Genomic DNA, 72,089 nt, shown 5'->3' with positions numbered 1-72,089 from the left:
AGAACTAGTTACAATAGTCAGGGAAAAAAAACTAGTCACGTTACTCTAGAAACAAAACTCGGCTGACTTCCCTACCTTGCTAAATCTTAGATTTAATTTTATGAACCTGGCCAAGATCTCCTTTGTTTCCTTTTGTCCCCAGCTCCTCCCAAAAGGTCTCTTAAGCACATCCAAAGTAGTATAGGCAACTTTGAGATGTTGGAAGTATTCAGAGATCCTCTCTCTAGCTACATTAACAATTTTCAATTACTGTTAGGCAGTGCCTGTTGCTGATGCTGCTTTTGGGTAACTTTATCTGTCAAGATATTTGTAGTCTATTTTTATACAGGCAGGAAGCCAAAAGAAAAGAAAATAAACCACCTACCACTACAAATGAATCCAGTAAAGGAAGGAAAAGCAAGCATCAGCATTACATAGAGAAAGGAATACTTCCCTCCTATCAAATTTCAGTCCTGCTAAACATTCCAGCAACCAAAAAATTAAAACTAACACAAAATGAAGACTCAAGAATGCAAAACTTGGGTGGTTTTCACTGCATCCTGGTATCACAGAGCTTTCCAGACAAAAATCTTATATTCTCTTCATCTTCATTCTGCTGTACCTGCTTCCACTATAGCTGTGTGAGGTGTAATGACCATACAGGAGAGGTAAGAACACTTATAATAGCATTTTCTAGTTTGCCCTGAATGCTTTTACAGTGAGCAAAAGTTCAGCATTAATAAAGATCAATGAGTCACCTTCTAACTCACAGAGCTCTCTAGTTAGATAAGAGGAGACCTCTACAAATCTGAAAAATAAGCAGTGACCAATTTTAATTCAGTGCAACAAACATTGACCGATATAGTATTGTTGAATAAAAAAAGAAAGCTACTGTCTTCTGAAAAAGTAGCTTATGCATGACAAGTGTCTTTAGTGGCCACAAGGAGTCAGGACAGTCATTGAAAAAGCTAATGAGACTGCTCACAGCTCCTGCAGAAAAGCACCTTGTGATGTTACTTCACAGCAAAGAGCAGTTACTGCACCTCAACCTGAGATTAAAAGTATCCCATAATTCTTACAAAAAGCAGAACAACTGAGACCTCATGTCAGATTCAACAAGGGTTTACTGCACAGAACTGTTTTCAGGGAAACATCTGTGATTACACCATTATATAGTACTTTAGACTTGTTGCAAGTTCCCCTCTGTGTGAGTGAAAGGTTGCACATTCCACAGATATTGTTCATGGCCTGACCCAGCCACTGTACTGCTTTCCTTAAGAGACAAGGAAAAAAAAAAATCACTGAGCTTGTGTGTCCAAATGAGATGAGAAGGAATAGGACAAGGAGATACTGAATATTTCTTTATAGCCAAGGGAATCTATATGCTAGCCAATTTATTCCATGGGTGTACATGTGCAGCCTGAATAGATATCACAGTTTACCTAAAAAGATATTCATTACCACTTTAAACCTGTACCAATCAATCAGCTGGGAGATGGGGCTGGGAAAGGTTGAAGTGAGAAGCTGTGCAGTAAAAGACATAGAACAACTGTGAACTACAGAGTGCAGCAAGATGGATAAAACCTGCATTTATCTCTTGTTTTGGTATAATGTGACTGTTAGGATTTATTACCCTGAGCATATCATGTTGTGTGAGAATCTCTGTGCCTGGGAAGAGTGTGGTTGTATGGCACAAAAGTGCAGAGGCTGATGAACTGATCAGTAAGAACACAGCTTTTTCTTCTTTTCCCCTGCAGTCTTTTTTCCATTGTTCCCAGACACTTAACATTGTTACCCACATCCACACTGGCTTATCTAAACTCACGATCATGTGTCACAATCCCATCCAATACATGCTCTATATAGTTAAGATGCCTTAGCATATCTTTTGCAGAGCTACTCAAATATAAAACACGCAGCATCTCTGTGCTTTGAAAGTTTGTTTCAGTCCTCTGAGGAGCTAATTCCCCATAGGCAATGGAAGTACACACAGAAATTTTACGTATAACAGAAGAGACAGGAGAGTGAACTAATCAAAATATTCTAGGTGTTTTGGGGGCTTTGTTTTTGTTTGGTTGGTTTTTTATGATACATATTCATGAACACTTAAAAAAAATCTACCAAATATCTCAGTTTGGTAAAAATTAAATCTCATTGTCCAAACGGACATTTTCTGTGAAATAGATTTTTCCATCATCTGAATTGAAAAACTTTATTTGTTCATATATTTCAGCTGTCCTTCCACATGATCTTGCAGCACCCACCTCACTTTTTTGACGTCCAACTGCTTATAATTTCCAGCAAGTAGAAAACTGACCATGGGGATGTTTCCTTTGAAAATTTTTAACAGAATTTCCAAAACACGTTTCCAGTGGGATCTGGTGTATGGATTTAAACTAAATCTGTGTTTAAACCTATATAAACACTTGCAACTATGTTGTAGCAGTTTAAAAGGGTCTTAATTCAGTTAGATGCGAGCACACACCCTAACCTAAAAGCCACTCAATTCTGGTGCCTTCACAAGTTGTCTCTTGCCAGTGAAGCCAATGCCTAAATTCCAGGCATGAAACAAAAGGAACCTGTTCTACCTCACCTCATAATTAAGGAAACAGAACACAATGGGCAGTTAAAAGAGTGGGGTTTAGTGGTGGTGATGTTTTGCTTAGAGTTTAGTTCTATGTCTAGGACACCAAGAAAATACAAAAACCACCCAGGCTTACAATGAACAGCCTTTACCACAACTTCACTGCAACAGTTAAAACCATGAGCTTCATCATACCATATCATACCACTGCAACTCACTGATGCAGATGGGCCCCTGGCTTTCATATCCTCCTTCGGAAGACGCAGTTGCACCATTCAGCACAAACAGCTTCTCTAAAGAAAACAAGAAGAAGTACCTAAAAATTCTACTACTGATTTAGAAAAGTATTCAATCTATAAAAGCAGGAAGGTTCCAAATTGCTTATTATAAGTACAGGGGCTTGTGAATTTTTTTTCCCTGTTCTGTTAATACTGCAGATCCAACACACCTACAAGCCACTGAGACAAAATTCACTATTTCCTGTTTTATCATCAAAATTGACAGAAGAAAAAAAACTCTCAACAGAGCTGCACAAGCATAGGCAGGGTTTGGAACAAACTCTTACAAGCTGTGGTGAGGATAACAGGATGCCAGAAGGAACAATTACTCTTCCACCTCCCAAGGCAGAGCCTCAGTGCACGCAGAACCACAGTATGATATTTGCAAGCTCATTTTTCAGCCTCGAAGAGCAATGCTTCCCATCTCTATAATTTATCATCATACAAAGCATCAGTCTAAAAATCCTACTCAATGTTTTTAGAGAGAAGAGTATAACAGAGTATCAAATCGTTTTTCAGCCACATACCAGAACTTGTGCTTTGGGTTGGTTTTGTTTGTTTTTAAAGGAGTACAGTCAGTCAGTTCAGCTATTTGAGCACAATGTAACCATCCATCCAACAAACAAAATTAATAGCATCCACTCAAATCTCAGAGTATTGGTAAATATCATCATCTTGATTCTGTTATCCACCCTTAGGTCTTCAAACTTCACATGAAACTGTAGTGCAATTCTTCCAGGTTTTAGTAAGAATGACGATGCAGTGAAAAATTAATTAACTGCTGGATTTTATCCCTTTCTATCATTCAAAATAACTATAATTTTCTAATTTTACTACACTAAAGGCAAGTTTGATACTAAGCAAAGCTAAACCTTATTTTGGTGGAATTTTTGTACAGGAAGCTTTTCACTTTTTACAAGAATCATCACAATCCAAATTTAAGTGAAAACAACAGAAATGCCTTCACTGACTTCCCTCCACTTTGGATCTGATCTTAAGTCTGCAGCTTTCTTCTGTACTGTGAAAATACAGGCTCAGGATAAAGCTCTCTGCAGCTCTATTTATTCAGCTTGTGTCATGACAGCTTGAGAAAAAAGTCCCAGTTACTCCTCCAGTGAGAAAAAAAAAGTTGAAAATAAACAGCTCACCAGAGCACCAAAGCAGAAGGAAACATGAGATTAAATGCCAGCATTTTACACCTCTATTTTGTCCACTAAACCCAAAATGACACTAAGATTTTTCTAGCTAATAGGAAGCATTTCCAATAAAAATCAATAGACGTATCACCACCAATCTTATGGGGAACAGAGCTGGTTCTTTAGAAAATCCCATCCGAAACTCCTCAAGAAGTGTTGACAGCTCAGGTCACTAGAAACTTGAAAGCCATTTGTGAGGGAGCAGCCTCGCTATCTAAACACACTGCAACAGCAGTTGGTCTCGTTGGAAGAGGAAACATAATTTCCAATTACTCCACTCTTTCCTTACTGTTCCTTTCTGAAAAAACACCCAGTGGAGTGTGCATCCCACATTCAAATGAAGTTAACCAAAGTTCAGGAAACCCCAGGATCCAAGGTGGCCTCAGATTTCTCTAGCCAGAGTGCTTGTAATTCTACTGCTCAACATGGATTTTCAGAGCCAGACTAAAATCTGTGATATTGTTACTCTAAGTCTTCTTTCATTTTATGATTTATAGAGTGCTAATACTTCCCTCTCTTCCTTGTACAAAAAGGAGTTTATGACCAGTCAGGCACCAGAGACAAGTCTGACCTGTGTGCTGTAATAAATCAGGTGCCAGGAGCAGATGGAGAAGGGTTGGGAAGCATACTAAAGTCATTCTTGAGTTACACCTGTGGTATATAGTCTACTCAAAAGATTTTTGACCCCATAGCACAGGCATTTGTTTTCAAAGCCGGCAACAACAAAAGGGGGTTAGAGGAGGAGAGAATGTGAGCTGTTGTGGGTCCCATTTAACAAGAACTCAGACTCCACAGATTTCCACAAGGATCAGTGCATCTGCAGTGGGGTTTTTTTGTCAATGTCAAACATAACCATAAATCTGAATTTTATTTTCTAGATATTTTTCCCGTTTCATTACAGAAAAATGCTGCCAGGACTAAATTCAATGTTTTGATACAAACTCTACTGCAATTTTAACAGGAGTTTTAACTAAGTTATACGAACTATGAGATTGGTGTGATTGCTTGAACTTAAAATTTCCACTGTGGGCTAAATTTATACAGCATATTTGGTCTCCAGACCACATTCCTTTCCCTGCTTTCATTTCCATCTGTCATATCATCTCTGAACTTGTCCTTGAGTATTATTGCAACTTTGGAATACAACGCTTCTGTGGCTTTTTCTCTGGCCACTTCTTTAAAAATGTATTTTTTTTGTGTGGTCTCTAGACCAAGATGAGGCAGAACAGGCAAGATTCCACACTCCCACAAACAAGACAAATCAAATACTGAACACAGAAGCTCATGCAGAGGTTCTGCTTAAGTCAACAGAAGCCACATGTGGCCATTCACCTATGACTTTGAAAGTGTTTACCTTAATCATTATTGGGGTCAGAGCAACATAACTGGCTTGCATTTTTCATAGATGAGCTTCCAGTAAAAAAGCATAATGCAAGCATATGACAACAACATCTACTCAAGCAGTGTCTGCTCAGACATCAATAAACAGTCCCTCCACTCCCATTGCACTCAATTACTTCTCTTCCATTCTCAATATAGTCTCTTGCAATTCAGGTTTCCCTTCGCAGTGTCTCATAGTTTCCACTAACTTAAGACATTTAAACAAAGATGTTTGCTTGACTTTTGGCCTCAATACTACTTTTGTTTCATTTAAGATTTTGAAGAGAGTACATTAGAAGTTGAGGGTTTTTTCAAGGAAAGGAACAAAGGAAAAGAAAATAATTCTCTTTGACATCTGTTCTTTTGACTTCCAGCTAATTAGAAAAGCTGTATTGCCAAGTGTTATTTGTTTGCTGTTGTTTTTCCTTAAATATTTTTAGCTCTTTTCCATCATTTCCCATAAAATCCTAGGCCAAAACATCACTTAAAGCATCACAGAATTTGTGTGTTGCTAAGATGATATTCACTCTTTACAGGAAAATAAAGATTGTTCTGCTTTTCATGTGTGTAGAGGCAAAACAATTACAAATGACAAAATTGAATGAAGTGATATTTCAAAGGAAATAACGTATTTATAGTAGAAAAATATTTTATTACCTTCACTGTCTTGATCTGGGTCCATTTTCTGAAACCAGCAAAAGAGTAAGTCCATGTTTCCAATAGCAGAATTAATCTTACTTAAATAAATGGTTCAATAGTCAGCAAGATCTTGCTGTCTTAGGATGGACCCTTACTGATATTAAGAGCACTATGTTACAGCATACCAGCAGTGGGAGGGAATTGAAAATAAGTGAAAATGAGCTTCCTAAATTAATTTATCTGAAATAGGTAACTTAAAATTTTTAATTAGAAAAGAAATCATGATTTCTACTCTTGCTCCATGAAAAGAGGAATTTATTATTTTATGGATGCAGTTGCACATTTTTTCATCATTGTCAATCTACAATTTCCTGTATCTTGTGTTTACCACAAAGAAGGTTGGTCACTCCAAATTTGCCAACATCTGGCTTTAGCGCTTAAAGAGGTAAAAAAATCAGGAAACCAAACATACTTTGTTTAAATAGGTGTAAAATAGCACTGGCAACAACAGTATATCTTTTGAGTTTCTTGAAGTTTTGCTTTGGACAAGACTTTCTGTACCCTCTCAGCTTTTCTACCAGGGCTCACCAAAAAGTTTGCAAGTATCAGCTATAAAGTCAATGGCAACAACACAGAACAACAACCCACAGGACCTGACCTGCCCCAGTACAGTAAGGTACGTGCGTGACACATCGAATTCAAAACCGTCATTCAGTAGTGAGAACAATTTGCTCATCTTACTATAGCCTGGATGCCAACCAAACCAATTTTTTCAGCACCTGGAGCACCCTTGTGCCAGGATAAGTGGTATTCCTGATAACAGTGCATGGCTAACATTTGCAGTGAATTTAAAATAGGATGTTCTCAAAACAGCTCTTTAAAGTAACAATTCCTTTCCACATTAAAGATACATAAATCTCTGCTGACTGACAGACATTGAGTCTAGTGGTTGTTTCTCTTATCTCTCTTTCTTACTGATTTATATCCCAACTAAGTCAGTTATATGACTGTCTTATAAATGTAAAACACAGGGAGGGCCTAAAATCCCAAACTTTTATTGTCTGCCCCTTATTGTTCAATTTCTGAGAGAGAAAATAAAAGAAGCAAACTCAGTCAAGCCGTGAAGCAAAGAGAGACATCAGTTACAAAGATTACATCACTGGCTGATTTCATCTTCCCAAAACCAGTGTGTATTCTATTGAGTTTGATGTGCCAGGACCAGAAATTGGGAAACATATCAAAACAAATATTTAAAAACCAAGTATGCATTGTTGCTCTGAGATAGGATTGTTTAAAATATAAACAGTTATGCAAATAGGAAACATATTGCCTGGAATACATGAAATGCAATGCACAGTAACCAGCAAAAGTAAAATTGGGCAGTTGGATCCTTACTTGGATCTTCTTAGCCCAGCTGCTTTGGCATTGTGCAGCTATGCCCTTTCCACATGAACTAAAGGTTTGGCCAAGATGTGAGTACAGATAAAGTGTGACTGTTCCTAGGCAGTACTGGAAACCTATGATGCCCAGTAAAACTGCTGGTCTATATTTGCAGTCTCTTTCTTGCCTTGTTTCTTTTATTCTTCAATTATGTGGGTTTTTTCTCTCTTCCCAACAAAACTCCCCTCAACTGCAACTGAAACACAGACTCTGTTTCACAGTGCATCCAGACAGCCAGTCAGAACAACAGGACCTACTGTCTATCATTACATTATCCCAAACTTAAGGCAAATTACATTACTGTTCTCCTGAAACAGCTGTCACATGAAAGTTTTACAAAGCTGTAAGAAAGTTAAAGCTACACAACTCTTCTCTCTACTGTCTACCGTTCCTTGGGTACTGAACTCTCTAGTTCATTGTGTCAGGGAAAAACTCTCCCAGTAAACATAGTTCCTTTAGGCTCTGTAAATGAAGGAAGGTGTCAGGTATTGTGAAATGAACAGGAAGAAACCAGGAACAATATCTGGTTTTTTTTAGCTGCAGCTTTCCTGGAACTATGGCTGATGGGCTAAGCACAACACAGGTGACTGCCTCAAACACAAATGTGAATGTTTAGTCCTGATTTGAGTGGGTTACCACTGAGAGCCCAAGACAGTAGTTGCTATAAAGTCATTGTACTCGTCTTGTGTGCTGCCTACTGCTGTGACTGCTCTCACTTGCCAGGCTAAAAGTGGATTCACAAGTGTGGTCAACTCAGGTTAACTCTGCAGTGAAGACTTATATCCATGTGTACTGAAATCATCAAGAAATGAACACTATTTCTCTGACATTGTGAACACTGGTACACATGCACTAAAGGAAGTTGGCAAGCTTATGTCACAAAGCTGGTTTAGTTAAGTTGGTGCTATAAAGGAGAAAGCGCAAAGAAAAGTTAAACAAGAGGCTGTAGCACACAGATCAGACAAAATTTATCCACCCTTCACACAGCTGAGGTGAGCAACAAATGAACACACTCAGCAATGAAAGCAAATAACGATGGTCAGTTCAAAGGAGACTTAGATCCATGTTTGTGGAAGAAACCAGAAGCCACAGCCACCAATTGAACTTGTTAGTTCACAGTGGTGATGGATTGGTTGATTAGATTTTTCCGGGTTAATAAGGGCAGGCCTCAATGGGTCAATAAGCTTCTCATCTTGTATACATTCTACTGGTAAATAAACTAACACTAGACAGTCAAAGCAAGAAGGAAAAAAAAAAAAAAAAGAGTGATTAGGCCCTTTTGTTCCTCAATATCTGCTTTCCCTTGTTGTGAGATCGATGTGATGAGCTGTGGATTCTGCAGCAAAGCCTGAATGTAAAACACTGAAGGGGCAAAGAATTTAGTTTTGACCTAAGCACATTTGGGTGGTATAATGATGAAGGACAAGAAGTAAAAGTTAAAATGAAAAGCAAGGAGACAACTGAGAAATATAAAAGCCTAAGGTCTTCACCTTTCTCCCTTCTTTTCTGAGTAATGAAAAAACAAGTCACAAAGAACATGACACCATTCAAAAGAAACATGTCCCACAGTGCGTCAGGGGAATCAATTTATTTTACTGGAGTCTTGCCTGACTGTAAATGGACAGAGTGTGAAATCAAAGCAGAAATGCAGCAAAAGATTCTCAAGAGAAACCAAAAAGGGAGAATATGCAGAAATCACTTGCCCAAGAGGAATCAAACACCCCAAAATTCAGACCTTAAGACGTAGATCCTTGCATCCTCCTGGGAAGCAGGTCAGCAGTAACTAAGAAAAGGAGGAGGCTAAGCACAAGCAGCTGTCAGGAAGGTGAAAACCAGCAGAAGGTGTGCATCCTCAGGCACCGAGAGTGAAAAGAAAACAGGTAGGAAAGGAGAAGGGCTGAAATTTCTCTACGGTACAGAGGCAGCAGCAGGTGGTAGAAACTAGCCAGATGCTCAGATGATGAAAAACTAGGTCTGGGCTGGTTTTCAGGGACAGGGGCACTGTATATAGTTCTTCAGTGACAGAATCTACCCCTAAATTGAAGATCGAAGCCCAGTCAGTGTAAACAAAACTTTTGTAAATGAAACCAGCTGCAGGCCCATGTAACGCAAATGGACTAAACAGATTACATGGCTCACAGCAAGTGTGAAACTGGGAGGATTTTCAGAGGTCCACCCAGAGCCAACACTTATCTAACTTGTTCTTTAAAGACTCCAGAGAAGACATTTCTTAAATCTCCCTCTGTTAGCTGAACTATCCCTCATCTTAGGAAGGCTTTCAGAATATGTGTAAACCTTTCTATTAAAATCAGAGTGTGATAAAACTTTACATTCAAAGAAGCCTAAAATTTTACATCTATAATCCAGTCACCTAATCATCTGTATTTAAAACACTTTGTATTGTAACAGGAAGCTCTTCCTTAAGTCTTTAAAAAAATACTCTGTAAAAAGTGACTAGATTCAGTAACCGCACTTCTACAGTTGATTCCAATTTTCCGTAACAAGGAAAGTGTTCCTGGAAATATGATTCTTATTGTTAGTTAATGTTGATGAGTTACTCAACCAAAACTAATTAGTTCTAGAATGGAAAAACTGTATATGTGAGTTAAGCATGGTCTCTGGAAAAAGCTGTTCTACTGCTGTAGATCAGCCCCCCTTTATGGAATAAAATGCAGGAAAGGCAGATAGTCAGCTTCTGGAGTCTATAAAATCCAACCAGGTACAACTGTGCCTTTAGCTTTGCACTGTATTAATACAAGGAAAGCAGTGTAATTGCAATAACTTTTAAAAAGAGCAGGCAACAAGAACACAAGAATTACTTTCCAATTTCACAATAGCCTTTGAAACGTAGGTCATTCCAACTGTGTTTACTCAGTCTAAGCACCATAGGGCTGATCTAGTCAAGTGTTTTATATCATCAGGTAGCAGGAGCCAATTCAGACTGTCATCTGCTTTGGCCTTGATCACACCCATGGACTCAGTCCTATTTGAACAAAAGAAGTCATAAGTTCAAGATACTCTGCAGTTTGACAAATTACAGTGAAATGAAGAGGCATGGAACTAGGGAGTTAGATATTTAGCAAACTATCCTCCTGTATTAAAGATGCATTGTCAGCCCTCAAGAACTAAGTACCTGCACACTAGCGTTCTGCATCTCAGAAAACAAAAATCAATTCCCCCAGTAATCACTATATCTATTCAGTTTAGTATATAAATAAATTATGACAGCAATCTTAGACAAAAATAATCTGTTCTTCTACATCTTACACACTACTGCTTTCTTTTTCATATGTAGAATTCTTTTCTGTCAAGTTGATAAAATTAAGTAAATAGATGTTAACCTACCCGATTACTGGACAGAGATACACCAGAAGCTGATACAACAATCTTAAAATAAATATTCAAACAAGTGAGTTTAAATGCTCTCAGGAAGCTTCCTCATCCATTTAATTAACACAGAGGGTGCCTAACCTGAATAGTTTTAACTGAACTGCTAAGTGCAGAGTAGATGAAGTCCCATCTTAATTGACTGAAGTGGAAAAAAATAATTAAAAAAAAACCCCACACAACAACAACAAAGCCACACTGACTTAGTGGCAAATTTTCTTGGAATGCCTAGAAGTTGTACTTTAGTTATCAAGATGACGATCAGGTTAATTCCTGTGTAGTCACAGCAGTGCAGAGATGCTTTAACTCAGGATGGTTTCTTGCATGGGAACTGCAAGGAGATGTTTTATAGATTGCAAAAGTTGCTACAAGCAAAGTCACAAATTTGCAGCCTAACCCCATCCAGGGACATCTAGACCCTAGAGGGAGATGTGATTCAAGAAGATCTGAGTCACTAAACTACTGTTATAGCTATTCTTTCTGGCCCAGAGTTTTCCATTTGTGGGTTTTCCATTTTTCAGCAGGTTTGAAAGGTATTGTTTTCATGGCAATTTTCTACAAGGGTGGAGGGGGTGAACGCTCTTTTATCAGCTCTCACTAGAAGGAAGGAAAGAAAAAGTCCCCAAATATCTGGATAAGTTTGGCTAAATTTAAACATGTTTGAATTCTATTACATCACTGAGCCACTGAGAATTGTTAATCAAACCACAAGTTCCTCAAAACAACCATGAGAGATTCCTGAAGCCACAGTTCTGTCTGTTTAAACACCAGTTTCAACATGAACCACCAAAACTATTTGAGGTAGGAGTGAACAAAAATTTTAAGTCCCTGAGAATAGCATTTCATCCAGCAATAACATGTAATGTAGGAACATCTGAAACATGCAAACAAGGGAAATGTCCAAGTGGAGAAAACTGGCAATGAACAAAGGTTACAGAAACAGATCCTTTTGCATCAGAAACAGGGTACAGGCAGAGAAAGAGGCTTGTGCATCCAACCGGCCTCAATGAACTTTGAGAAATCCGGAGACTTTTTGAAAATACCAAGTGTCCGAACTCATTGAAGAAATTTAACTCAAGAAGTTTGAACAAAGTACAGATTCCCATATTTTCAATTTGTGCAAATGCAGAAAAACACCATGAAATTAATCTGTTCTGCACTGGGTGGTACCCAAGTCCCCTGAGCTTTAAGCACTTTATGACCAGTCTTTCTGTAAATTATAGAAATTCAGCTCACAGTTGGCTGACAGGTGTCCTGTCTTCTGATTCAAAAAAAAGGGAGGGAAGGAGGGAAGGAGGGAAGGAGGGAAGGAGGGAGGAGGAGGGAAGGGAGGGAAGGAGGGAAGGAGGGAAGGAGGGAAGGAGGGAAGGAGGGAAGGAGGGAAGGAGGGAAGGAGGGAAGGAGGGAAGGAGGGAAGGAGGGAAGGAGGGAAGGAGGGAAGGAGGGAAGGAGTTCAAACTGGAAATAAATTTCTGCAAAAGCAAATAAGATATTTTATTAAAAAATAGAAGTAAACCACAAAAACAATATCTAATGTTTTCCTTTTAATTCTAATAAAGGCCACATACAGTTTAGAGAATTCAACCATATACAAAATAATTATACTTAATGGAAGTGAAGGAAATTTCTCATAAGTGCATATAAGGAACACTGAACACATCCTTAGCTGATGTAAATTCATGATGCAATGCTGGTTTTAGGAAAAGGAGACTGATTTGCCATCAATGTGGGTCTGTGCAAGAGGGAGATCCCAACTAAAACAGTAATGGCCATATGCCTCTAAAAATTTATTTTTGACTAACTAATCTAGTAGGTATTTATGAAGCATGACAGGTTTGTCTATGCTGATGCAAAACTAATGGTCAGCAACAGAAATAGTAGGCACCAAGCTAAAACTCACAGATCAAATTCCTCCCTCAGTCACACTCCATTAGCTGAAATGACAAATGTTCTAGATTTGAAATCCCCATGCTGCCTGGCATACATAATACTACTTCTTCCCCCTCTGAAAAGTACCAAGTATTCCAAAAAAAAAAGTACAAAAAAAAAATTTTCTATAAATGCAGCATAAGAGAATCAGACAGAGGTAACCTCTCCTGAGGTCACACCGTCCAATCTAATATAAATTTTGGAAGTTTAAATAAAAAGCGGGGGGGGGGAAATATCAGAAAAAATGAAAAAGGCAAATGAAACAGGTACAGTTGCCTCTTGATTCTCACATGGCTCCATCGGTTGAGTCAAAGTCCGGCAAGTAATCGGGTGACAATAAGAAATCACAATAACCAGGTCCAGCTGATTAATCAGGATGACCAGTCCAAATTTCATCAAATATATCCATTAAATATGTCCATTGTTATTCTAGTTTCATCAGACTTGGACTGGTGAAGAGCACAGACTGCACAACACAGCTGAAGTAGTGCTCTCCTGCTCAGTGCATAGGTAGCATATAGGACAGAAGTTTAAACACATAAGTGCTGTTCATGGTTACTGTATTCTACAAAACTTAAACAAATACATACTGCCATTGCACACAAAGGACATGCCTATACATGGCAGAAAAACACCCACAAAGCACCAGGTTCACAGGCAAGTCACACAGTAAGAGCAGTTGCACGAGCTTTACCTCCCAAGATGTGCCATCACCAACCCAGATCCAATGGATAAAGGTGAAAAAAAGTAAGAAGGGAGAAACCTTACGGTCCATAAAATGTGAGCTGTGATAGCCAGTCTGGAGAGAGAGGGCACAACTGGTAAAGTTTTCATTTCAACTTGTGCATTATTGATGGAGAGAGAAGTGGTGGAAAAAGCCCAAGTCAGACAGAGACCTCAACTGCAGACTCCCAGAGAGTCCTGATAAATGCACAGGGAAGCCATAACAGCAACACAATCAGCTCTGACACAAACAACCAATGTTTCCTGAGATCTCTTTATTCCAGACACGGGAGAGGACCTGAAGCAAGTTAAATCTGAGAAAAGAGAACTAACCAGCAGAACTGTAGAAGCACAGAACTGTGCAATCTAATAGTCACACACCAAGAGGAAACGTCCATCCAGTCAAAACATCTCTTCTTTATAGTGTGTATATTTACACAATTTTAATCATGAGTCATGCCAGGACATAAACACACAAGTGAAAGAGAAATCTGTTGTTTAAATAGCTCTTAAAAGTGGCTGAGAATATGATTAGAAGTGTTGGGATGTTTTTTCTTTCTTTCAGTACAATTGTGCCATCAGACACAAACCATGGGTAGTACCTGTGTGATGCCTCCCATTCACCCTATCCATCTAATTCTCTTCAGCGAGGGGAAATTTGTTTTCTGCATGGCACAATGGTGTAATTCAGAGATGACACAACTTTCTGACTATAACTTTTGCTCATAAGCTTAAAACACCAAACATGCTCTAAATAACACATCAGTTCTTCAATCCCTCTGCTCTCCTGAGACAAGGAGCATTTCATTTTGTGCAGCTGACTGCAGGCCAACGGTTTCAAGAACGAGTGGCTGGACAACCTGTATTTCCCTGAGGTTCTTTTGATGCAGAATTGCTTGCTTGCCTTTTTTATTGAAGTCATTGATTTACATCTCTCTGTATAGATATAGAATATTTGTGTCCAACAAAGCAGCTGCAAGCATGGCATGCGATGTGGGATACAGATAATTTTTAAGGCATTGTTTTAAATGCAAATCATGTAAACAATCAAAATGTTGATATAAAGGTTTATGAAAAAAGCTTTACCTGTGTACCAGGTGGGATATAGTGAAGTTTAGGCCCCACCAAGAGATGTAGATCTGGAGGTTTAGTGAGCTTATCCTATAGGGCCACTGGGACAGAAGGTCATCTCCAGCAGGTGAGAGCTGGAGCCTGCTCAGGCCCACAGAAAGCCTTGCCCCTCACCAACCCACTCTGCTAAGTTCCTGAAGCTGGTTACTATAAGTAGCCTCTCTGTGCCAAATTTAAATGATTTGCAGCCTCCTCAGACGAGCTGTGCATCCAAGCTGACACCAATATAGGGCTAGAGAAAAAAGTTGGGTTTGTACCATCCACATCCTGATTTTGTAGCAACGAAACCAAAGCTTTATACACACAGAAGGATACAGGATCAAAGCATACACATGAAAGTTAGAAAACACTTTTCTTTTTTTTCTCTCCCCTCCTTTCTTTAAAAATAAATAAATAAATAAAAAAAAGGCAAACCCAGAAAACCCCAATACTGAAGTGACTTGAGAGCAATTAGGGGCAAAGCAGACTCCATTTTGCTCACAATTCCAAGACCGGAACCAAACATCATGATTCAGCAGGGGAGTTTTCTTCAAATGACCACAAAATGAGAATTGTCATTTTCTAGAGTGCTCCTGTGAAAGCCAGGAACCCTGCCAGGCTAATAGCACTGGCTGCTGAAGACAGATTACCCTCCCTCTCCTCCAGCCCATCAGGATCAGCATTGATAAATAAACATGAGAGAACTTATGTGAGGCTCTGACAGTACCACTCCACTGCAATTAACTCATTCCCTCAATACACAGCAGTTTAGATGAATCAGCAAATACCAGGGAGATAGAGGAAAGAAGAGACAGAAGATGTTCCGCCAAAACTTCTGACTATATAAATAAAACCACATGACATTGCATGTCCAAGTAATTTAAATGGCTATCTAATGATTCTAACGTGCATCAAAAAGTTTCATAGACTTCTTCAATAAAAACGCTCTGCTGGAAAGTAAACCAATACATATTTACTTAAAGATATTTTATTTAAAAGGAAAAAACAAACCTTAGAACCTTAGCATTATGTTGAGTGGACTTATTTTTTCCCTTCCCCTAAAAAATTACAATTTGTTGGTTCATCAAGGTCACTGTGGACCACAACACTTACAGGTTTTGCTGGAACAGGGACCATGCTCAGCACATTGGGAGACCAGGTTCTGTTTCAGTAGCACATTACCCTGTCATCGTGCCCTTTCCAGATCAGACCTGTGTATCTGTCTATAGAACCCCCTGTGCCCAATCTCCTCATAATGACCCTGGGTAGTCACAAACATCTATTAAACACAGGTTTGAATCTGTTACCACATTGAGACACCTCAGTGACTGAAGGCAAGGGACAAAGTGGTCACTATAAGCTTTTGACACTTGTGCCAACAAAGCTGCATCCAATTTCAGTCCTCTAGACACAGGAGGTAGGAATAATGTCAGTCAGCATGCAACTGTTACTCTGAAACAAGTAGTGCTTTGCCAGGGCAGAAAACAAGGAAGGGCTACCCCAGCACAGCACACTGGCCCCGACCACAGCCTTCTAAATGAGCCAGAAAAAAGAACAATTTTCTTTTATCTTATTGAACATACACTGAGTATCTTCTTATACACACAAAAGATACCTAGCTGTGTAACCTAAATTGTCAGAATCTTTTATCCTTGTGTTAATTTTATGACCCCTTTGGTTGTCCTTCTTCTTGGGGGATGAAAGCAAATATATGGCGGGGGAGGGTAACTGCCAAAGGTCATCTATATTTAATGCAGTTTCATGTACTGGGTCACATAGCATTCCCAGGCTAAAAAGAAGGCTCTGCTGCTGGGAATTTAAAAAACAAGCTGAAGGTAGTGTGCAATCATACTACAAGGAGTTTTCAATCAGGTCTTACTGTGCCTTCCAGTTTTTTTTCAGAATAGCCAAAAAAGTGGGAAAGTCTCCAGGCGTGTCATTCTATCATGGAGGGAAAAAAGTCTGTGGAGGTTTCACATTAATTTGATTCAAAACAAGCCCTTATTCACTTATTCCCAGTACTATGAGCTCTGTTAATTCACTCAGCTTACTTACAGAGCAAAGGATTTGCTGTTACACATCCCACACAAAAAAAAAAAAAAAAAAAAAGGAAAAAAAGAGCCTATTTCAGCTGCTGAAGTTTGTACTACATATTGCTGCGCTTATTGAGGTTCCAAGCTAGGGAAGCAGGCTTGCTCAAGAAAACATGGCAGCATGTGTTTAATTTTAAGCATGTGCTTTCCAAGTCCCACTGCATTCGTACACTTGACTGACGGAAGATTTCAGTGTAGACTAGTGTGCTCCTCTGAATCCAGGCCAGAGAATACTTGAACAATTCCATAAAGTCATTTTAGATGTTCCTCTGATGAGAAAAATATTTTCTCTCTAAATACCAGGCTCTGTCTGTCTGTGCCTACAAGTATGCCACAAATGAAGCAACGAGCAGCATCTGATATGCAAAGTAGAGAAAAGAAGGCAGGGACATGTATAGTGCTAGGCTTGCTTTAATTCAGGCATACTTAATTTTCCAGGAATGCAACAGAAGTCACTGCCATGAAGTTTTCCATGCATGAATAACTACAGCAAAATAATTCTCAATGTCTGCAGCTGCCTACAGGCTCCAGGAAAACTTGGTCACATACAATATGTATTGTATACTCCCCATGGATGCAGAAAGCTCCATTTGTAGAGATCAGAGTTGTAAGTAATCAAAATGGACCCATAATGACAGATTCAGTACTTGATGTAACTCACATACTAGCAAACACCAGAACTTACACAGCCAAATCAACCTACTCCAGATAAACACTAGCATGAGGGTACTACAAAATACCCACCATTTTATCTGATCCTGCTTGTTTGTCATACTTTTGGCATTCTGAGAAGGAACAAACCCTGATACACTAAAATAGATATACACATATATATATAAAACTAGAAAAAAACCTAATATTTCTTGGCAGAAGTTTAATCAGAATTAGACCTTTTTGCAGACCAGTCTGAGAAAGCTGCACTATTAATTCACAAAAGCTAAATGGAAACTGCAACATGCCTGCATTTCACTGAAGCCTTTCATAAAGTATCTGAAAATGCTGAAGCTAAATTCAAAGTGGACACCTCCCCAAAAACAACCCCACACATCAGCTGCAACACATTACAGAGGGCCACAATAAATAGCAAAAAAGTACAGGAACTAAAGCAGGATACATGATCTATTTGGTTTTAGCATGTTTCTTACTAGCAAGGAGGAAGGAACAAGAAGCTTCTTAATAGAGATCACCAGATGAGTAATATTAACTCAGTAGAGAGAGACAAAGAAAAATAAAAAACAAAGACAATAAATGAATCCCTCTGTTCTTGTCACACTAAAATTTTTAAAATTCAAGGCACTTATTAGCACGTAGAACTGAGTATTACTGACACTCTCTCACAGCATCACATTCCCTTGCCTGGGCTAAGTCCTCTTCATGGTGCTTTCCCTCCACCCCCCTTTCTTCTCCAGTGTTTAGTTTGGAGTAGTCTAGGAATCTCAGAGGTGTAAATCATACTTCACAGTCCAGAGTTCACCATGAATGGAGTTATTTTGGCTCTCCTATTCCCATTTCACACTCCACACACAGAAAACCAGAAGTGGCTGTAAAGGAGACTGACAAAGTTACAGATCAGAGGCTTCTGTGAGCTCTGGAAGCACTGTACAGATGCTACTTTCACACATAGAAGACACAAAATGAGGTGGACAATTCTCATATTATACGAAATGGTTTAACTCCCTCAGCAGCTTCACTTCATGGTATGTATATAATTTTTCCCCATCCTCTCCACCCTCACCCCCTTCTGTTTCCAGTGCAGGCAGCCAATGCATCATGTGCTGGAGGGACCAAGAGTTGCAGTGCCTTGTCATGTTTCCTTATGCCAAGAGAATGAGAGGTACCTTTTAACCTCATTCTCTCAACTCATCAGTGTGTCAGACAGGGGTCTTGCTTGTCCTCCAAAGCAGGCATTCAGCTCCCAAGGCTGTACATAGATCTCGTGCCACACCTCTAAAATTTCTCTACCTCCACTAGTTCACTGGTTTAGATACCAGGAGGGGCAGAGGGACATAGCTGCATTGAAGGTACAGAAACACTCTTGTGGCTGAGGACATGCCTGTGGTGCTGCAGCACGCAAGTGTCCTCTCTCATTTGTTACTAATAAGATCTCCTGGGCAGGGACAAACAGGCTTTGACACACAGAAGAAAATGAGGCCAATAATGCCACCAACATGTCCTGTGGCTAATATTGACAAAAACACAGCACAGACAGGGCAGGAAAAAGCCTCATGTTGTTGGCATACACACACACACACACACACCCAGGCATGCACTATGAAAATTGTTTGAAGAGCTTGAGGTCCTGTTGTTAAGCATGTTGTGAATGTTTCCAAAAAGCCTAAATGCTAGACAATGGCAGCACATTGCTAAAGAATGTTTAAGGGATATAGGCTGATCGGATAATTGCCTGGTAAGGCAAAAGCAGAAACAGTTTAGTGAAATAAAGGACATGGATTTGAATGAAACTTGAAGAAAAATGATCTTAAAAATTGAAGATGACAAAGCATACACTGCAAAGAAGTAAAAAACACTGACTACAAGATAAGAACAGTAAAAGATCTATCAGGAGAGCAAATCCACATTTACACAGCCTTTCAGAACACAGTGTTTGAAAGAGTAAGTCTCTTCACTTGCTCCAAGCCCTTACAAGGCACCCAACTGAGAGCGATTTTCATTTCATACACTCCAAAGTCAGGAGCATGATGCGAACACAGATAACTTGAACTTTCATTTTTTTCACCCCAAATTCTGTAGATGAAGCAGCCAGGACACGTATAACATAGACAAAACACTGATTTGTGCGAGAACTGCAACTCTGGTCTTGTTACTATAGTCAAAACCATTTTAATTGGAGTTGGACAAATCAAGCAAAAGTACATCTGTGAATGTTTTCTGGCCCCCTGAAATGCTTTATGTGCATTCACTTCCACATCAGTGTTCTGCACATATGCCACCCCCATATTTAGACAAATGGAGCAGCCTCTGCCTCAGATGGCCCCTGCCTAGCCAACAAATCCTTGAAGGCTGAGCAAGTATCACCTTATTCTTATTATCTTCCTTTGGCACAGTTATGAGAAACAGAGCACTATGAGCTAAGTCAACACCTACTTCTACAAATATTCATGCTGGTAAGTGGGAAGCAAATTTTAGTTCTATGAGAAGAGGATTATGCATAGCATCAACCTCCCTGCTTGCACACACAGCAGAAATCCTTAACACATCCTAACAGGAAATGAGAACATCTGATGGTTCAGCCCAGGCTGAATACATATAAGAGCTTGTTCTGAATATTGAAAGAACTAAAAATCTACTCATCCTTAAAACAGTCAATACAAAATCACAAATACTACGCACTTCAGAAAAATCCAATTCTTAACCTTATAATTCTACTAGCAGAAAAAGAAAAGTTAATACATACATGGAAATTTATTTGCCCTACTTTTGCTTTGTATGCACAGTAAGGAAAAATCAGAGCCTACCTTCCACCTGAAAATGATTACTGTGCTCAGTCCTCTGAGTAGCAACTGGCTCTGTAATGCAGCTACATTTAATGTACCTAAGCAGTTCTACAACAAGTAGAGACCATTAATCAGAGACCTTGGATATGGCGGGAAACAAATTAAAGACTCAGAAGAGTATACCATGTTCTATCACAAAGCAGTGTGTCACATCACATGCAGGATATCACTAAGCACTTGAACACAGTTCTTTTATATTAAGCATAGCAATAAGTCCTATGTCAGAATTCTATTATTTTTTTCAATACTTATTAAGCAAGAGGAAAAAATAGTAAATAGTGTGGCAGTCTAACATGTTCAGTATAACTCTGAACAAAGCTTGTGCAATATTTTAGCAAATATTTACTGCAGACACAGAGAAACCCTTCTGCTGCTAGGTTTGTGATCAACTGTATTTACCACTCTCCAGGACTGAAACATACACTTCAATTAGAAGCTGGTGAAGAACAAATACATGCAAAACATGGAAAAGGCAAGGACTCTAAATTCACTGAATACACAACCTGTTTTTCCACTAGATGCATTTTAATTACATTTTGCAGATGGTTTTTTTCAGTGTTTTGCCATAGCATATGAAATTAATTTTTGAGGGGAGGAAATGCAAGAGGAGCTTTTCTATATTTACATGTTAAATAGTATTTGCTGGTCTAGGCAAAATGCATTCTGCTATTCAAGAGAGGCACTTCACAGGGACACTACACTCCAGTTCCCAGGTCTGAATGACTCAGAAGCAACAGCATTCCCCTGCAGTGGGTATGTGCATACAAAAACTAGTCCTCTGTCTTAAACTCAGAATCTCAGTGTAGAATGGATTCCCATTCTTGTTGCACCAAACCGGAAGCAAAGGCAAAAAGTGTCCACTTTTCACTGTTATTTTAAAGTTTACAAGATTTCTCCAAAATTTAGAAAATGTATATTCCAGCAACAAATGGATTACAAGAAAAAGAAAAAAAGAAACTTCTTTTTCCATTACCTATTTTAAGCAATGCTTTGATTTATTGTGAGGGGAACAGATGAACAAGATAAATGTGTAGATCTCCCCTTGAGATCTACAGAGACAGCAGAGACAGTCCGGTGCATTCTGCAGAGTATTTTGGTTTTAAGGAGTTCAAAGAATACTTTCTTCTTCAAAGTCAAATTTCACCACCACTGGCCGGGTCATGTTCCACTTCTTATTTCGATTCCTATCCTCGATGAACTCCTGGTAAGGATCTTGCTTTGAAATCTCTTTCTTGGAGCGTACATAACCAAAAAAGACAGTTAACGCCAGGAAAGAGTAAAACAACATGACAAAGAGGACGAAGAAATAGGCGTTGTCATATGGTTTGTATTGTGGCTCTTTTTGTTCTGTAGCATTTTTCCTCGTGTCCAGGTTCCTTTCCAGAAGTTGCAGAACACATTGCGAGATGAGAGAAGCTAAAGCTGTTTGGTTCATTTTGGGGAATTCAAAAGCACATCAGAAAACTGAGAGGAGTGAGCATCCAGGGGCCCCAAGTGATGCTTTGCTCAAGTGGGACTCTATCCACTAGCTCCAACAGGAGTTGGATCTGGCCTGTAATCATTTCCTCTTTTGGTAAAGAATGCTGTTAAGCACTTATTGGGTCCCAGTCACTTGATAATGAAGCATTTGGCTGATAAGCCTGCCTTGCTTGTGAAGTCTATTAATAATAACAGTATCAAATCCCTGAGACATGCCAGGCAGTTTAAAATGTGCAATTTAATGTTTTATTCGCCTACCCCCCATCCACACCCCAATATTTGGGGAAAAAATCTGCTCAGGTTACTAGGTGAAAGGACTTTAAAAACACCAGTGGGATGTGATAGGTGTGTAGGGGCAGAAGGAAAAAAAAAAAAAAAAAGACATTTCAGTCAGCTGCTATCTACGAGTTAAGCATGAAAACTCAAATTTCAACTCAAATTTGACAACCTCGGAGCTTAGGTGGAAAGTTGAATGTTTTAGTGTGTCTGCATTAAGCCTTAGGACTGATAGTCTGTAGCTGTGTGCTGCCACAAATACCACACAGGAAACATGCAAGAGAGTAATATCAAAACAGAAAAGAACTGCTTATAAAGTCGTTCTGGAAAATGAAACCCTTGACCGCCACTGACAAGTGGACTACACCGAATATTTTCAGACAAGGAGCAAGGAGGTTAAGTCTTCTCCAATGTGGTTTCTCACAGGTCATGTCTACTTGCATGATAATAGCAGAGCAGTGCTCTGTGGATTCCTGCTTCCTATTGTGTTTTACAGGCTAGGTCACTCTAAAGTAAATTGTTGTTTTACAAAGTAGTGAAACCTTATCTTGCTACAAAAAAAAAAAAAGTCCTTACTGCCACAAACGACAATACCAGCTGTTTCTTTCTGTGATCTGAATTCTGGGGAGTAAGCACCATGACTTTGAAGTGGAGAGCACATCACCAGACTAGCAGTTTGCCAACTCTGCACTGTTTCTTTAGGCCTGACCCCCTGAACTGATTGTATGATGACTAATTCACATGCTAAGATTGCAGTATATCGGTATCACTAAACAGCCTGCATTTGTCATTAAGGGTTTCTTGTAAAAAGAAAGATGAAAGTGAAGTCTGTAATTTTATATGAGCAGCAGACTATGCTATAAGTACATTTAGAATATGCAACTTCTAGAAGAAATGTTCAGCTCCACGTTTTAACTATTTGTTTTAAAATCAGCCTTAAAAAAAAAAATCCCATAAAGAGCAATACCAAATCCTGTTCTTGGTTGGGGCCAAGTTATGGGAGAGATCTTATTCACCTATTCTTGTGGGTAAAGGAGAACAGATTCAGGGGACTTAATATCATTTTGAGGAAAGAGAAGAAAAGCTTTATCAGCAGTTTAACTACAAATAAAATACATGCATTAAACTAGTATAAAATTTTCAGGGGACCTATGCCCAATTTATATTCATGTAACTGGAAAAAGATTTTCATCTAGGTTCTGCGACTCTTCCAGAACTCTGTAAACTCTTACTGTTTGTTTGTTTTTTAAAGAATTCGCTTCAGTAAAAGAAGCATGTGATTCCACACAAATTAGGTTGGACACATGCTAATCCTGTAAATTTCTTGCCTGTTTGAAAAAACACATGACCTCTGTTAGCTAAGTCTCTGGGCCTTTTCAATATCAGCAAAACAAAACAAAATGGGGGGGGGGGGGGTAGGGGAGGGCAGCGAGGGCTAGGATACCACAACTGAGAAACAAGTGACAAAAATCACTCCAGTGAATTCCCAGTGACAGTTTTGGGTACGCTATGAACAAGGAGAGCTGTGCCTACACTTCACCATGCCTCTTAAAGCACAGCTGCAGCACCTCAACTCTTGAAGTGTACACTCATTATTTCTTAGAAATAAGAGGGTTTAACACTGCATATTATGCTACGCAGTGAGCTGACAGCTTCAGGTGTCTAAGCAGTTTTTTAACAAAAGGCACACCAAGACTTGGGGATCTGACTGTCTGAATGGCAGGGAAAAAAGTACATCAGCCTAACCCTGGAAGCTAAATTACCGTGTTAACCCTGGGCTATGCTTGTCAACACATGAGCTTCATCCCTCAGGTAGCTCACAAACCCAGAATCCTGGCCCACTGAACTCAGTGCTACACCCTCCTTTCCAAGCATGCTGTAACATGCCCATCTCTCCCCAGAGCAGAAGCTACTCAGGACCAGAACACACCACCCTTAGCACAACAGATACTACATTTCAGCAGTTTCCACGTGACTGCTCACTGAGCAATCTCCACCTGAGAAAGGACGCCACACAAAGGAAGACTTCTAGTCTTAACACTGTCAGCTGCAAAAAAAAATGTTTAAAGGCTTTGCATACACATATACAAGAAAACCATAAGCCAAGGAACACACATACCACAGCAGATGAAGTCTTCCGCCTCTAAACTGAAAGAGGCCTCCAGGCATCATTTCTGGGTAAATGGAGGGACCTCAACTGCCCCCTGCTCAGCCTTGGGAAGTGTTATGCCTTCCAGACACAGCTGGAAGCTCATTCCCTCCTGCTTTGAAGGAGCTGCTCACTGATAGACCATTGAACTCACCTGTGCTGTCCTGCTTTGCCCCTCCTGAAATGCTCTTGCCCAAACACACCTGCATCAGGAGTTAGATGATATGACCCCACCCAATTAAAGGCAGATGCTTATTTATCCTCCTGCTCATCTAATGCAATCTGAGTTTATTGTAATTTAGGGTATTTCCATCCACTGTTTCTGCATTTAGTTGAACAGATCAGTATTCTGTTAGGCTACACAAACAAACACTGCTTTAAAGTTGTTTTTTCTCTCCTTTTTTCAACCTCCCCGAAAACCCTAAAAGTACATAATGATGCTTTGAACAAGATCCTAAAGAGCTATTTCCATAAAGTGGTCCAATTCTTTTTAGAGATGTAAGTACATGAAACTCTTCAAATGCGGGGGGACAATGAGTGAAGATTAAAAAGAAAGTAAAAGATTAAAAGGAAAAGACCATAAGAAAAACTCAAAGGGGGGGAAAAGATCAAAAAAGAGGATTAACTATGTTACTTGTTGTTTTTCAGAAATTAAAGAAGTATGGAGGATAAGGAATTTGTTTCCTTTTGGCCCTAGAAAAATGCCAATTATGGTAGCTAAATTGCCAGGATCACATATCAGTATGCTTTGGAAATGTGAGAAATGGATGGGAAATATAAACACAGGGCAATAGCTTACAGTTATGTTATGAATTAAGCCACAAAAATATCAAGATTTAGTCACTGAACAAGCTGCCAAAGTTAATCTTTCCTGATGAACTTGAGCAGGATCAGAATAGAAGCAACAGAACTGTAGTTTCACGGATAAAAATTGCCTTGTTCACTCATCTTTGTTATCTCTGGGTCTTCACATACCTAAAATTTCCACTAAAAATCAAGGGAAAGTGACTGGATGTAAGTGACATGGATATAAGATCAAACTCTTTAGCTACTTTGTGTATTCATTTTAGGAAAGTTTATTTAAGCTTTAGAGATAAAAAAAAACAACTAACTACTCCAAGTCTCTTTTTGTCAAGAGAGCTTGTGATACCATTCGCACTAGTACAGATTATGTTTTCCTTTAGATTTTTTTGGACACAATAGCAGAACACTCTTTTGGGGTGTGGAGAAACTCCTTACTCACAGGTCTTTTAAATATATGGCATTTATGTATACCTTTATGAATAAGGATTACAGAAGAAGGCAGGTAGAAATTTCTGCCCCAAACTTGATGCATGTCTAAACCCCAGAAATAATTTACCAAAGTCTACAGGGTAATTTTACCCAAACTGACTACTTTTCCAGAGGCTCACAGATGGTTTTGCTGTGGTTGGTTCTCACCAAGGCAAGGCAAGCCAGCCCTGCACCCTCCCACTGCCCCTGGGGTCAGGATCTGGCCTGGGAGGTCACCTGTGGGACTGGCAGAGACCTCAGATGTAAGGTGTCAGCACTGGCACACCTCAGTCTCACATCTCAATCTCTGAATCGAGACCGAATCCAACAAAATGCTCTGAAACCAAAGCCAGCCTAAGGCAAAGGTTCACAGGAGAGGTCTGGTCTGGCAAGTGCAGTTACCCAGAAGCCAATATGGTCCCTACCACACCTAGTTCTGCTCACACATGGATCACCTGGGCCCACTGCAGCACTGGCATAGCTCCACCATGCCTCAGTAGTTCCTGCAAAGGGAGTGGGATTTTATTTTACACAGTGCTCTGTGCACCGTGAGCTGGGGTGCATGGAGCACCAGAAACAGCACACGCTTCTCCCAACCATTCCCAAAGGACAGACTGAGCTCTGCTCAAAGGCACCCATGTCTGCTGTGGGTGGGAATGCCTCTGCCCTGGCTGCTCCCCTCAGTCCCCTCTTGCTGAGAAAAATGTGCTTTTAGTAATACTGAGGGGCCACAGCACCATCTCTCCTCCCCATCCACTGTGTGCCTTTCCTGGGACAGCAGCACCCATGTGGAAAACCGTATTTGGGCTTTACCCTCAGCAGAAACCACCCTTCAGGTTTCTCAGAGGATTCCCAGCATGGTTCCTGCTGTCCCACAGGAAAAGCCGTGCTGTTTCCACAGCACATGGCATCTGGACACCCTGGCACCAGAGAGACCAGATGGCTCACACACCACAGAGCCCCATCCCACCACTGACAGCTCCTGGTCGAGCGCTGTCCCCCTCCCACATCACACCCCTGAGCTTCCCCAGTCCCAGCAGGTCAGGAGCTGCTCCCGGCAGTGGCTCTGTGCTCTGCTCAGGGCTGTGTCATCACAGCTGGTGAGGGCCATGTTTTGGCTGCTTCCCATGTACTCCACAGTGGCCCCTGTGCCCCCCGTGCCCACCCATGCCCACCACAGCTACTCTGTGCTGCACTCAGAAACCCTTCTGGGCTCTAAAGGAAAAGCTGAACTCCATCTTACCTTTTAACACACATTCATTATCCCCTTTCTGAAATCAGGCAACCCTGATTGTTCAAAGTTTCCCTCAGGTTTCAGAGTAAGGCAAAACAGTGATGTGCCATTTGGGGATGTCTGTGGTTGGTGCAGGTGCTGCTGGCACTGCCCTGCCCAAGGCAGTGGGAAGGTCGGAGTCCTTGGGAAGAGCAGGCAAGAGAGAAATTTTATTGAGCTGATCCAGATGCTGGAAAAAAAGGTGTGGCTGGCAGGAACCTGCAGAGTGGCAGGACTCAAGTTTATTGGAGAGCCACAGGCGAAAGGGAGGCAATGGGGAGCAGCCATGACACAAAGGGAAGGGAACGTCTTCCACCACCTGGAGATTTTAGATGGAGATGATGGAGAAAGATCGGATGGTCCCTGCAAGCCACACCATCCCCAGCCCCAATAGACCCTTCCCCAGGTTAAATATGGCCAAAAGAGCATTTCAAAACCTTGGGAGATTTGTACCCTTTGTTAATTATTCTGGTAGAGACCATGGGGACAGTCACACAAACGTGGCTCCAGAGAAATTTTTTCCATCTCTGAATTGCTGAACTATAAAATGTTATGGGCTAAGTGTGCAGAGGACACTTAACACCCTTAAAAAGTAACAACCACTCTTAAAAAGCTAAATTTTTACAGGTATGTACACTTGAGATCATTATGAATAAGTGCATATATATGGGGAGAAAAATACTTGTGTAAATGAAACTGAGTCTGTGAGAAAAAAAAAGTGGATAATTGTACAGAGATGTGAGAAGAATTGAAATCATTGTACAGCATATGCAAATATACCTGTGTGAGCACTGAAAGGAGGAGAGTGCAGGAAGAAACAAGTAGCTTAACATTTGGTCATGGCCTAAGGGACAAACTTTGCTGAAGATGAAGACACCAAAAGGTCAATAAAGCTTCTGAACTGTTTCCAGTTCTCAGACAAGGAAGCAATAGTTCCGCTCTTACCAGTAACTGCTCCTTCATATTTGTGTATCGAGCTGGCTTTATTAAATTATTCAGCAAAGGTCAAATGTGATGTGTCTTCCTAGTTTTATTATGATTTTTCATGACATTGCCTGAGTAGCTGAATAATAAACAGTGCATATAAAAACACTGCAGTGCCCAAGGTGTCCACAGGCACTCTGGGTTATTCAGGCAATGTAAATGCATTAAACAAAGATTTAAAGTATGTGTGAACACTGCAAAGTGTTGCTTGTGGGAACAATATGATGGCGATAGAGAACCAAGCACCAGCACCATGTACACATACTGATTTTGAAGCCTGCTTATATGAGAAACAGTTTGTAAGTTTTTGAATCTGACTAACCATCTAGCTACAGCACTTTGCTCCCTGTGACTGATGAGAGCTTCTCAGCCTGTGATGAGCTGCCCAGAAGTGCTGGGAGAGAATAGGCAGTGAAAATCTGACAGATCAAATGGCCTGTTACCTACAATGACCACAAGAGCAGACTACAAGTTTTATTATTTTACAATAGACAAATATCTTGAAGAGATTCAAATCAACCTATGTGATTCTTTAAATTATCCTATGACTCTCCAGTTGCCCTAAGAAATATCTAGATGTCATTGGAAAATGGGATCTTCTAATCAGGATGCAGGTTTTCTTGCAGTTAAGTGAACAGCAGAACATTGAAGTGAACAATACAAAGAAGTTCATTAATTCAAGCTGTTCAAGGTTTGATTGTCTCATTGATATTCCCTTAAATTAATTTTTGTTATTTTATGCAAAGATACCTTTTAGTAATCCACTTTACAGACTTTAGGGCAGAAGACTTGATGGATAGAAAATGTTGAGAAAGTTCATGGTTACCAGCACAGTAAAATGTGCTTTACACATCAGAAGTAAACAGCAGTTCTCTCATGTATGTATGAGAATATATCACAGAATTTAGACATAACAAATAATTTGCATGCTATAGTCTGCCATAATTCTGAGAAAATGCAAATACATCCTTGCTACAGAAATTATTAGTAGCAGGTGATAATTTCAGATGGGGCTTGGAATTCCAAAATTAAGTAACTGTATTTTCTCTTTATATTTGGAGATCTAGGTTACAGACCTGTAGCCAGACTTTTTAAAGCTTGAATTTGCACAGACCTTAACCTAGGGATTAAAAATTTAATATCATCTGTTAACAATCATCTGTTTTTAGTGAAGGTTTGTAGATTCAGATAGGCATTTTGTGCCTTTCAAAGTGGTTCAGAAAGATACACATCAACATCATTTGTCACTTGTAGAGATGAGAGACTTTTAGGCAATATTGACTAGAAAACCCCATGTGACTATGGGAAAAAAATGTTTATTTCTAGGTTTTGTTTAAATGGGAAACACTGAAATATCCAGGGAAAACAAAAGGATAATAGGTGTCATTAAAAATTATTCTTTTCGTAGCTCATTCATTAATGCTCAAATAAAGGAATAGTAACACATACCAAGGTAAATATATGGCAAAGTGCATATATTGGGTATTGTGATAGGAGTAGAGGTTATTTGTAGATAAAGGAAGATTTAAAAGAAAATAATAAAGTAAAAATCATGGTTGTGCCACAATAAATATTTTTGCATCAAAACCTATCTCTCAAGAGTTTCCTATTCCAATGAGATGGCAGACAGCTGAATAGGCAGCTGCTGTTATTTATTTTCATCCTGTAAAATATGCTCGCTCACACACACACACACAAAAAGACAGGAGGGACCCTGAAATCTGCCCTTTCTGCACTCAGCAGTGATTGGGTTTTGGACTCCATTGCTGTGAGCACATTCCTCCAAGCTATTGCATGGCATTTCTGTCAAATGCAATATCCATGGCAGGCTCATTACCCTTTGACTTTCCAAGTGTTCAGGATTTGTGTTCCAGACAAAACATGTTGTTCCCAAGAACCTCTTCAGCCTGGACAGTGATAACAAGAAGGGATCAACTGTACCCCAAGCAATCCCTATAGCTCTGTCAAAGATTCCTACAGCGCATCATAAATCTGGAAACTGCTTAGTCCCCTCTGCCCCAGGCTCCTCACTTCCCCTGGCAAGACCTCATCCTGGTTCCCTGCTTGCATGGCTTGCTGTGAGAGACCCAGATGATTTTCATAGAATCAGAATGGTTTGGGTTGGAAGGTGCCTTAAAGATCATTTAGTTCCAATCCCCCCACATCTGCCTTTTCTCCTTCTCTGACTTGTTTCCAGGCTCTCCAGCTCTGCATTAGGATCTCACACAAGAAAGTGCTTGGGAGAGGCAAGTTGAAAAGAGGATGGAGTAGCCAAAATTCCTGTTCCTTAACTTGAGGTCAGTAAAACATCTCAGTAGCATTGATGGGATGGGGAGAAATCACAGCTCTGTCCCAGCCCCACAGATGCTGGAACAGAAAAGGACAGGCAGTGAAGGTGGCACTTGGCAATTCTCCTGTACCAAGGGTACACCTCTCCTAGCAAGGAGCTCTCACACTCACAGACATCACCCAGTTCCAAACTGTGCAAACAGGCTTCTATTCCGCATTTTACAGCAAAGGGATTGCAAGTGGTGAAACAGAGGTTTACTTAGCCTTTGTAGCAAGCCCAGGACAGGAGACAAATGCCAAAGGCCAAGTCCCCAGGGAGGGGAAGAAACATCGAAAAAAAACAGAAAAATTAGAAGTTTAAAGCAGGAAATAGGTATAAATAAGAGTCTTTTAAATTTTGATAGTCTCAGATATTAAAAAGTATATCAGAGAAACCTAAACTGGAAGGAAAAAAAAGAAATCCCCTTTCCCCATTTTTCAGCATATTTTTAATGTTGTCTTCTACATTCCTTCCTTTTCCAGTGGAAGAGGGCTAGAATCAAAAGAACAAAATAAAAATAAAAAATAAAAATAAAATGCACACAGAAATAAAAGATGAAATAAATTCAAGGCAGTTACATCCCCTACAAAATGGTGAGGAAATTAAATGTCCACCAAGCCTAGGGTGAAGTACAATTTCTTTGCACACTGATGTGCCAGTAAGACTCACTCCACTCATTTTGGAGGGTCTTCCCCATGTTTCCATCAGCTTGTGTGTAAGCCTAGTAAAAAAATCTTGAGGTTTCTAAGGAAAAAAAATATAATTCAGGACAGATACTGCCCATAATTGATTACAAAGTTCCTGCATTGTATGAAGCCATCGAGTTGCCCTATTTGTGCTTGGTTTAAGCCTATTTTATTGTTTTTGAAATGGACAGAAAAGGCCTCTTATAAGGAAGATGTACTATAGTACTGACAGCACTTGAAAAATGCATAGTTCATTAACACACACACACAGTTCCACGTGGCACATTAGCAGCACCTGGGCACAGAGGCTGCCCAATCCTCCTGCAGCCTGGGATGTGTGCACAACACACATAATGAATACAGTTTGCATTGAAGATAACATAGTTTATTTCTTCATGATATTCAGATTAAAATGTATCAATGTATTTAGCACAATACTACATTTTAGGACAAAATCATCAGTGCTTTGCAAGTCTTCATAATGTTTATTCATTATAAATAGTAAATATTTACTGCACTTTTTACATGAAAGACATTTGCTTTTTGTATTCTTTTTTTTATTTTATTTTTTGTGTGTTTTTTTTTTACAACGTGTTGTTGTAGAGGCTGCAACACAAAGATAATATTTCATTTTTCCATCACCCTTAAGACCAATGTGTGAACTAACCTCTGTACTGAACCTAGTCTAACTCACTACTTCATAGTCCTTAACACTAAAAGGAATGTATTTGTGTTCTGCCTCCCTCTTTTTACAAGAATAGAGAGAAATAAATAATCCCACCTTCCATCGTCCTCTTCCTCTCAACATCACAAAACACAAATTTATTGACATTCTAAAATGTCACAATGCAAACTTGTTGTAAACCTTGGTTCCTATAATTATACTTTCTATATTGGATATCGCTGTATAATTTAAACAAATGTGTCAAATACAGGCCCATCTCTGTCTATGTCCTGTATATCACTAAAAAAATGTAAACGTAATCATTTCTTCGTACTGTTTCCTGAAGATGACCTTTAAATCATGATTAGCAAGCTGGATTTCAGTAATCCAGCAGACTGCAACATCTCTGTATTTTATCATCAGGAATTATGCACTGCAAAAATAAAAGTACCTGCAAAAATATAGTTCTGATTCTATCTCTATGACTTTGGATGATCCCAAAGTTTGTGTGAGGTACACAGTATTGCACATTGCTAGGCAGTTGTGAAAAATCAGTCGCGTTGTTGGTGGGTTTTTTTCCTCCCACGTTTGACCAAAAAGGTACAACGGACTGGGAAAACTCCACATACAAAAAGGGGAAATCTGTTTTTCATGTTACACAAGATCTCATCTCTTGGTAAAGCAAAACTCATGAGTGACATTTATTGACAATGTGATTACAGAAACATGGTAAGGTAACCAATAAGTTGCTCAGGAAGTCTTTTGCATTTATCCTAGCTTCCTTATGGACTGTGATGTTTCCTCTTGATGACAATTTCCAGTGTGTAAAATGAAAGAGGTCCTCCTGACCTTGCTTCAGAAACTGAGCAGTTTTAAAGTTAGACTAAAGTCAGCACTGGATGTCAGATGAGTCAGAGTATGCAGAGCTCAGCCGCTCCAAGTTTAGTTTCAAAATGTTCTATTTGTCCCAATCAATGTCCATTAATTTCAACAGCAACAAAAAAATGGAATGTTTGCCAGGCAGTGATGTTCAATATGCTCTGTTCTGTATACCCACTCATAATGAAGCATGTCACATTTATTCATTATTGCTTTTGGCCTTTGTCTTCTGTATAGCTTTGTCCAACCTTCAAAAGTCTACTAAAAGCTATGACTGGAGAGAACATAACAAGCCTGCTTCTCTCAATGGGACTGCCCCAGTTTAGGCTGCAGCGTGTTGAGAAGATCCCTCTTATCCAAGCCTTGGAGTGAGACCGGAAAACAAGACCAGCTTTAACTTGAAGTGGACAGTTCATTTATGCAATATCTGGCTTCAGATAATGAAAGGCACCTGCAAAAAAAGCAAAAGAAGCTTTTTAAGTCATGCAGTGACAACCTCACAGCATGGGGCCATGCCAACTACAGGTTGACATTGTCATATTTAATACTGATATATCAAAGGAAAGAGACTAATATTTTTATTCCTAGGACAAGTTTGACAAAACTCTATGTATCTGGGACTATATACTGTAATGATTCTTGAGCTGACCTCATTAAGAACATGTGTTTCTAATAGTGGAATGCCAGCGGTTATTTCATTTTGGACAACCCTTATGTTTTACCTAATGGCAATCAGGTTTCATGTCTCAACAATTAATAACATCAAGATGTTGTTGACATCACTTAAGAAAATAATTATGCAGCAGAAATCTTGCTCGAACAATCAGCTATCTCACCAGTGCACTCTGCACGGCTCTGGAGAGAGTAACCGTCAGCCTTTAGGATCTCTGCTCCCAATTTTCTTGGTCACAGACACAAAGTGCAGCCCGTTGGGAACCGGGTGCGGTGTCGCAGTGTCCCCACACTCACTTTGTCCGTACTGTCCGTACTGGTATCCCGTGACGGGGTCCATGCTGTAACCCGTGGTGCTGTAGGTGGGCGGGCAGTAGGACTGGGATGTAGGCAGGCTGTCTAAGCTCTTCATGTGATCCAGCCGCTGGCTGCAGCTGGCTGAGACAGTGGTGGTGGGCTCCAGGCCCCCAGTTAAAGGAGACAGGGCATAATCAGTTTGGGGCTGGTGAGGCACACCACCATGGTTAGTCAAGAGTCCCATTACCTAAAATGTAGAATAATAAAAACGGTTAAAGCATGCGATGAACCTCGTTGCTTACAGAGCCACAGAAGTTCCCAAATCTATAATTTGATTTCCTAAACCAGGTAGACTTGATACTTGAACTGTGCATTGAGTAGAGGAAGTAGAACTCGGTTGCATCATCCACCAAAATAAAATCTGATGGGTAACAAGCAATAAAAGGTGATACCAATGGCAAATAAGGAAAATTAATATTTTAAATTTTTATAGCTTTAGAGTGCCTGATCCCAGTCCCAGCCGGGATCTCTGCATATGTTTACTCCTTGAGGACTAAACTGTAAGAGAACAAAAAGCACATAGTGGCTTTCAGCCGTGCTGTCCTGCATGATCAACAAACATACAAAAAGATGTGAAAAAACCCACACGATTTTCTTCTCCAAGATCAGCAATCATTACAATGAAGTTAATTTGGAGCAGATCACAGCAACACTACCAGAAGCAGCAAAGAACCCCACATATTGATGATGTTCTGGGTGCTGAGAAAGGGCAAAGCAGCAGCACCTCCTGCTGCTTCATGCCCTGTGAAGAAAAGAATGTGAAAGAGTAAAGTGCTGGTCATAGCATCAGTTATCGATTTCATCCTCTGTGTTAGAGGACACAACAGAAAGGGTCAGGTATTCCAGACTGGCTTCTAGTCAACTGTGACTCCCTTAATAAACTGTTTCTACAGTAGCAGTTATGAAATCAACAGTCAAAATGAGTTTGAAAAGAGGTTACTGGGAAATACATGCTTGTCCCTATAAAAGTCCAGCCCTCTAGGTTATGATTTCCAGTAGAATAAAAAAGAAAAAAAAAGAAAAAAAGGGAAAAAAAGCATCTGCACTTTCAAAGAAAAGCAAAGGAAGAAACTACAGTGATAAGTTTTTGCTGTACAGAAGTCCCTCACACTGTAGGATGGTATTTCCTTTCCTGGCACATCTCTATAACACACTTCGAAAATAAGTGTGGCTGAGAGATTTGCTTCCTTCTGCTGGAATAAATTGCACTTCAAAGCCTGACAAACAGTCTGCAGCTCATAACGGATGGCTGATGTACAGCTTCTGCCAAAACTGCATGTTCTGATAATTTACAGGCTGTTAATGCTCCAAAAAGGCATCACAATTATCTGACCTGCTATTTGATAATCAGTTGGCTTCACAGCACTTCTTACCATAAACTAAAGAGAAATTATTTAAATTGAAGTCTATTTTGTGAAGAATAAATTAAACCTCATAACAACATATCTGGTTCCTAAAGCTCTGATGCTCCTCCCTAAATTGTACTTCCTTTTCCATCTCAAGCTAAAAGAGATTATTACTGTAGGGAGCTTGTGGTCTCAGCTCCAAATTTTGTTTGTTTTTTAATAAATAAGCGAAACAAGATCCAGGGATAGTGGTTTAAGTAGGAAGGAAGACCTTCCAGGTTTTGAATGTCTGATTAGGAAAAGAGCAAGAGGTACAAGCAGAGCACTTCAAAAAGAGACACCCAGATATCTGCATCAAGAACAAAAAATATCTTTGCATTAGATGCACCCAAGACATCTCACTAAAAAAAAAAAAGCCTGAGAAAGAAGTTCAGTTACTACATAGAGCACTGAAATGTTCACTTCTGTTTCACTAAGCAGGAAAACATGAGTTTAACTGATGGTATCTGTTGAATGCTTCAGTTTCTGAAAAAGAAGTTTCAAAACACATGCAGAGTTCATTCAGATACTGAAATCTTTTTTAAGTTAAAAAAACATAAGAATTTATATTCAGGCTGCAAGATAGTTTCTACTTCATTCAATGAGTCTTTTCAGTGCACAAAACCTGTTAAAAAACTTGAGGTTAATAATAAAAAAACAACTCTGGAGTCACCACTGTTTGAAAAATCATGTTATCTGCCCAGCAACTTGCACAGCATTTTGTCCCAAAATTCCCTAAAAGGTGAAATAACTGGGCTCCTAACTTTTTCTTCCAAAAGTTGGTTTCTGAAAATTATTAAAATTACTAAAGATTATTTTAGCAAGTATTTCCATTTCAGAAATTGTAAATCTTTTTCTTATAACTCTGGAAATTAACATGGTCTGAAAATCTAGCGTGCTTAATGACCTGCCATTGCATCAGCAGGACACAGTATTAGAACCTACATTCATTTAGGTTATATTAATCCCTGTCCTTTGAAATTATCACTGGTAGAGTTAAAAGAAGAGAAAGATCTACAAAAAACATGGCTTAACTTCAACATTTACATTGAAAATTACTACTTTGGAAAATATTTACATTGGCAGGAGTATCACGGTTTTGACTACAGTTTAAAACACACAGGGGTTTATCAGAAATCTGAAGTAAGTGCACAACCCTTTCCATCCCTGCACAGCTCCAGTGTGATACCAATATTTACAGACTGTACCACGTTCTGTTCCAAGTTCAAGAGCAGAGAGAAGGGGTTGTGCTCACATCACTCTCACAGCCCTACTGGAACCCCAGTGGCATTTTTCCCTGCCTGAGCACTCTCACATCACACCCTGTCTCTGCCAGGACTTTTAGGACTGATTGCTGAGTTGGCAAACAGCTATATTACCAACTGCATATTTTAACTAAAGTTTTTTTCACTTTAATGTTTTCGATAGAATAGAGCCCCAGACAAAATTATTTTGACTTTACCAGCAGAAAACAGTGAGCTCTAAACTTTTGGGATTGGAAGCTATTTTAAAATTTGAGATTAGCCTTGAAATTTAAACCTGGATCCAGACATGGTCTCGAATGCCTCTCAAACTTGAGTAGCATCTATATTTGGGTAGAGATTTATCTCCTTTGACAAACTAAAATTAGCTTTTTGTGAGATTTACTTTAAAATTTGTAGATTAATTAGATAATAATAGATAATTAGATAATAATACAAGTCTTTAGGCATCATCTTGCTAAGTGGATATGCACCTAGTAGATACACTAGAGCAGAACTGACAGAGCTCTCTGTCTTTGAGGTGGAAAAAACTGAAGCTCAAACAGTAACTGTCTCCTCAAAAATATCTTCTTCAGAGGCCTTCAGAATCATCCTGCAGTTGATTAGTATCTAAATAATTAGATTTTTGGTCATGTCTGTTTTGAAAGCTCTAAGGGAAGTAGCCTCAGGGCAGAAGTCTTTTGTAGGTATGTGCCATGACCTTATCACCCATACAAAGAGTTACAGGAAGGGCATGGCTGACTTTCACCTAATCAATTAGAAATCCATTAATAGGCCATGTCTGCAAGATCCTCAGCACCCTCAGCTTAGCAGTGCACAGGAAACACACAAAGACCTAGATTTGGCAACTCAGATGTTCCGTGGATATGAAGCAGTACAGTTCTAAACAGACCTGATTGTTTTATAATAACTAAGGTATAAAACATATTTATTCATTCTGTATATCGTCCATATTACTGGAAAATATGTACTTCCTTCTGAATGATTTTGGGAAAGTTAAAGTAGTAATTGTCAGCCTCACTGATATGGATATTAGCCCCAAGGGCTAATCTGACACCTATAATTAAATGATGCAGTAACTATTCAATTATTTTAGAATAGAACACCTATAAATGAAAAAAAACAAAGTCAGGATATAATTTTTTGCAAAACACACTCAGGAATGTTAAGGCACAGCCTTTGCACTTATACAGCAAAATACAGTATATGCAATTGATAAAATCACCATATTTTATTAGAAAACAAAGGAGAAATTAGGAATAAGTAAATGGAACACAGTGGACTGCAACAATCAAACTCTATAGAAAAGTTTTGAGACCACATCTGAAACAACCCAAAATATTCCCTAGGACAAATCCCTTGCTGGTGGAGTTAGCAGAGAATCACCAGCTGAGGATACGATCCAGAAAGAGAAATTGAGTGATGAAAGCCTTAAAGGCCACTTACAAAATGTGTGCTCCATTACCAGGTATTAGAAAATATTATCACCAAAATAAAGACCATTAAACTGAGAAAAAGTTTATTCCATTTAAAAGAAACTTTATGTCTGTTAATATGGTTGGTATTTTAGGACGTAGGACCTACCATAGGCACAATAAAATTCTCATATGTTTTAATTCATTTACGGATGCCTGCGTTTAATATGCTTTGTGACCATGTCTGCAATTAATATGATTTATGAGAAAAGAACATGTGTAATATTTTTTGGGTACAGTGATACATTTTTTTCCCCTCCCGTGAATGAAAGATTTAATGAAACAACCCAAGGAAAATGGTTGGCAGTTAACATATTAAGTTGAAGTGACAGAATCATGAGTAAACTTTAGCACAGTTAATGATATCCTCTTATCTGACCCTGACACATTTGCAGCATGTAATTTACAGAAGCTCTGTCCAGGGAATCTTGACAAATGCTCCTAACGATGTCAGGGCAATGTTCCATTCTAATGTAAAACAGATGTGGGTCAGATACCCTCATTCATCACTAACACTGAAAATTTCAAACTCCTCCCGAGATGAATGGCATTACCTGCTGTTAACTCTTTTCACTGTAGAGAAATCTCTCAAAAAACAAAATATTGCACAAGAAAGAGTACAAAAGGGATTGTTATAATGCATTATAAAGAGAGATTTTAGAGGATTAATTAAAATTAATTAGGGACATGGATGTATACTTGTAGGATCCTAGAATGATGTTGCTGATTCATTTTATATCTATGAATATTTCTGCTGAATATAAGAAACCTGACAGAAAGCATTTTTGTGTCAAATGGCAAGTGTTGGTAACCACATCCTTGGTTGATGAAAAGAGGAGCAAATGCACTGATTTTGAACATTGATGATCTGACCTTCTGTATCCTCATATCAAATGAGACCTCATACTGATTTCACACCACCAGATATCACCTACACTGAAATTAGAGAAGTTGCACTGGTGTATATTTAGGATAATTAAGAGGATAACTTGCTCTTTCATGAATTATATTTTTATCTACACAAGATTACCGATGTTCACAACGTTATCACATGAAACTCATGTCTTTTTTTAGGTGCTAGATCATAGAGACATGGAACCTGATAACATTACCAAATAATTGTAAGATCAGTTAATTCTTGAGCTTCTGGTTGTATGAAAAGCATCCAAAGATGACTCAAAAGACAAAAGAAAGATCAGAGATGAACATATATATTCATACAGATTATTCATATAAATTATAAGTATATATATAAAATTAAACATTTCACAACTTTTTCAGACAATCTCAGAGATTGTAGGCTCATGAATTTAAATGCTCAACTCTGGAAATATTACTTAAAACAATCCATAACAAGCCCAAATTTGAGATTAGATTGCTCTCTGTCTGTGAACTCTCCTTCTCCCACCTTCTATCAAACCTGAAACACAAAAGAAGGATTCTGGACATTATGAACACCAGCCCAGCTCTTACACACCTTCCATCCACAACTACATGGATTTGTCTGAAAGCCAAACAAACTAAAAGAGAGAAGTTAATGTGGACATTCAAAAATGTGCAATCACCTGTTTATTGTTGCTGCTATATTAATATATTTAATAATACATTATGTTATTTGTAAATGTATATTTTCAATATTTTATATATTAGAATACTTACAAAACAAATAAAAATGTTATTTTGCATGATAACAGTTAAAAAACTGTTGAATATCATCTATTTGTACTCACAGAAACAAAAATAATCAACCCCATTGGCTGGGCTTTTATTTTTTAATTAAAAAAAAAAACAACAACAAACTCGTGTTCATGAAGCTTATATCATGTGAATTTACTTTCTTCCTCACAAAGAAATCCCTGACCTGTCTCATGTTCTTGGGTCATTAAGCAAAGAGCTCTCAAAGCCAAGTGCATTGTGACAAAGATCATGAGCTTTTCACTGCTGTGGGACTTGAATCCAAGTGAAATGTTTCTGTGGGCAACCAATGCAGCAGTAATCCAACAAAAGGTATAGGAAAAATTAATAGTTGCTTTTTTTCCCCTCCTTCTCATCCCTCTTAATGAGGTAATGAAGGTTTTTAGCCCCTGGTTCATGTGTCTCCCTTAAAAACAGAGTTAACAAGACAATATGAACATATCTAACTGATTCGACAGCTGCCATCAGTTCCATACTTCAGGTTAATGAAAACCAAGTGCTCTCAAAGACTTAAGGGAAGCCCATTGCCTAAGATCTATCTCACCAAAAGGAGTTACAGGGTAATTCTTAAACTCAGGCAGTGAAATGTTTTGACAGTAGAAGAAAGAAAACTTGAAAGAGCTTGCATCTTTACTACTGTTCATGGAAAAGTTTGGAATTTTCTTATTAAGATTATTCCTGAGCACCAAGTAATGGCACGAGAACTGCAAACTTTGTTAAAGCCTGTTATGATCTTCTACACAGCCCCTTCAACATTCAATCCATTTCCCAGTTTAAAACTGCAGCCTTTAAAGCTACTGGTTTGATTCAATTATAGTGGGAGAAGGCACAGAAGAGGAAAAAGTAGACATGAGAAGTTTTTCTACAGGGCAAGGAGGAAAAAAAATATGCCTAGCAGGAGACAGGTAGCACACACTTCTTTTTCCAGTAAAACCTTAACACAGCAGTACTGTTTAAGCCTGGGTAACCTACAGGTTAAATGTCCTACAGGTTAAACATAGAAAGCACATGACCTCATGGGCAGGAACCTGAGCAGAGTATTGTTGCTCCACCTGAATCCACAGCAGCCCAAAACTGCTACAGCACTCTCCAAACCAGCAAACTGCCTGATCCCCTGGTGTAGGGCAAACTCTGCTGCTTCCACACTAATAAAAAGCACATGACAAGGTCAGGGGATGCCCGTGTACACCGGAAAAGCCTTTTCCCTTATCTTAAATGAAGCAGTTCAAAATATTGATATCCTGTCTTAAAAACAGTCTGCTGTTTGCTGTGACCATACACCTGCAGGTGCGAGACAAGTGTTTCTGCAGCCGGATCGAGGAGCCGGCAGTGGCCCCTGACACTGGGATCAGAAAGGGACAAGCCAACTCAGAAGCACGCCCAGGTGCTGCACTCATATATTAATGCATAGATATGCTACCCACTCAAAATTCTGAGTGAACAAATATTTGCTAAAAGAAAGTGCACTGAGCAACTGAAACCTAATTTGAAAAGGAAATACAATATTCCCATAAACGTATGCACGAGAGGCAAGAAGCTGCATAATAGGCATAGAAAACATAAAAATATGCAATTTACATATATTACACACTAATAATCTCTGTTCTGATGCTATTTTTAAAGAAGTCTGGCTGAGATGGCATGCTTGCAGTTGAGTTGCTTTTTCATGAAATACAAATAAGGACACTCCAGGCTATCAGCTCCCCAGGACATTAATCCCTGCCTTTTTCCTGCAAAAGTCAACACTTCATAGGTCTGCAAGACAGAGATTCTCTCACTGCATCCAGGTAACAATGAATAAACCAGATGAACAAGGAGAATAATTAGTCATCTGGAAGATACCGGTAGATCTTGTCTTGATGTTAAAAAATGCCAAAAATTAAGAAGGAGGAACTCTTTTTGTTCTCTTATTTTTTTTAAACGAGAGCAACAACGTTTTAATACCCAGCTTGCAAGACGAGTATGTTATATGTAGCATTATGCTTCCTAAAACTGACCAAGATATACCATGCCCTCTAACCTCCAAATTCAAGGCTAACACAATAAAAATAAAAATAAAATCACAGCACCCTGGCCATCTCTCCCTGTCCTGTGCCTTCACCCAGTGCTTGCCTTAAACAACATATTTGTCCATCATATTCAAGAACAAAGTTAGAATGGAACATCCCACATGGAAAATAAGGCTTCCCCAGAGTTCTGTGTGTCTGACCTCATTTGCAATAAATTGATGTCAAAGGGGAGAAAGAAGCTTAAGTATACTAAGAATATGATCCTGTGAATCTTAGTATTAGATTTTGTTCCGCACATTCTAAGGGTGGGTTTTTTTAAATCACGAAAGATTATCTGGGCTTCAGACAAAGCTCCCCTCTCCACCCCCCCTAAAGTCACCATAAATTCAGCTTTACACACAGTTTGTCCAGAGCATTTGCCAACAAGAGACACATGGATGGGTGGAAACATTATGTTAATTGCTCACACACCCAGATTTATTGTGGTCAAAAATCCACTGGCTAATAAAAAGACCCTCTTTCTTTCTCATCTAAATTCCATGCACACTGGCAGGGCACTGCAACGTGCCCACTCAGCAGGAAAACTCCTGCTTCTCCTCTTCATGAAACCCCCAACGCAGAGCTGGCTTTTGACTTTCCATCCACTGCTACCTCATCCTCTCGGGCAGCACCCGGCAGCCTGTGGGAAGAGCCCTGAGGAAGGGTGGAGAGGGGATGACCTGTGACACACCCCACAGCCAAGGGATGTTTCACGCACTAACATTGCAACCTACGTGACCAACAGCTGAGGTTCCTTTGGTCTTTGAGACTTTCCTGTTTTGCTACAGCCCCAGACGTGATTTATATGTTTGTGGCTGTATCACTCTCTTATATAAACATGAAGTCTGGGTATGCCACTTTATAAAGCTCTACATTTCATACATGTCTCTTAACTCATTGTTTAGGTACCAAAACTGATTTAAAGGAGCTGTTGGTAACACCACATGAATTTAGGGCTTGGATTTCTATTTGTTTGTTTGTTTAATGGGAAGATCTTTATCAGCTGGTGAAGGTAATCATTCAGTTGCCAAGTTGTTGTTCAAAATCTAAATGGATGCAAGTTATCTCCTCTATGCATTGAGTGGCAAATGCATGATGTCAGCTTTAGAGGGATCAGTGTCTTCCTAAACCTGTTGGTAGAGTTGCTGGACACTACCAGGAGCTCTAAACACTGGGTTAGAAAAAGATTTAAAAAGTTTAAAGAGGGAAAAAAAAGCCAAAGCAACAAAAGTTTCATAGTATAAAGACAAGGCTGGGTGTAAGGAAGCACAGAACTGATTAAAGTAATTTAATCTTCTCCAGGATCTCCCCTGATTATATCAAACCTCAAATCAGCAAGACTTTGGGGGGAGGAAACCTGGCCTCACTTTTTTGTCCCATTCTGCCCAGCCATCACAAGACTTCTTTACTGTTGTGCTCTCCTTCTGGGTCACAGACAATAAAAGCTTTGTGAAAGGAAAAAAAAAAGATCACATTTTCCATAGCCAGAACCAACATACATTTCAACTGACACTAACAAACACTTTTGATGGATTAACATAGAATCCCAGATAGATAATTATGTCAAAAATGTAGAAGTCTTGCACACTATGAAATTAGTCACTAAAAATAAATAAATAAATAAATAAATAAGGCAACTAATATAATGTCATGTATTTTGTTGGAGATTGCATTTAGAAATCAGAATTCTTTCAAAGAAAATCTATCCAAGTCCTGCTGGAAGTACATCCGTTTGTTTTTCTGTTGGTATTTTTTTCCTGAGGTTTCAAGCCATAAAGTTTTGTACCCCACTCTATGCTATAGGAATCTGTGAATCTTAATTACATTTACCCATACAAAAAAGGGTTTATGAACTTTTGCCTTTGGGCAAAAATGTTTATTTCATTGCCTTTGTTATTCATTCTTTTCAACTCCAGTGCCTTTGAACTTTTCAGCTGCACAGAGTTATCACCGTTGCACAGGAACCAGGAACTGTACTCCCGAGATGCAAACCACGAGTTGAAGAAAACGAAGGAGGCAAAGATATACGAGTCGTTATTTTGGCCACCCTTTGTGCCATTAAAATCTCATTTTCTGCCTATTAGAATGCCCTCTCCCTGCTTAGGCAGTGGTGATAGTCAGTGATTAGTGTGTAATTGAGTATAATTGTCTTTTCACTTTTCATTTGTGTCATTCTGAGCTTCTCTCTGTTTTTCTAACCACTGAGAGGAAAAAAGGGTAAAAAGCAGATAAAGCTGTTAAAACTCTCACTTTCAGCCCTGAAGAGATTTCTGATTGTAATTATAGATTGCATCCTCTTTGTGAATCTTCAGAATTTAGTGGACATCTCTTTCCAAGCACCTGGGCAAAGCTCTAGCTAATAAAATAAACTACCATCTATTTAAACTTTAACTAATAATGTCGGCTTCAGACAGATGACATGTGTAGGAAAATTTAACCAACCTTTTGACACTCAATTATCAAAGCAATTTATTAACATGATTTCCTTAAAAGAGCTCACGCAAATTAGAAAAACAATTACGGTATTCATGCATTTATATGTTGCCAAACAGCAGTAATACTCCTAATTTATGTATTTATAACTTGATTATAACTCATCTCAATGCACACTCATCTCAATGCTCAGTCCTTGGAACTCTCCTCGTACAACTTGCCTGTAATTTTCCTGTACCAGTCAGTAAAATCTTGATGAGGTTATCTTAAAGCGATATTTTATTCACAGAAAAGCTACAAGATCTATCTTCAGGAGAAGAATAGTACATTACAAATGGTTGACAACTGAATGCAAAAGTGAAGTCTGCATGATTCCATTATAAATCAGTTGAAATTAAATATAAACTATGACTCTTGATTCAGCCAGTAGGAGGAAAAAAATTTAAAAAAGAAAAAAAAAAAAAAAAAGAAGGAAACTAGCAAACTGAAATCATGTGGCTTATATAAAGAATACATTATGGTTTAAATTTGGCAATTCATTATACTGTGGCCTGAGGGAATAGACTCTTTGGTTCTGGTATACAGCAAATCCTCTGTCTGAAAACACAGGACTGACCTGAGGTGAGAGGCCATTGCCAATGGCAGGGTTCATGGGATTTGAGGGCCCGGACGGAGGCACAAAGCTGTCTGTATAGCTGGAAAATCCATGCCTGGTGCTGGGTAGGCAATAGGCAGAGCTGCTCTCTGGATTCGAAGGGAGGCTGCTTTGGTGTACAGTGCTTGGAGGGAGAGGCTGAGGTCTATGGACGGTACTGCTTGGATCAGACACAGCTAGAAGCAAAAGAAGCGTGTGATATGTTTCACTCCTTTATTTCTGGCATAATAAGTTCATTATGTGAAGCTCAACAGAATTGCATCAGAACCTGCATCTAAATACTGGTTATCTAAATACTTTATTATTGCTAGATATTTAACTGGCTTGTAAGATCACACAAAAATTCTTAAGCAGACTGTAAACATCATAACAGACACATGCAGTTTTCAGACCTTGGGGGACACTCTTAGTGGGCACATATTGGTCAGCAATATTTTATATAGAGAGAGATATATAGATATGTATAAATAAAGGAAAATATTTATTTCCTTAGAAGACTAACAACAGGTTTTCCCCTCCAGGTCACAGCACAGAAATTCTGCCGTGGTTTGTAGCGAGCCTAGCAATGCATGGGAGAAGCCCTGGGCTTAGAAAAATTCCCTTAATTAGAACATCCATCAACAATTAGCATCCAAATCTCAAGGAGGAAACACAGTAACACATTTTATAAAATCTCACCAGTAAGGTTTTTCTTTAATACTAAAATCTAACATAGTCTAGGTTTGAGGCTCTGTTCCCTCACCCCTCAAATCTGCCAAAGTTCACAGAATTTCTGATAACATAAAGGAAAATTTTTACCATACTGAGACTTGCTATTGTCTGATGTGAAACAAAATGGTCTGAATAGCTGGTTTTTCCACCATCAGATAAATATTCAGAAGTTTCCAGTGCACCACCGCTGAAGGCCTCAAAGAATCTAAAGTGCACCTGCCTCCTTCTGCACCTCTCTGGGCAGCAGAGGAGGCCAATACAGCAGAAGGGCAGGAGTGTGTGTGCATGTCTTTACCAAAGCTACACACCCACCACACGGGAGGTGATTATTTCTCTAGCTAGCACCCCTCATGTAGAACCAGCCCTTTCTTGCAGCAAAACAGAGTTCTTACGTGCTTAAAATAAGCAGGCTTGCAAGGTTCTCCCTGAGTCAGACCCTGAATTAGCCGACACATTAGAAAATATTTCTACAATGGATCAACATGGTAAACCCCCCAGTAACACTATTTTAACCAAGTACCTGTTGGCTACTGTACCTTGCGGTATGGAGGTGGGTTGGTAAGAGGGCTCAGAGAGCTGGTACGTCGGCAAAGTTGGCATGGCACTGGGTGGAAATCCTCCAGGGATCAGGTGGTTGAAAGCCATCAGTTGATTGGCTCCTGCCTGTTTCCTCCATCTGGCACGACGGTTACTAAACCAGACCTACAAATGTTTTCAACACGAACATTTGATTTTTGTACATTTAATTCAGCTGTATCAGAAATAATGGCATCATATTTCAAATACATTCAGCGTCTGAGATGAGAGATACACAAGGTGCACACCAGACTCAGGGCTTCTAGACAAGAAAGGTGCCCTTGGCACACACTTCCATGGTTCAACAGACAGGACACGGGAATTCTGATCCCTAGTTTCCTCTCCTGAGAAGAAAGCTGACTGCTCTTTCAAGCTTTAGTGCTTTTAATAGCCATCAATCACTATCATTACTGTGCCACATTTAATAAGAAAGGGGAAACATCTCTCCATTTAATCTAAGTGCCAGCCAAAGCTATTTAGTCTGTATCATTTTTAATTTGCTGACAAGTTAGTGGCAGCACTTAATACACTATTAGAAGGTGCATGTACTTATATATTGGGATACTATATTGTCCTAATGGCCAACAGAACTTTAAGCTTTTAATTAGAAAAATACAAGCCCCATGTACAAAACACACAAATCCCTCCCAGCAAGTTTTCATGTATACACATATGTACAAAACATCTCTTAATAAACTTACAACAGTAGGTCAGAACTTCAGCACTAGATTAGCATTTCAGAACCACTTTGAAATCTGTTCCCAGGACAGCATACCACCCAGATGGGGTTTGGATTAGTGCAACATTTTAACTATAAATCTGCTTTTCTTCATGCCATTCTCAGTTCGTTTTAAGTCTTCCAAGTCTTGGATGGCTCTTATTCCCTCCAAGAAAGGAAGAGGCAAGACTTGCACACATGAGGCTTCACAAATGTAGACATAATAATAGAGCTGCGAAACACATAGGTTAATACTGATATTACAGCGATTAAACTGCCACAAGTTGGAAGGGCAATGAGTCACTGCAGGGGTGCCTGGACCAGCCTGCAGGCACACTGCCCTGCTGCAGTTTCAGAGCAACTTCTTGCTTAGAGAGCTCAGGTCCATGAGTTGGATGACCACAGAAAAGAAAGGTTGTTTAAGATAACAGAAACTATACACATTTGTCAACAAGCAGACAGTTGCTCATAATCCTACACCTTGAAGCAGCTGCAATGATCATCCATGGATACTATCGATTAGATAAGACCTTAACTGAGTGTTAGCACCTTACAAGGTAGCTCTGCACAGCCTGTAAGGCAGCCTGGCCTTAAAGACACTGAGGCAAGTGAGCTGATGAGCCACATATTGACGTATTTGTAAAAACTGGGGCTCAGATCTGTCACCCTTCCTGCAAGCAGCCCATGCTGGCTTATGAATCAGCCATCACAGACTGGAATTCTAGGTGTAGCATCATTTACAAACCATGAGTAGGCCCTCACATAAGAGTATAAAAACAGTCTGAACTACACTGTGGGCTTCTCTGCTTTCTGTTTCATAACAGGAGTGGTGGGACTCACTGGGCCATCTGGTTTCTGACGTAGGCCATCTGTCACCACGTAGTTTGTTTTGGCTTCATACTCTTTTCAGAATGAGATGCTTGGCTCATACAGCTGCCTTCAACTACTCCTCGATTATACACTCCCACTCTGGTTTAAGATTTAGGACAGAGGGCTAGACTGAACCTCTGTTCTACCCTACAAATCCCTCTCTTGTTTTTTTACCGTACATACTAACTCCCCTCTGCCTCCACATGAGCCATTTCTGAAAGCAGCTGGCAGGGACAAGTCACCAGGGTGGAGATGTGAAACCTGTAATGAGCAATAGTTGAGGGTGTGCCTAGATTCAGCAATATTTTTTTATTTCTCATCCTATAGACATCTATACCCTTTTTAAGTTTTCCTCTTACCCTTTACTTCCTTCTTTAAGTCTAAATTTCTTATTTACTCCTCACAGACTGCTTCCACCTGCCTTTGTCCCCCAAAGCACACCAGTCTCACACTCCTGCGGCAATATCTTCTGAAAACAACCATATTGGGAAGGAAAAGAGGACAAGACACACTGGAGAGCAAGAAAGAGGATTTGCCAAAGAGCCAAAGAACACTTAGGAAGGATAATGGAGGTCAAAGAGTAAGGAGGGAACAGCAAATGCACGTTGTAATTAGCCTACCCAGGTCATTAACTGCAGCTTTTTCCTTAACACTCTCCCTTCTTCAGGTCAAGAAGGTTATCTGATGACCTCTAAACACTTTGAGAACACTAACTGAACTACATTACATGAATGGATTTCACCAAGAAAAATGAAGTAACAAGATTTTGTTTCCTCTACAGATAAGCATTTTCCTTTAAGCTCCAGATCTTTATTAAAATGAGTCAGATCCCAAATGTTAATTCAGTGGAGAGTGATTTGCACTAATGCCAGGTTTTGTGCTTTTAATTACAGGCAGATTTTGGCTCATTTTACAGACTTGCATTTTTTCCAGAACTGCGGCTGTGTATTAGACATCCCTGAAAGGGACACACTCAATGGTATCAAAGGTCTGCAGCAGCCACACAATGAACATTCTGGTGCACAGCTTTGTTACCACTTGGAGCCCCAGTAATATAAGTGGGACTCTGCAGGGGTGCAGAAACCTGCCTGGGCTGTGCAGAAACCAGGCTACATGAACTGGGATGTGTTACTTGACTGGCACCCATGTCACATGCCACTGGCACTGTCACAGCTCCAGGCTTGTCAGCTCCAGACACTGTCACTCCACTGCAGAGCAAGTCTAACTGCCACTAATATCACACACGCTCATCACTACAGGATGGCAGAGGCACATAAGAAAATAAAAACAAACAAGAAATCGAATCAAGAACAAGTTACTCAAAATTAAACAACTCAAACCTGAATAACTCAAGTCTTTTATTTACGTTTTTTGTAAATTTTATGGGAATTAGTCAGATCTCAAGCTTTATTCAGAAGCCAGGTTAGCATAGCATATTAACACATGCTATGTTAATCGAAATTATTTTTTTAATCATAGTATTTCACTTGGACTACAGCCTTGATTCATTTTCAAGAGTCCAGATTTCTTTTATTTTTTAAATCCTCACATGAAAAATCCTTGTGCACTACTATCACTAATTAAAGAAATCTTGAAAAATTTGCTAATATCAAGCCAAGACTTAAAAATAAATCTAGTCACCACAAGCCAATGTGTTTGCTTAGAAACATATTGTAAGCACCTGGGGAAATATTTTCTTTTGTTTGTACATTTCCAATGTGATTTAAACACAGTGCCCCCTTATGTGCAGCAGATTTCAGCTTCCACTAACATGAAGAAATCCTCATCTTGTGAGTGGCCTTTTCAAGTCTAGCAGGTCCCCATAGGATGTTTCTGCTCTCCTACAGCTTCCCTTCTGAGAGGGACACAACCATCACCTGGATTCAGGGATGCTCAGAATACAGTGCAGCCCCTGGAGAAGATCACAAGTGTCATTCTGTGATAAAGTGCCACCCTGCAGTGAACACAACAGAAAACCAACTCTAAACTATCTACAACTACTTCACCTGACAAACTAATGTATTTTGTGTGCTGCCTTCACAAGCAACAGTGTGGATCTCAGTGGCAGGCAGACCAATCCTAGGTCTGCATGATCAAATCACAGACCGACTTCCCCCATGGAAGCAAAAGCATTGGCTAAGCAAGCTACTGCAGTTTTGAGACTCAAAACGCAGCGGTCTTACACAAGCAGTCTGAAGGAACACAATCTACTCATGCTGGTGTAACGTGCAGGAGCTCTAGATTAGGTGAATATTGCACTTAGTGCTGTGCAAATGCAGACATGGACAGAGGAAACATGACTTGGCTGAGGGATCCAAGCATCCAAAAACCTAAGTCTGCACAGAAGCCAAGTTACATTCATTTAAGTGAGGTTTGGGCTCCGCAGTTCCTATGTCACTTTCAAAGCTGGAATGTAAATAACCCAGATGATTTGGAAACAAAATTGTACCCCAGAGTCTGGCCAAAATTTACATCTCAAAAACAGAACTGGAGAGGATGAAATTTAGAACAAAAGGAAAAAAAAAATAGCCCTTTAAGTACTGGAGGCTCCAGTTTTTCCTAGCGCCTGGAACTAGACTGACCAAAAAAGAAATTCCTCTGTAGTAGAACATAAAAAGAAGCATTTTACACCAATGTAGAATGGATAAGGTGAACTAATAAGTTTCTCCCATCATTATTTCCTAATATTTAGATCCTGCCTCTTATTATCATTTTTTCCTTTAAGTAGTTTTCAAGCGATCATGCCAACATCTTATTTTGTTGATCTCAACAGGATATTCTTTAAAAGACGCATTTATTCACTTGGGAACACACTAGTGTAATTAGCCTTGACATTTCGGCAGTCTGATCATAAACACAGAGTGCTCTATGTGCTTTTAAGGCAAAAAGATCTCTGATTCAACAGGGCAAAACATTCAAGATGTGAATGTTGCAGAAAACCCGTGGATATTTTGTTATACACAGTCCTGACCATTGCAAGCGTGAGTGCCAGAAACACACAAAGTCAAAAGACTGATGTATTGTTAACAGCACTTCTAATTTTAGATGGGGAGGGGGGTGTTGGGTTTTTCCCCTTTTGCCACATGATATTTTTCATGGTAACTGCCTCCCCCACCCTGCTGTTCCCCACCTCTCCCTTCCCACAAAATTCACATGTTCAAAATAAAGTCTGACCATGCTGGAAGTGGGAGTCCTTGGCGGGTGTTCCACCAGGGAGAGAATGTGGGCTGTGCCAGAAGCAGCAGGGGTGCCTTGCAAAGAGAGGAGGTTGAAGAAGGAAATCGCTAACAGGAAAACATGGCAGTGTGACTTCTAAAGACCCACAGTTCCCAGCCTTTCAGCCCCTACTGATGCCTCACTTATTTCAGCACCCACAGAGTGGTGTGTGCAGGAACTGTCACCCCCTCGCCGGGTGGAGGGCTAACAGCCCATATGCCTGTCTGACCAGGCTGGAAGTTCATTCAAAGAACACAAGAGCAGAGGAAAAAAAAAAAAGAAATAAGATTTTATCTCCCTTTTTCTTTTTTTTTTTTGCAGTAGAGTGAATGTCCATCATGGCTCACCAAGGTATCAGATGAGCTCCAAGGAGAGTGCTGCCAGAGACCAGCCATAGTGAGAAGAGTAGAGACAGAATTGCTTTTTAGCACAACCAGTTGGTAAATCAGCTTCACTACGATGTCTGTACACCCCCAACCTCACAGGAATAAGGTCCACCATGTACAGAGGCACGCTGTGTTTCCTCACAGCATCTCAAAGCAGCACCAAAACCTGTTTGGAGCAACCTGCCGTGACCACCAGTGGGAATGTCACAAGGCTGAAGGTTCTCTGCCTGCTGAGAACTGCTCTTTATGGTAATGGGAAGTCATGATGCTTGGGACACAGGGAGTTATCAATGCAATGGAAACCAGAGTTCTTTTAAAACATAATGGGGGGGAGGGGGAAAGAAGGAAAAATGTACCAAACAACACCCCCTCTCAAAAAAAAAAATCCAAACCCCAACACACCACACACACACAAAAAAAAAAAAAAAAAAAAAAAAAGAAAACAAAAACACAGACCAAAAAGCCAGTAGACTGTGTCAAAGGAAATAGGGACTTCTAACCACCTCCCAGTGTGATCCAATGTACTCAGATCTTATAGGTTCCTTTGAAAAGACTTTGGCTCAGTCCTAGAAAAATACTTCTAAAACATTGCAGCTGAATAGTTCTGAAAATTATTCAGTAATAAACAAATTGAACTGTGTATTTATAAATTAAAGTGACACTAATTGGAGCCCTCAGGCAGCAGGGACCAGAAAAAGACAATCAAAATCACATCCCTTCTTTTCCTTTATATTTACAAATGTCCTCCTGGGCCTGCATATGAATTTAGTTGGCTAATTTACACATAATAATTTCCCCTTCATGGAGGAGGGTGGAATCTGCAATTACAGGGTTATCTACTGCAAGGATACACAAAGCTTTTTCTTTCTTCAGCCCATATATAATGCAAGAGCATCAGCCTCAAGAAAAGGCACTAGAAATTCTCCATAAACCACATCAGGAATAACCATGAAGATCTGCTGAAAGGTCTTAAATGTTTCTGAATCCATCCTACATTCCCTTGTCCCATCTTCCCATAGGACCAGGCAGTTCAGCATACAAGCTCAAACCATTTCAGAGGAGCTGGGGGCAAGCTAAGATTTTTTTTGGCACAGATCTCCCCTCCCCCATGATTTCTCAGTGAGTGCTTTTCACTGTTTGCTACTGAGAAGAGGCTATTAAAGCTGAGAGATTGGACTTCGGAGATTTCAAGCCCTACTGCTAGCTTAAGAGTCAGAACTTCTTCTCTCACCTTTCCTCCCACTATCCTCCTCCATAAACTATCTCTTTCCCTCCCTGTAGCACAGTGAAACAAAGAAAGCAATATGTAAGCAAAACACTTGAAATCTTTTTTTCAATAATTTTTCTTCTGGCTACTCAAGACTTCTGAGCTCTTGGGACTTATTTGTTGAGGTTATAATAAGGCTTTTACAATAGCTGACAAGCTGAATACAAGTTTGACATGGGAACATTCAATCCCATCCTAGCAGCCTGGAGAGATCTGCCTGAATTTTCAGACATGCTCTGTTGATAAACAACATTTTTCTTTTTGGAAGTTTTCAAGCAAATCAATTTAAAACTGGGATCTGGCTAAGAAGAACATTTTCAGGATAGGGCATAGTCATGTTTCAGAATTCTTACTGACTTGCCCTGCTTTTTCAACATTATTCATGGACAAAAAAAAAAAAAGGAGTCCAAACAAATTTCTGCCGTTTCCTTTTGGGGTTAAACAGGAAGGCCGTGTGCCAGCTGCTTCTCACTGCAGGGTGTCCCACCCCAGAGGATCCATACAGCTGGGGGCACACCTTAAAGTGGGCCAACACACAAGTGTCATGCATCACACTTCTGATAATTTGGGGGGCCTGCCTTCAACCCACAGCCCAAAAGATTTGTCTGGCTGGCCAGCCCCTGTTGGCCAAGGCAGGCTCCTGGTCAGCCACAGGACAAACCTGAACCTTATTTAAAAATCCTTCACCAAAAGATTGATGCAAACAGCCCCCACCATCAACATGAAACAGGCTCCAAGCTGCTGCCAAAGCTTGCCCAGTTCATCCAGGTCCAAAAACAAGCCAGATGTGGGAATTAAAAGGTGGACGGAAAAGATGCTACCCACTTCATTCCTTATGCACTATTTGTTGCAGAAACCATAACCACACTGCTCTGCAGCTCAGAAAGAGCCTTTGATTTTTATCTACACTGGGGAAAAATTCACTTTTAGAACTTGCCTTCAGATTGTCAGTAAAAGTAGGTCACAGACCTTAAGGGCCTACACTGCAACTTAATGATGGTTTTAATGAAGTTTTGAACTGGACAAGTAAAGCCCTGTAAGGTTGCAATTTTTACTCACAATATGTGAATCTTTGACTTCACATTCTGAGTACTACTACATTTTTTTAATCTTTTAAATGAAGGCTCCTCCTTTGGAGCTCTACTTATCTTTCTGAAATGTATCTGATAAACATACAAGACCAAAGAACTCCCCCCTTCTTTCTGTCTAAAGTGCACCTGCAGCCAGGTGCACAAAAGATTGTCCTGGCTCCACATCACATCGAGGTTCAAACACTGGGGAGAAGGATTCAGCAGTTCTTGAGTGGAAAGGTGCTGCAGGAGGAATTGCAGGGAGCATTTTAACTCTTTATTACACTCAGCGCTGAAATATTTGTAGTGATTCTACTTACACATCTCATGACTCTTGCAATGTGGAGTTTGTTGCAACGCTTCTTTTGCCGAAAGCCTTTCCTGTCCCCACGATTAGGTACACAAGTAACACTGACAGTGTAAAGTCTGTTTTCAGTTGCTTGATCAGCTTTCAAAAAATTCCCCTTAGGGGCTGACATGTTCTAAGCTTGATCTCAAACCAGAGGCAACTTTTTTTCCCCACCTCCAAGCAACCAGTTTAGAAACATGCATTTGGTTACCCTTCAACAGTGGGAAAGTGAGAAAATAGATGGTTCAGTGGCTTAAGACTCTTCCTTTCACAGGAGTAATAGACTGCCTCAGGGAACAGAAGGAAAGGGGAAGTACGGGGGAGGCAGGGTAAAGAAAACAAAACATGAGATGTGAGCACTACACAGAGGGACTGAGGGAATAACAAGGTTGGTCCAGTTGTGATCAACTACAAAACTGGACCTTACAGCTCCAAAGGGAAAGGGAAAAAAAATAAAAAAACCTTCTGAGCTCAGTTGGATTCAGGCTGCAAAGAGCCAGCTCTTTTGGATGATGCTTAATTGGGAAGCAGTCAAAGAGATCTTTGTGTTTATATCCATATAAAATTTGGTATCTCTGATCTCTGTCATACTGTTACCAAAAAAGAAGTGTGACTAAGAAAGCTTGAATGCTACTTCAGTATGGCTATCCATCCCTCTCAGTCTCAAGTCTCTTAGGGTTATTTTCTTTTCACAGGTCGTCTTTTATTTCATGCCCATCATACGTGGCTATTTTAAGAGGCTATAGAGAGGTGCTGAATGCTGATAAGGCAAATCCTGTATCCCTTAATCCACTTCTAAATCACTCTGCCAGCCTTCAAGGGTACCAGACAGATGGAGTGCACTAGAAAACTGCCCACAGGCTGGTTACTTCAACCTCAGCTCATCTTTAATCCAGAAAGGTTTTGTTCTGGTATTTTAATCACTGATTGACTGGGAACTTTCTTCCATGCTGGGTTAGGTAAAATATCCATGTCAGAGGTACTGGGGAATTCGTGAGGCTGTAGATCATACGAGTGGTGTGAGACAGGATGCATCTCAAGGGAACCAAGGAAGCCATAAGGAATGTAAAAAGTCACAGGGTTAAAGCCACATTAAGACAGCTGTTATGTTAATGAGAGTTCTGCTTTTCTTCTAGCTGTGGGTCATTGATTTAGAAAAACATGAACAAGGTCTTTTTAATTTTATCATATTTGTCCACTGAAGCTAACATAGACCAAAACATCATATCTTAGATCCCATTCGTCTTACTAACAGAACTTGTGAGAGGAGTTATCTTTATTATGTTTGTGCACAAATTATTCTCAGGGCTTGATTTGGTCTTACCTGGTCCAAGTCTATATACGAAGCTGTTTTGCAAACATTTCACTTAGTAAACATGTTAAGAAAAGAGTCTTGCACCACTGAGTTTGCCTTCCAGACAAATTCATCCACACATCTGATTTTCTCCCACAGTCATAACAAACACTTACAAGAAATGTGGTGTGAAGTCTCCTGCAAAAACATTTAGCAGGTAAAACTGAAAAAGTCTGGACCTTTCAAGGCAGATGCTCAATAATACAGCTGTGCTGCAACAGGCATGCTTGTCTTAAAAAGTCGGAGGGATATTCTGTATTTCTTATTTGTGTTTGCAGTGTCTGAATGCCTCAAGCTGAGTTTCAAAGGTCAAAACATAGTAAAGTTTCGCCAAAGAAACCAAATTCACCTGCATCCTTGGTTAGATCACAAGTCACCACTCGTTTCTCTCCCTTTGTTAGATCACAAGCTACAACATTTTGCTTTTCACCCAACCACATATTTGCTTAGTTACACTTGCAATTCAGACTGATATAAAGGGGGTGTAGTTTTCCCACTGACCCTTAGACGTTAAATAGTAAAAGACCAGCAGAAGATTCTGCTTGTGGTATTAAACATTTTACAGGATGTGTTTCTTTGCCATGAAACCAAATAAGTCCTAATCTAAAATTGAACTCCAGGGTGCAGCTTGTTCCAGAGTTATCTGGTTGCTATTTTCCCATTTTCAGACAGCTAAAAATCTAGGTTCATGCCTTTTTTTAAGTTTAAATCAACTCCATGTTACTGCTCCAGTACACTAGCTTGTTTTAGACAATCCAGATCTACATGAAGTTGTGAAGATTTAACAGTTATTTGAGCGTTTATTTTCCTTTGAATTAAACTAACAGTGGGGATAAAAGATATTACAGGGTTTAAACCAAGTCAACTACAAAATCTAACCTAAAAATTAACTGTAAATACTACACCAGTAACCTTGCTCACTTCCATGGCTTTGTAGACACATTGTCCTTTGAAAAAATGTTTTTCTCTCCTCTGTTAATGCCTGAAAGACCCAAACAACAACAGATGAAATCAGTTAAGTAACCATGAGCTGGCACAACAGCTGGCCTGATTACATGCAGAGTGCTGTCAAATGCATAAAACAAACAAACGGGGATATCAGACCTTCTTCTCCACAGACTCAGTATTATATTCATGGTAGGTATGGAACAATTCCTGGGGAACACACAAGAGTTTTTTTCAAAGCAGTTGTCTCAAACAGTTGTAAAACCACTGTCCATGTACAGATGTAAAAACCCTAAGGCTGTAAACAACGTTGCTTCACATTTTCCTTCTACTCCAGAGTAGGATCACATAAGATTTAAAAGGACTCACACGCTAACAGAAAACTAAATTCCTTTTGTTAGGCAGCTTTCCAATACATACCTGGACACGAGCCTCTGTGAGTTTGGCTCTTTGTGCAAGTTCTTCCCTAGTATAAATATCAGGGTAATGTGTCCTCTCAAAAGCTCTTTCCAGCTCTTCTAGTTGTTCTGCTGTGAAGGTCGTCCTGCTGCGACGCTGCTTTCTTTTCAAAGGTAAATCTGGTTCAGAATCAATGTCAGAACCTTCATCAGACTGGGGTGCTGGTGCTCAAAAAAGAAAAAAAATAAAAGACAAAAGTTAACTTTAGTAGAGGAGAAAGAAGAGCAAAATTTTGGAGCAACCAATGACATGCTCTTGTATGGAGGCTGTGTTGGACCAAAGGCCCCTCACATGCCCTGAGTCAGAACTTGAGGAAAGTTAGCAAGAAACAGCCCACATACAGCATGTCCATGGCACAGGAAGGGGCTACCAACTCTTGCAATTAGCAGTTTATAGAGAAATCTATACAGAAACTCTTTCTGGATTTCATAGACATGGAAATAGTGAGGTCACACACACAGCCAGGCAGCTCCTGGCAGCATTACTTGTTTCCCATGGCAGTCAAATGAATTCCAGCTATAGCTGAACCCAAGCTATAACTGTGAAGGCTGCAAAGCCTCTTCCAGCACCTGACCCCATTCACTCTCTCCAGCAAATGGTAATGAACTAAGAGAGTAGACTTTCAAAGCGAGCCTTCACTTGCTGTCCAGGAGACATTCCCTCTTGCCCAAGTCTTCAAGGGAAACCACCTAAAGAGGGCAGACATTCCCCAGCGATGCTGAAACCGCTTATTTAATGGAAATGCAAGCATTGCTGCTACTACTTCAATAATGCCAAAGAAATTATTGATATAGACATTGATTTAATATAATCCTTTTAATGTAATTTATTTGGAAGTAAAAAGTTTCCCAAGCTCCAGCTAAAACCTCCCACCATGTTCATTTCTAGCTATCTTACATTTCCAATTTCACTCAAGCTGTTTGAACTAATTAATACACCTAATCTGTTTACTTAGTCTTGCAGCATGAGAAAGACAAAGTGCTTTTTCAGACAATTCACCTGAAAAGTTTATTAATTTCTGTATACAGAAAAACATAAAGGAAAAAAATCATGCAGAAAAACAATAACAAAAAAAAACAAACAAAAACGTTTCAGCTGAACCAGTGGCTCTTATGCGAAAAGTGTCTTCATTTTCCAGACAGCATCAATATCTTAGACCCAACATACACAGAGCATAAGGAGAAACTTCTGTGGATATCTGCATCAGTATACTGAACAAACACTCAACTCCCAAAGCCTCTTATTTGGGGCAAACTTTCAATGCAAGTAAGACTGGACTAAATGGTTCTCGTTCTTAAGAATATTGTTCTCTAGAAAGAAGAAAATCAGCTCAGACATCCTATCCCAAACGGTTCAAGTTCATTCCTTATTAAACAAGCAATCTAGAGTATCCCCAAATGAACATAACACGTTGTCTGAATTAGTGACAAACCCCAAATCTTCTCAATTGGGGTCCCAAGTGACACCTGCCCTCCTCAGCAACTGCCCCAAGTTACAAGCCTCCATGGCTTCATGCTGCCATCCAAGAACAAAAAGAAACTTAGGGTATCTAAAATATATTTTCCCAGTGTTATCCTGAGATACAAATCACCCATCTTAAGCAGAGCAGCTATTTCTGCCCACCTAGGCTAGAGGAAGAGAGCACACCAGCCACACTACCGGGGCCACACTGCCTAGCACTGCACTGTGCCCATACCTGATGTGGTGAGACCTGACACAGAGCTCAGAAACATCCCTTTTGGAAACAACTTGTCTGACAAAAGTTACCTTTGATTGTGTACAAATTGAGTTAAAAAAAAAAAGTCAAATACCGACATGTCAAGAACTCGAAATTCAATACTCTTTCATATTCCATATGTATGTATAGAACTTCTTCAAACGTCTGTGTATATGCCTGTAAAAAGCCAGCTTAAACTGTGCAATTTAAAGGGGATATTTATTGCTAAATTTCTGAAGTGAATTCCCTCACCAGTTGAATGGGAAGTACCAGAAGATATATCATGATCATTCTTAAAATGTTTTATAAAGACTTAGCAAAAATCTTGAATGTTTCCTTGCACCCTCATTCTTTTCTGCAATAAGAATACAGAACTGAAATCCCAACTTCATTTCATTTTAGTTTTAGATTTCCATTTCATTAAGCAGTATGTGAAAGGCACAAAGGTAAACCAATAAAAAAATCCTGTAGTATCTAAGAGTCCAGAACAATATGCCTGATCAAGGGCAAGCATTCAGAGAGAAAATAATAAAGTTAAAGTAAGGAGAGAATGTATATCAAATGAAGTGACCTTCATATCTATCTGCTTTCATTGACATTGCCCTTTGGCAGGTTTGGCTGCTCCGTGCAGCTTTATTGAAAACATTGGCTTCCTTCGTCTTATCTTCTCTGTGATATTAAAATCAAACAAGTGTAATCTCAAAGGGTAGTTACATGTCTGTACTACAAACTGTACTGGTTTTATTTCTTAAAAAATATTCTTAAACATTATTAGCTTCAAGGAAGCTTTTATTCCTATTTTTTCCTGTGAAAATATCATTACTAGATTTTTATATAGGTGAGAAACCAATGAGAATATTGGCTAAACACAAAAATTGGATACACCTCAGCCTTTAAAAGAATCAGTATTTAATCTTATATTTGCTCAATAGTCATAGTGCATTGCCCTTTTGCTAAACAGTATCTCACTAATAGGTCCACTGACTTCCATGATATACAAAGATATTATTTAGCACAGGTGAAGGGAGTCAGATTTTAGCTGGGTCATTTCTACCTCTATCACCACTACCGACACATAATACACATAATACTAACCTTTGCAGATGTCCTAATGATCTTAAGTCCCCAACCCCTCAAGTTGTAAATTGGAAAAAGAAGGAGATTCCCCAGTGCCCTGGGAGATTCCCCAACCACACTTCTTGGGATCACCAAAACATCCCTTACTGCACAGCTCAAAGTGGGAGAGGCAGCCAAAAGCACTACAAGGAGTGAGCCGTGAAGTTTAATTAGAGAAGGAATTAAAGAATTAAAGAGAAATTATTTGTCCCTTAACCCCTCGTGACCTATCTGGTGGCCTAAGGAAATGCTGCATGCCGATTATCACCACAAAATGCAGAACCCCTGGGCCCAGTGTCTTAGGCATTCAGTCACCTGGAGTTCTGCAACCATCCCTTTTCCAAACACTGTAAATAGACACATCGGGGGCAAAAAACGAACAACAAAATAACACACAAGAGGTCATTCTGTGGGCTGTTCTTCCTCTCAGCAAGACATTTCATTTGAATAATTAAATAACAATAACATGACAACCATTTAAAGCCCATACATTAGCACCGCAGCACAGCGCACCTGACAGAGGCAGGCAGGGAGTTTATCATGGAGAGGTTATCACCCTGAGACCCACGGAGGCACAGCTCCTCTGGCACTCCTTCAGGCACTCTTGACATTTTTTAAAAAAATATTACACAGCCTCTTCCTCTAAGTGTAACTGCCTGGGGTCTGCCCAGGACGAATTCTGTCTAGCCACGGAGATCACTAAAATAATACGAATTTTAAAAATAGCAAAGGGCAGGGAGGGTTCTGGTAGCCGTTTATTTGCTAGCTACCTTCCCCACATCCACCTCCCCATTTCTCTATTTAAGCAGCATCAATCTCACGGGCTCTACCCCTTGTGCCGCAGCTCACTTAAGTCTGCGGCTTGAGCAGCCCCCGCTTTGGGGTTCGCCAGGGTGTTCATTCTGCTGGCTGTGGGGCTCACTGTGACAGCCCCAGTTGTGGGGCTCGCTGGGTTGGCAGCCGACGTCCGTCTGATCCCCAAAGCCTTGCAGGCTGAAGCAGGCGAGTGACCTCCCCGTGTTTGCTCGGGTGCAGGCGAGGGGAGTGCAGCGGGGCACCACCCCCACACAAACCCACAGCAAATGACAAATGACACTTTCTCTTTGTGATCTTTGGGATTTTTGTTGACTTATTTGGAGGCTTTTGTTGGGTCCTAAGAAATGGCCTGTGGCTGAGGCCTATTGGGCCGATTTCCACGCTCCATCTGTGGTATCCATCAGCGGGGCCTTTGCCCGCATTCAGGGCTCTGACACCTGCCTGGCAGGATGCGGGAGGCACAAAGGCGGCTGCTGCGGAGGCGGGGGACGGCGGGCCGGGGGGGCCGGGCAGGGCACGCCGGGTGAAGGGGATGCACAGCAGGGGTTAATCCAGGCTCCCCCTCTCCAAACCTCCGCACCTGGAGATGTCCCTCCAACACTGCCTCTCCCCGCCAGAGGTAAAGGGGCTCACAGAGGTAAAGGGGCTCAAACGCAGCCCTCCTTGTGGGTGAATTAGGGAGGAAACAGGGGGAGAGTGGGAGAACTGCCCCAGGATGGGGATGTCAGGGGCATCCCAGGCGCTCCCCAAATACACTTCTGGCACTGGCTCCCCACAAGGGCCAGGAGCAGCAGTAGGTGGCCAGCAGTGCATTCCTCCCTGGATCCTTGTTTGTGTTGAGGTAGGCTTTCAGCAGCTGGCGTTTAACAGTGATGGGCTAGAAACACATCAGGCATCCTTTCTTTCCTCAAAATAAAGTCCACAGGAATAATAAAACGGCATCCGTATTTTGTCCTGACAGCCCTACTCTCTTCTCCCTGTCAGCAGTCCCATTTAGGGGCAGGCTCATATATCCATACGAAATATAATGAAGACTCTGGAGCCAACCACCTACCTCCCTCCCACCACAGCAGTCCTTCATTTTGCTGTCTTTGCCTGGGGAAACATGACGCCAAGCTCCCCCTTCTCCTCCTCCTCCTCCCAAAACCTCACTGTCACAGCAAGGAGCCATTAAAAAGAAAATACACCCTGCCAGGTCTGTGCTAATCAAACCAGGACAAATAAACTCTGACACTCAACAACTCCCCAAGTGCCTGCAGCCTGGGGAGGAGACTACAGATTACTTATGGATATGGCAGGCGGGGGGGGGACGAGCTCAGGGGTTCCAGAGTCACCCCTCAGCCAACTGTGAGCATTTAAGACACTACAACTGAAGGCTGTGTTTATCCAAGATAAAGCCTACTTGAAGGATCAGAAGATCACCCCTAAATTTCAGATTCTGGTGCTGCTACCACAGCACTTTTATCAAGGTGACCAGGACTCAGAGCCACAATTTCATACAATTCAATGTTTGCTTTCTATGCCCGACCATCAACAGGGGAAGAGGACAGAGGGAAGACTTGGGCACCCAAGTTAGGTCACAGCCCAACACTTGTTATCAGCTGGACTCCTCTTCTTGGAGAGGAAAAGGAAAAGCAAATTTCAAGAAACAAAAAACAAAACAAGATATCATAAAATGTGCTAATCCTGCCACATGCTCCCCTTTTCCTATGAAAAATTTAGGATCAGCAAATATATAGGAAATTCTCTACCTTGCTAGAAAGCAGCAGAGTTCCTAGTACAATGTGAAATATGCACAAGTAGTAGAATTGCTTTTAACCTGTTCTACTGGCATTTTGCCTATGAAATATCAAAGAAGGGGAAATGAAACCAAAAAGAAAGCCTCTGTTCCAGACAGGAATATCGCTCATCTAACAAGGATTAAGTCACACTTCAATTACTCCTTTGAAAACCCCTGCTATTTGTAAAGGGCATACATAGAAAAAAACATTGTAAATTGCTTTTTTTAAACTCCACAGGCACTTTACGAAAATCTGCAGTGAGAGAATGAGAGAAATGTGGATAAAATATGTTGCTATTTAAGTAAACTGATTAATAAGAGTAATTAATCTGTTGCTAGGTTTGGAAAAGAGCAACCCCATATCCTGAGATCTCTAAGCTGGAAAGTCAGCACAGAGAGGAAACAACCACCACAGCAGTGATAAAAGTGATCCTCTTGAGAGAAATGGATGGCATATTTATTTTGTTTGGGCTGATTCACATAGAGAAACTTTGCTTTGTACAGCAAAGTGAAAAGGAAAACAGTAGCTGCAGTAAAAGGAAATGGCCGACAGTGACTTTTATTTACAATTACCAAGAGACAGGCTATTATTGACCATATGTGCCACAATCACCCTCCTTATCATGGGTTGGCCATCATGTCCATTGGGAGCTGTTAATGAACTGGGTAATTGAGCTGCTGACATGTGTTACCAAAACAAAACAATAGGAAGAAGAGACAAATGAACATTTTATTTGCCAATCAGAGTAGGTTCCGCTTTTCAGAGAACTGTGCCTAAGTAAGTGGCTGAATACATAAAACAGTGCATTGAAGGCAAGCAGATGCATGCACAATAATAGTTAACTGACAGCCTATGGCCCATCTGTGCTTAACATTTTGTTAAAGAAATTACTTGACTTGCTAAAGAGACAAATCATACAGCTGCCCCAAGTGCTGCATTATAAGAGATAAATCATTAGCTAAACTGTTCCATGCTTAAAATGACAATGCATATTAACAGTTATGCAGGGACATTTTGTCAGCACAGCTTGATGCAGTTATAACTGACAAAAAATGTGACAGCTCATAGCTATTCAACTATTTCAACTTAGAAGAGAATGACAAGACTGTGAAAACAATTTAACTGCACAAACAATAGACAATTCACGAGCTCTTCTTTTAAAAAATATATTTAAATTTTTTTTTGAATGATGAAATAATATGGAAAGGAAAAAAAATGCCCAGTATCTAACTGTTCTGCATCATTAATCTGCTAGCATGTACTTCATTCAAAACCACAGAGCATCAAAAAGGAACACATTCCATTTTAAATATCAAAGACTGCATCGCCAGCGCTAAGAATAAATAGCTAATTCTCAACTGTGCATGAAAGGATAAAGGATTTCTAGAGTGAAAGGAAGGGAAAAGGAAACTGCAAATGCAACTACAAACATCTCTTCTTATTCCGCCACCTCCTTTGCCAAAAAAAGATTTGTTTTGTTGATACAAGTAACATTAAAGTACTTAACAGCTTTGCATGTGGGCCCGATCCCAAGTTTCACTGCTGCAAATCTGCACTGGGAATTATTATGACTATTATTTTTCATTGAAAACTAAATGTAAAGGAACAGCAGCTAGTACTCCTAATGTACAGGTAGCACACACACTTGTGTGTATAGCCCAGGGAGACTGCTAAGGAAGGGCAGAAAGTGAGAGGAGACAGCTCTTCCCAAATTGCACAGACCAGGGCAAACCAGACACTCGACCAGATTTACCTGAACAGCTACAATATCTGGGGGGGGTGGGGGGTGGGGTTGGGAAAGGAAAGAAAACCAAGAAATAATGCGATTTGGTAAAACTCATGTAGCCTGTGGGAGTTTTCCCTGTGGTTTCAGAGGTTGGTACCCACATAAGGGTTAGCTAAGGTTTAACAACTAAATAAAAATTAAATTGCTATAGTTTTCCCCACGCAGCCAAGAGTGCTGACTTCATAAAGTTTCTGTTCACTGGCCTCAAAAGACTACTCTGCTGTTTCTCCTGGTATAAGAGCAAAGCTGGATCCAAGAAAACTTTGACCCTTGTTTGATCTCTCCCATCTTTCCTGGTAGATCCAAGGAAGGAGTTCAGCAAGAGGGAGCCGGCACTGAGATAACCCGGCACAACAGAGCACAGACCCACACAATCACACTGTCACCAGACTGTGAGTCACTCCGGCCCGGCCCTCTGAACGCAGCCTGTGGACCCAGAGAGCTTTTCAAACAGTGTGAAGAGGAGTCACAAGCACGTCCGGTTGATTTTCACTGGGACCTCACGAGTGCCCACATCTGGGGGTTTTTCCAGTCCTTCCCACGGGGAGCATCCGTGGTAACGCTGTGAACACGAGCACTGTATTTAAGCATTGCAACATCTTCTCACTAGGACATTTCAAAGAAAAACTTCCCGAGGATTAAAGAAGAACTTTGCCTCCTAAATTTAGAATGAGGTGAAGAAAACTAAACACTCTAAACCAAATAAGGTTTGCTCCCACTTTAGGAAGTGAATACTTTAGGTGATATTTTAATATAAGACAGGGAGAATTAAAAGGAAAGCTAGATCTCTCTTGCAGGAATCTCAGAACATATTTAGAAAGGATTGGCATCATGTCTTCAAGCCGGTATCAGCTGATGGAAGAGCTGATTGGTAACCAATTAAGACTGAAAACATTGAGTATCCTGGGAGATGGAATTTGTCAGCTGAGAAATTAAAGCAAATGAAGGAGTCCCTGGATAAATAATGAGACTGTATTAGCGAGTTAAAGCACTGCAAATAATTGAGCTGTCAGTAACCTCTCAATTGTGTAGGCAGTATGGATTTCACAGAAGAAAAAAAAAAATCTATAAATTATATTTGGCTCAATCCTTTGCAGCAACACCATGCAAACAGAACTCCTAAAGTTATACAAGCTGATCAAACTACTGGTCACACCAAGATGGCAAAAGCTTACAAGCATTTTTCAAGAACAGCTCTTCATTGCTTCACTGGTTCAACTTGTGGAGTTGCTAAAACATTTCTGAAGAAAAAAGAAACTGCACAGATGGCTTAGGTAAAAAAGAATTTGAGGATGTTCTAATACATTTCCTATTTCTCTCAACTAGTTCTAGCACCTGAATTAATACCATCCTTTATTCAAAAGAAACACTGGCAGAGCAAGCTGTTGTAGATGGCTTCATCTCAGCGTCAGGATTACAGTCCTCAAAGTTTCTATGAGAAATAAAGGTTATCATCTCTTCTTAAACCCACAGCTGCAGCCAGACCACCTCTCAAGCCACTTTTACCTGCTATTGAGCTACACTGAGTTATATGACCATCTCAGTTTATCACTTTCAGGACTTGGAATGGCCAAAATATTTCCGGACTTTTTTTTTTTAAACAGAATATTGGATTTTATCATCAAACAATCCACTTCCTCTGGAAATCACTTAACTTTACAGAAGATTTCTGGGTTTTTCTGTGAGAGAAAACTGAAAGTATTGATTTTTTTTCCCCTCTATTTTCCAGTCTTCAGTCAATAAAAATAAGTTAGGTTTTTCGCCAAATATTTTTCTTGTAATTGATTTTTCAAGGCACTACCTACTCCTGCTAAATGCTCCTTTTCCATCCAAAGCTGTTAGTAACTCTAGGGCACTTCCATTACAACTACATAGGATTTGGGGTGCTGACCTCAAATCCATCATCTTCTGTCATGGAACCTGGTCCTACTGGGAACTGAGCCCTTCAGTCCCACTGGTCAAAGACAGCCCCTACCTTTATGGTTGTTCCAGTATTTGGGATGAAAGGACCCCACAACGGGAAAGCAGCAGGGTGCTCAGCACCTCTTTGTGTTACTTCCCCTGGGGTTTTTCCTTCCAGCTCCTGCCTTGGGTGCCTGCATAGGGGAGTGTAGGACTCTGTGCCCAAGACTCCCCAAAGCACACAGTGCTGTTTCATTCGTTATATTGCCTGTGATGCTGTTACACTAACTACCTGAATTCCATCCAAGGGCCAGTCACCTACAGATGCTTTTTGTTCCTTACTCTGTGAGGTTTACATGCCCATGAGCTCCTAGCATCATCCTTTAATTACCCTTCCCAGGGACTGTCTCCTGAGAGCCTGTGGTGCAACACTTAAGCAGAGCAGTTTGAGTCCCGTGTAAGCAAAACGTGAGCAAACAAACCTGGCAAAAGCTTGTAGATGCCACCTGACCATTGCATTGCCATAATACAGACACTAAACGAGCATGAGAAAATGCTCATTTAAGCTCGTTTAAGGGGGTGAGCTCTGGTTTGCTAATAATGAAGCAAGGTATACTGCTTGCTCTCTGTTCAAAAGAAACACGGGGAGCTTAAATTCCAAAGAAAATTTACAATTCTTCAGTTCAGTAAGAAAACCAGAACAAAGCCTAGCACCAGCTGACCTCAGAGCAGTCAATGAAAGGGAGTGATGTGCTGTGCTGGGCTGCAGCCAGGCCCACAGCACCTTTACAGCAAGGAAAATGTTCCAGTTGGGAGTCACTCTTGATCCATTCTCTACACCACAGACATATGTAATTCCCATACATTTGCTCTCATTTACTACTTGTTGACAGATGCTGATAAATGTTCTAGAAAACCTACAAGAAAGATGGTTGCTGGTGAATGCTTAATGGTAGAGACGTCAAAAATTATTTGACTAAACATAGACATACTTAATATCATCTGCTTTGAAACCTCTACAGATATTAACCAATTTATACCTGTCTCTTTGAATTATTAGCAGCCCCAAAAACTGACGAAGTAACTCTACACCAAATTTTGTGAGATAAACACACTGACTTCTCTTAACTATTTGCTGTACACATATAGCAGAAGCAGCAGGATGCCTACTGGTAAGACCTGTAGGCTTTGCTTGGACACTAACATTACAAAACATATTTTCACTCTTGTTTCTCTTTATCCCACTCCAACAGTGTCCCTACAACAAAGGCACACGGAGTTTAAATTACTTAAAGTGACATGATTGCCTAAACAGAGAGTATTTAAGTGATACATTAGGTACAAACCCACAGATACTATCACTCATTTGCTTCTTGCCATTCCCAAAGGAAGAGACTGCGTGAAGAATCTGGTTGTACAACCCCAGTATTACATGCAAATCACATTGTTCCAGTGGTCTTTAGATCCAGTCTCTAGGCTCAGATGCAGCCCTCCATCACCCTGAGGCACTAGGAATGTCCATGTTCAGAAGACACAAGGTAGATGTCCTTTAATTTTGTTCCTTTTACCCAAATGGGGAACCCAATGAAACAGCCCGTGCTTTTTTTTGGAGCACGGAGAGAAGCTCATTTTTAGATCATCTCCCACAGACCGAAAAGCAATGGTTTCATTAAAAGTGATGATTTTACCCTCCAGAAATAGGGCACATTCTCAAAGATAACAGTGGAACTGGTCCCAGAAAGATTTACAATGTTTAAAACCAGAAAAAACAAATTGCCAAAATGCAAACAGATGAATTCAGAAAAGTTAAAACGCCTAGTTTCTTAGCTATAATCTTTCATCTCTGTAAAATCATCTATCTTAAATTGTTAGGCTTTAGGGTTATTTGATAGCATCCATTTAAAGGTTCTCTGTTTTCCCAAAGGTCCTCAGCATTTCAGGGAGAGAGAGGGGGAATCTGGGAGAAGGTTTATGTCAGCTATAAAAATCCTGGCTCCTGCTTCATCTTGTCTTCCTGTGCTATGGCACCACTCAGTTGTGCACAAGTAGAACAAACAAGGACTCAGCTAAGAGCACCACAGCCTGCAAAGACTCATACATGTGATGCTGGGCACCCACCACACAAGTGAGAGTCCTAATAGCTCCATCATAAAACGTGCAATGAGAGAGCTTCCTTAGGTAGAAATAAAAGTAGCTCTTGTTTATAATTTCTCCTGAAAACTCTGAAATCCTCTTAGCATTTTACCACATTTAAAAGCAAGAGGGCTTCTTGAAAGCAAACTCTCCAGGGTGCTTGGCATTTACCTTCCTGTTATGTTATGAAAACATAACAGGTCCTAAAATGGGGGCTTGAGTATGGCTACATGCAAGCTTGTTAATCTCATCTTCTAAATCCCTTCTGAAAAAGAAATAGCCCCATGATGAGTACTGGAAGAACTGCAACCACTAATACACAGCCTGCCTTCCTTGCCTATGCAGACAAGCAGTACATATTTTGATGGGCTTTTCCAGGAAGCTTAGAAAAGACAAGCATTCAAAACCCACTGAATTTCAGCAAAAATCATGTTCTTTCTTTTTATTTGACAGCAAATTTTTATAATGCTAATTTTTTTCTTCAATTCATACCCTACGGATTGTGAGATGCAATCCTCTGTCTGCTTTAGGTCAAATCCTGCTGAGAGCCACATCAAAGAGTTAAATACAGATTAGGAAGTCAAAACTTGGCCTGCAACCCAGCCGGACAGAGCCCGGCAATGGGGCCTGACAGATGCCCCAGATGCGTAAGGGGGAGGCTGCCAGAGTGAACTCTGCACAATAGCAGAGAGACAGAAGAGGATAAAAGCCGCACACTGCCAGCCAGCCTCCTGTGTCCAGAGAGGGAAACAGGGATCAACTCAGAAACAGGATCTTTGCAGCTTTTCTAAGTGGCTTCCTTTTTATTGTTATAGAAGCAGGGTAAGGAGAACCAGAGTCCCAGGTTTGATACTTCACAAGGGGATCACAAAGCACAGAAACCAATGCCAGAGTTACCTTGTGAGTGTAGTGGACTTTTTGCCTTCATCTACTGTCATCTACTGGCATGTTCCTCTGTCCCTGGTAGCAGATAACTGTTGTGCCTTTGGGCTCACAACAGACATCAAACTAGACATCAGTTGTAGAGGGGTTTCACTGCTGTGACAGCTTGCCAACATCTGCTGCAGATCGGGTACCAGCGGGCTGAGACCGCTGCTCATCATAGAGCTCAAGAGCCTCCGACTCTACTTTAAAGTCTAAACATGTCTGTGCACCATCATATGCTTACATCATTAGGTCCTTTCACAGGGACATTGCAAGATCTGTGTTGGTACAGCTCCCAGCACAGTGGCAGTCCATGAGCAGGGCTCCTGTTTACCATAGCAATACAAATAACAACAAGTGGCTGACTGACAGATGGCCTGGAAACATTTCTGATGTTTTCAGTGACAATTACCTATTCAGACACTCCACTTAGACTTTCCAAATCAGAGTCTAAGGGCAGTTACCAAACAATATCTTACAAACAAACTTTGACCCAGGCTGTGCTCTGGTGAACGTTCACTTGATTCTAACATATATCATCACGTATAAATGGATTAACTACTATGTGCAGAGGATAACTTCACAGTGAATGCTCAGACTGGGATCTTCAAAGAAGAGCCTGTATCTGTCATTAAAATTAAGTTATAGTCATGCTGTTCTGCCCAGGTACCAGAATTTGTATTGCCAAAATCCTTGCACTGTGAAAGTCTCCTTCAAAACATGAGAATTGTTTTGCAAAATTCAAACATTCAGATTTTTTACCCCCAATTTAACTGCTTAGGAAAAGAGTTTGCAAAAAGTGTTTCAATCCAAACAAAACCTCATCCAAGCTTCCATGCTTTGTCTTGCTTTTTTAATCCCGTATCACTTGGAATTATTTCTGTGCTGTTCTTTACAAGACACAAAACCAATATAAGTGCCATTGAGATTTTTTCAATCAGGATCTAATCCAAGATATTTAATTACAGTCAGGTTCTGTGTGAGCAAGAGTCTAGACCATCTTCTCTCCAATTTGAAGCAAGTGGGACATCATTGCCTGTCTCAGAACGGTTACACATTTAACTAGAAAGACAAAAATCAAGCATCATTCCCTCCAGGAATGTTATTGCATTGGAGACTTCAATTTGCATTATAATCTGGGACCATCAAGGTTCAGTAGAAGGTTTGTGATCCTCCTAAGCAAACCTGGACTTCGTTTTGAATAAAAAATGGGCCTATTTATGGTTTTGCATCAAAGTCATGCGAAATGTCTGGTTTTGCATGGATTCAATTAGAGACAAGCCTGAGGCACAAAAAGTTCAGATCCTGATCAGGATCCAGACCCACCCAAAGCTGAGGGACATTTAGACTAAGTGATTTGGTTCTTGTCCATCTCTGATTCCAGCATGAAAACCAGGTGGGACTCACTTTCAGCAAATCCCCAGTCCTCCCCAGATTTTTGCAGCTTTTCCAGCTTGGAATGTCAGCAGAAGCAGGAGGGTTCCTATGGCTTCTGATGGGATCTGAAACCCATCAGACACTGTTTGAGTCTCTGCAAACCAAAACCATGGCATCTTCCCAGCTCCCACAAATAAGCTTTAAGCCATAAGAAAAAAAAGAAAAGCCAAATTAACAGCCATATTGACAGTTTTATAGACCCCTGAGGGCTCTGCCTACATCCAAAGACAGTGGGGCTTTTCTAAATTAGAGTGAATTAGTAATCAAGTTCTTAAGAAGGATTCATTTAATAAATTAAAGGGCAGAATTCAAAACAATTCCAAAAGTAATCCCCTGGCCACAAATCATTCTCTGTACAGTGGAAAAATGGAACATTGTCATTCTGATGCTTGTCTTAATTGGCATTCAGTTGTTTTCCTCTTTTAAAGTAATTGTTTATTATGTTAGTGGGCACCATCTTGTAATAAACTAATGTTGCCGTCAGCTTCATTAGGAACAAGATAAACTCCTAATTCTGTCTAATAAATTCAAGTTCTTATTTGGTTAATTTTTGCAACCAGAATTAGGGAGAAAGAATTAGAAGTAAATTTGATCCTGCTGAGCCACAGAAGGAACCAAGATTCCCACACTCCCCCTTAGCCTCTGAGTTCACCAGCACACTTCACAAACTTTTGACTTTCTGAATTCTGCACCCCACGTACAGTGTGGTTTCAGGAGTCTGTTCCCATGACACAGTGAGAGCACTCAGCTCCCACTTTTTAGCAGAGCTCTGTCAGGACCAGGCTCTAGCACAAAGCATTTTACAGAGTTTGAACTCTCAGTTTAGCAGTACAGATATTCTCGCAAAGTTAAAGTCAAGCCCGCAAATTTTCTGAGCACTTATATCAAACTCAATGCAGCAACCATTAAAAGTGACGACTTACAGACTCCTACAATGCCGTTCCCTTTAATATGATTTCCTACGGTAACACACAATTCATTGGAAGGCCTTTGCACCTATTTAGGAGCAGACAGACTTTCAAATTAACTTCATTGGAGCCATGACAGATTATACCAGCAATGGTTCGGCTGCTCTGCCGTTTGGGTATGTTTCCAATTGATGCCATTTCATGCTTTCAGACCATGGTTGCGGTTTGGTGAGGAGGGAAATATTTGCCCTTCTCCTCATTTCACATTTCTCCTTCCAAACTTTCTCCCCCGCCTGCCTGATTCTGGGCTAGCAGAAAAACAAAATCCAGTTAAAGCCTTTTGTGAAAAATGGAAAGAGAGAAGGAATCATCTGTCTTCTAGAGGGAGAGGTATGCGGTCATGGCACTCACTCAGGATGCTCTACAGTGGAAACCAACTGGCCTATCCAATACCAGTAGCTCCCTCTCTATTTCTACTCTTCAAAAGGTCCATTGGGTGCTTGAAAAAAAAAGACAGATAAAAACCCAACTAAACAAAACCCCAACACACCCCCAAATAAGCCCCAAGCACTTGAGTTTGACTCTCCCACGCTCCAAGTAATCATCTTAATGCCCAATAGACAGTAGTTACACAGATGAAGTGAAGGAACTCAGAGGACCTGAAGAGGTCTGGTTACAGCTCTCACCTCAGTGCCAGGGAAACACATTCTTTCCCTAAGGTAGGGACATGCCTTGCTCACAAGGCAGGACAGCAGACAGGACAGGCACTTTCTCCCCGTACTCCCAACTAGGAATTCCTCCATCTGGAGTCAGGAAAATTCTCCTGGCAAATATGATGTGCTCCAAAGAAAAGTCAGTTTTGTCCCACTGCCAGGGGCCAATGAGAAAGGCATTTGGTCTAAAAAACATTAAAGCTTGACTGTTACAGCTCAAGGTTTTTATTTCTGACTTTCCTCATATATCTTACCAAAACAAAATTCAGAAAGATTTACGAAAGGACTTAATTAAGAGGTTGGAACTATTCTGCTATAGCTGCACAGAAGAACAGCCAACACATGACTGGTTTCATGAGCATGACACAGTTTTCCATTATGCTAACTGATGTCTCGGGAACTTGGGTCTTTCCAGTGCACAATGTTATGTAAGAAATGCACAATTCGGGTCTACAATATTCATACTATGCAGGTGAAAATCTAACAGATAATCTCTTTTCTGTCACCTCTTGTCAGGTTGGTTCTCAGAAATACCCAGTTATCATTGCACATTATATTTTAATCGCCATTCCATGCAAACATAATGGGCTTTAGTGAATAGTCATATTTATTATTCCTACAACTATGCTCTTCCCCTCCAAAGCATAACCAAAGTTGCACCGTTCAAACCCACCTCTTTAGGAAGTCAGGCAAAGTGGCTCCTAAATGC

The 72,089-nt window shown here is 40.2% G+C and overlaps 2 protein-coding genes across 2 annotated transcripts; both read right to left on the bottom strand.

The window, feature by feature from the left end:
* Window positions 1-21,232: 21,232 nt before the first annotated feature.
* Window positions 21,233-21,725, bottom strand: LOC113985301. Its single transcript, XM_027715949.1, has one exon. The coding sequence runs from the start codon at window positions 21,686-21,688 to the stop codon at window positions 21,362-21,364; it is 327 nt and encodes a 108-aa protein (XP_027571750.1). The 5' UTR covers window positions 21,689-21,725; the 3' UTR covers window positions 21,233-21,361.
* Window positions 21,726-32,567: 10,842 nt separating this feature from the next.
* On the bottom strand, window positions 32,568-59,881 carry LOC113985304 (paired box protein Pax-3). Its single transcript, XM_039386804.1, has 6 exons — window positions 59,830-59,881; window positions 56,109-56,314; window positions 45,474-45,639; window positions 44,188-44,402; window positions 33,214-33,460; window positions 32,568-32,695 (listed from the first exon to the last, which is right to left on the bottom strand). Exons 1-6 carry the CDS (start codon window positions 59,879-59,881, stop codon window positions 32,661-32,663), a joined length of 921 nt encoding a protein of 306 aa, XP_039242738.1. The 3' UTR covers window positions 32,568-32,660.
* Between the last annotated feature and the right edge of the window lie 12,208 nt (window positions 59,882-72,089).

Source organism: Pipra filicauda, unplaced genomic scaffold, assembly GCF_003945595.2.
Source record: "Pipra filicauda isolate LSUMZ 115617 unplaced genomic scaffold, ASM394559v2 scaffold505_size606005_pilon, whole genome shotgun sequence".
Lineage (NCBI taxonomy): Eukaryota > Metazoa > Chordata > Aves > Passeriformes > Pipridae > Pipra > Pipra filicauda.
Note: the sequence above shows the minus strand (reverse complement) of the source record. Positions and strands in the feature narration are given on the sequence as shown.

What these genes read in the sequence shown, in the direction of transcription:
- LOC113985301 (XM_027715949.1), bottom strand. Translation starts at nt 21,688, where the DNA reads ATGAACCAAACAGCTTTAGCTTCTCTCATCTCGCAATGTGTTCTGCAA.
- LOC113985304 (XM_039386804.1), bottom strand. Translation starts at nt 59,881, where the DNA reads ATGAACACCCTGGCGAACCCCAAAGCGGGGGCTGCTCAAGCCGCAGAC. An exon ending in ACCCACCTCCATACCGCAAG is followed by an intron (nt 44,403 to 45,473) that starts GTACAGTAGCCA and finishes TTTTGCTTCTAG; the next exon opens with CTGTGTCTGATCCAAGCAGT. An exon ending in GTACGGACAGTACGGACAAA is followed by an intron (nt 32,696 to 33,213) that starts GTGAGTGTGGGG and finishes CTTTTTTTGCAG; the next exon opens with GTGCCTTTCATTATCTGAAG.